The 72,089-nt window shown below is 39.7% G+C and overlaps 2 protein-coding genes, 1 long non-coding RNA gene and 1 pseudogene across 4 annotated transcripts in view; 2 read left to right on the forward strand and 2 right to left on the reverse strand.

Annotated features, from left to right (window-relative positions):
• Nucleotides 1–306: 306 nt before the first annotated feature.
• SLC30A4 (solute carrier family 30 member 4) lies at nucleotides 307–30,739 on the reverse strand. Of its 2 annotated transcripts, none has more exons than XM_060096771.1 (8): nucleotides 30,641–30,739; nucleotides 29,638–30,142; nucleotides 21,753–21,899; nucleotides 8,812–8,965; nucleotides 7,114–7,315; nucleotides 6,297–6,402; nucleotides 5,383–5,517; nucleotides 307–4,758 (listed from the first exon to the last, which is right to left on the reverse strand). In XM_060096771.1, the coding sequence occupies exons 2-8, from the start codon at nucleotides 30,026–30,028 to the stop codon at nucleotides 4,604–4,606; spliced, it is 1,290 nt and encodes a 429-aa protein (XP_059952754.1). In that variant the 5' UTR covers nucleotides 30,029–30,142; nucleotides 30,641–30,739; the 3' UTR covers nucleotides 307–4,603. The 2 variants fall into 2 exon arrangements, with proteins under 2 accessions (XP_059952754.1, XP_059952753.1); XM_060096770.1 differs by lacking the exon at nucleotides 30,641–30,739 and adding an exon at nucleotides 30,253–30,444.
• Nucleotides 30,533–35,468, forward strand: LOC132488513 (uncharacterized). Its single transcript, XR_009531755.1, has 3 exons — nucleotides 30,533–30,725; nucleotides 32,384–32,651; nucleotides 34,222–35,468. It is a non-coding gene; the product is annotated as an uncharacterized LOC132488513 (long non-coding RNA).
• Nucleotides 35,469–48,350: 12,882 nt separating this feature from the next.
• Nucleotides 48,351–49,348, reverse strand: LOC132488129 (large ribosomal subunit protein uL3m-like; annotated as a pseudogene).
• Nucleotides 49,349–69,046: 19,698 nt separating this feature from the next.
• BLOC1S6 (biogenesis of lysosomal organelles complex 1 subunit 6) overlaps nucleotides 69,047–72,089 on the forward strand; it is a 17,103-nt gene continuing 14,060 nt past the window's right edge. The window contains exon 1 of the mRNA XM_060098355.1: nucleotides 69,047–69,226. Within this exon, the coding sequence (XP_059954338.1) occupies nucleotides 69,145–69,226 (82 nt within the window). The 5' untranslated portion in view covers nucleotides 69,047–69,144. The remainder of the gene's footprint in view (nucleotides 69,227–72,089) is intronic.

Raw genomic sequence — 72,089 nt, forward strand, 5'->3', positions numbered from 1 at the left:
CACTGCAATGAAGAGTAGCCCCCACTTGCCCCAACTAGAGAAAGCCCACGGGCAGCAATGAAGACCCAACGCAGCCAAAAAATAAATTAACTAAATTAATTAATTAAAAATAAATAAATAAAACGAGATAGGTTAAAATCTATTTTCCAATGCTTTTCTTTCTAAGAAGATTTTCTTTTAAGGGCCATTATGATTATTTATTCAATTTAAAAAACCTAGAAATTTAATTTAAGGCAAAGTACACTTTCAGTTTTTAATAAACCACATGGCAAAACAATACTTTATTTAATAAATGTATAGGAAATTACAATTTGAAAATTGCAAATACAGTACATATACATATACTGTACTTTGATCTTAAATTACATGGACAAACTCCAGCTTCAAAATCTTTCTAAAATCAACCATTATGCAAAATACCTGGTTTCTGAAGGTGTATATGGAAAAGTATATACAATTTCTTAAACTGTGATATGGCTTACTTATTAACATACATTTATTTAGAGAAGCATAAGCTTTCCAAATATACATTATTTTTCAGGTGCAAAGCTGACATACTGGCACATTTCAATTTTGTGTTGCAGTTATTTTGTAATATACTTAATTGCAATATTTAAATTGACACTGTCACAGGTTTAACTGGGAAAGTCTCCATAAATGTTTTCCAATCTTACCAAAAATCAGAAAATGTTTGTTGGTCCTCACCGCATGACTGGAAGAACGGGTTAAACCTTTTGTAAGCAAGAATTCAATGACAGGCTGGCCCAAATGTGTAACCCAGCTGCACACATACAATTCAACACCGAGGAACTCTCACAACAATTCTTCTCTCCAATTTGTGTGCTCCTATCAACATCACAATAAATATCCCTGGCTAGCGATCTGTTAACATAAATCTGAAGTCCTGTCTGGTGGGATTCACAGGATAGATCTGTAGCCAGGGTTTGCAAATGCTATTTTGGTTAGAGAGACATTAAGCCTAATCATCAATTTGGGGATCAGGCTGGCCTCCCCTCAACACAGCATATAGCGAGGTGCCACTATTCATTTGTGACTGATACCCAACAGGCTCAAAAGTGAAGCTTGGTTCAAAGACAAACTGAACCCAATGAACTAATCTTGTATCTATGAACACATTCTATAACTTTAAATTTACTGTAAGTAAGGTAGAGGCAACAGCAAAAGTGCCTAAAACCTTATTCCAAAGGGGCTCAAATTCCGTCAGAACGCCTTATTCATTACGGTGAACCAACTAATATAAACACATAAGAAGACAATAAATTTAACTAATTGTGCTTGTTTCAGAAGTGAATTCTTCTCTCTTCTATAGTAAGAGTGGTAGTTTGAGAAACACGACCCCGAGTCTTATCAGCAGTGATCTTGGCTTGCTGTTTGTTGTATAGCGCATCCACTTCTACCACACTTACTCTGTAGAGCTCAGCATGCAGAGAAATCTGGATCAGGAACAACCAGCTGTTTAAAAAAAGGTTCTTCCCTACCCAGAAACACATTTATAAGTGGTGCTTTGTCTCTGGAAGATGGTTTTTCCTCACATTAAAATGAAAGGGAAGCTTAAGTATCTGATCCTGCCTGAGTCTCTCCTGGGAAAATTCTACTAAAGACAAACACTGTTGGTGAGGACACCTGGGTCCAAGAGACAGAACCAGAACACTGAGACTCCTAAGAGCAGAAAACTAGTTTTAGAAAATGGGAACAAAGCACCCAAACTTGAAAACAGTAAAATAAGAAATCCAGTGATTTGGCAAATAAATACTGATGGGAGCTGCAAGTTGTGAAAATCTGAGCTCACATTACACAAGAAATAGCTAATGGAAAATGTATGGAGGAATTACAAGCTCTACTGGTTCTGCATTTCAAAGCCTTCTGAAATATGCCTTATTCAACTGCATTCCCCACATTATATTTCTAAAGCAGCCTGGTCATTAATGAAACAATAGGTCTTTTTCCTAAAATAAATCAAAATGCTGCATCTGGCCAGAGCTTGTGAAACACAGGTTATATACACAAGTAACTGATTATTTGCAAATGTTAACTGAAATACATTGCAATGAAGAACTGTCCAGTTTTTATGTTGTGATGTTTTCCCTGTGCAAAATTAACAATGCTTGGTATTTACACAAACAGCCACTGCCTTTCCCAGGACAATGGAAAGCCCTTTCTGAGGGCTGGCTGAGGAGTGTAACTTAGGGCTGTAACTAAGCGGGTGAAGGACAGACCAGCTGTGCAGTTCCTGGTCGTATCTGCTAAGTTCACATCCCTCTCTCTGGGTCTTGTGAAGTTACAAAAAGTTAAATATATCAATCCTCAAATCTTACAGACCCAGTGGAGTACAAGTACAAAGTCTATAGTCTTTGCTACAAAAAGCAAAGCACAGGAAACTTCATGTGTACCTCACTTTAAGGAGAACACTATAATTAAAATTTACAAAAGTTTTCAGTGTTTCTGCATTTTACAAGAGGATCCTTTCAATACTCAAATGGATTTTAGACTGTTTCATCAAATAACTTTCCAAGGAATGGGTCATTATGAAAAGCCATATATAGCTATTTAAGATAAAGGAAAGTTTACAAGAAACAAGCTCCGTAGATATGAGGAACAATTTGCAAATATGGGAAAATCCATTAGCATAATTAGCATATATAACGCATATTCTTTTCATTTCTCTTGCTAGGTACTCAAAGTCCATAAATACCCAGATGTCCACTGAAATGCCTCTCATTTATTCTTACTTGCCCTCTGTATTTTAATTTTATATTTATTTTGATTTAAACAGTTTATATGCTACTGAAATTTTTGAAAAATTCAAAGCATTATTTTAAATAGATTCACAATAAGAATCCCATAAAGTGAATTTTCAATTCAATTCAACAGACACTGGGTTTTATTAGGAGCCATTAATCCTCATCAACCCTTTTATTGGATACCATCAACTCAATAAATTTTTAGGTAAATCTAGGTTTTATCTTAGGTTTATTACATAGTAAGTTTCTTGGTAGGAAAATGAAATCTGTTTCCTATTCTTCATTTATATCAGAAGTCAACTGCATGCCCACCTGGGATTTCAGTTCACAACTTGTCTAGTACACTCTACTCTGATTCTGAGGAGTCAAAGAACCATATCCATTCTCGGGATAAGAAACTGTTCCTCTTGAAAATGGATTTCTAATGTGCATAAAGATAATCTCAAAACCAACAGCTGCAAAATGAAACATGAATATTCACAGCTGCCTCTTTAACACAATTGTTACCAATTAGTTGCATTCGCTCTGAAAACTTTTATGCTTAGCCTCCCTACAACACAGATTTCATGTCCATCCCCATTCCCCTGCTTTAAAAGACACACACACAAGGTCAAAAACCCTTGAAAATTTTGTTTTCTCAAGAGTAATATCTTGCCCCAATCCCTCTGGGAATTTCTGTTATGGTATTATTATTGGAAAAACCTCAAAATTACATCCTAGGGTTTCTGGAGTCCATGGAGAATCCCTAACCCATATCATCCAGCCAAAATTCTCTGGAGGAATGTGGTTAATCTACACATGAGAGGTGAAGGGCGCACTGAACCTTAGCTTCCCAGAGTTTTACCCTGAAAGGGCTCACACAGATTAACTGGTATGGAAGCAGAAAGGAAGCAAGGTACCAAGCAAACTTTCTGTACAAAAGGTAAGGCAGTTCTTAAAAGGACAGAGGATCATTGTTTACCTTTTGCAGTCTCTTGCTGTTCTTAAAATAATTCCATGAACAACAAGTGATTTTGGGAAGACTTAAATCTGAAACTCCACACCCCATGCTCACTCCTATATTTTGTTTTAAATTATCATATAGTAATTTGAGTTTATGATTAACTTCTGCTATTCAGAATAATATTGAAAATATTTCCTAAACAATTTAATGACAGTGACCACAATATGTAAAGATTTTGGTTCTGATATTTGGTTACAAATAACCAAAAATGCTAACTTTGAGATTCAAAACCCTGTAACGTCTGGGAAAAGTTGATTACAAATTGTTAACAGTAAGATTAAGACTTATGTGTGAAATCAAACATTTCTGAAACTCTAGGAATACATGCTTATTCCACTCTCTGGATAATTAGTAGTACTTTCTGAAATCTGCTGAGAAATAATTTTGGTAAAAAGAGAGCTGGGTGTCGAATTCCAGAAGCTGGGTTCAAGATTACATAATAAAAAAATTCAGTTTTCCAGCACTGGCTTGATATAAAATGGCCTTTAAAAAGGATTTTTAAATGCAAATACTGAATTCTTGATGCTTCCTTTAAGACATGTACTGTCATAATTAATGAAGTACGGTCTTGGATTGTCTTCTATGAGGTATCTGTAGAGTCATGTCTCATTCTGTAAACAGTGTTTTAGAAACATCTTCATCTGAAAATCATGGTGAAGTCTCATTTTGCCATTAAACAGAAAGTAGCACTGTCAGGCTAGAGTGACTGTTTTGAGAGACCGGTGCTTGATACTGACACAGCTGTCAGGGATTCCATTTCTCATTTAGATGTGCATTTATTGCTCTTACATCTGTGACTGCAGGATAAATAAGGCGGTAGTCCCCCAAATGTATACAATTAGGGACTGGAACTCTGACAGTTTGCACAAGTTCTGTCCACTTCTTGCCTATAACTCTGAAGCTGAATAGTACATTTATACATGCCAAACGTGTTCAATAATACATGCTTTGCTTTGGACTGTACTTCCTCCCATTTAGATGAACTTCCAGGAACTGCAAGGTCAAGAAAATATCATTACTATTCATTGTATACAGTTACACATTAGTGAACAAGACAAAGGGCAAAAACAATCTTACTATACTGTGAACAGATTTTTTATTAGTTTGATTTCTACCCTCTTGAAGCTATTCTGTTAGAGAAGTATTTCAGTTTACAAAGCCAGAATGACTTCTCATTATTCCAATCTCTCTATTCCACTCTTGGGTAGAGAAAAAATACTAGACATCAATTACAAGTCTTTCATCTTTTGTAGTTTTTAAAATAAACAATATGCATGTATTATTTTGATAAAAAAATAAAAAGCATCAATCTGTGAAATGATTTAAAGAAATAAAAACATAGAGTTTAGCTTTTCTTATATAGAAAAAACATGGTAAATATACTTTGTGCCTTTTATCTGAAGGTAAAAAATCAACTTGTAATATCTCATCAAAGAGATCGAAAATTATTGCTCTGCCAACAGTAAATTGACCTGCAACTCACGTTTTGAAAAGCCTCACCCTTCCCTTAAAACATATCTTTCCAGCAGAAAAGTCTTCCTATTTAATCATAAGCACAGATGTTTAATTCCAAAGATAGAAGTCCACCAACCCCAGCATTCACCGTCAGCAACATACTTAGCTGTATGTGTACTATGGCAGTAGGTTTTCCTGAAGTGAGAGACCAGATATTTAAATCTTCCACTGAATATACATCTTCTATTTTCATCAAAGCTTCTTTGATATAGTCTACATTCAAATGGCTTGGTACACCTATTCAGAATGTATCATTTATAATAAAGGTTATTTTGAGAAAAAATTTATATATTACTAATAGGACATTAAAAAAAAAGAAACCAAATGGCTTTACCAAATTCAGTTTAAATGAACACTTTAAAATATATTAAAACTTTAAGATAAACTATGCACACATATAGCAGGATATATACAAGAGGTTAATAAATACTTTAAAAATGTTCATTCTCACTAGAAAGAAATGTCACTCAAACCAGACGACTTCATCTAATAAACAAGCTAGGATAGACAAAAAAGAAAAACGAACATACAATAAAGATAAACCTACTTCTGAGAACTTATAGTTAAATGCTTATACTTAATATCAGTAAGGCAGGGATGTTGGAAATAGAATAGCAAGTTAAATGGGAATTACAGACTTAATAAATAAATTACTAAACATAACTGTATTAAGAATCATGAGCTGCATTCTTGTCCTATGTCCACAGTTTACTAGCAGCATGACCTTAATGAAGTTATGTTACCCCGCTGAGCCTCAATTTTCTTGTTGGTAAATGGGAATAATAATGTCTGCCTTGCCTACTTTTCTTGGCTATTATAAGGATCAAATGGGTAATAGATGGGAGAGTGCATTGACTCTCACATGTTTTTTACATGTAAGGTGGTATTATAGACTAATAAGTATCAGTAAAAAGAAAGACATGGCTCCTACCCTGGAGTATTCCTGCCCCCCACCAACAGCCCCAATCTGATTTAGGGAAATAATAAACCCACAGTGGGGATATTAGAGATCTTACCTTCTAGTATGATAACTACTGTGTCCCATATGATTCGAAAGGTTGTAAAAGCCACAAGTAATGAAAACACATACGTACAGATGGGATCAGCAATCTTGTATTCTGGCTGAAAGATGACAGATCAAAATTGTGTGATTAAATACAGACAGTCATAAAACAGTCTGTAAAGCAAAGCAAGACATACTCTGTCCCCTGTTCTTTAGCAGGACTGGAGCACATCTTTAAAACTTGGATAATGCCAATTGAGAAACGTCTTCACTCTTTCCTAGACTGTTTAAATGCCTTTCTTTGTGAAACCTATTGTATTTCCAGAAGTTTAGTCATTTGTTCCACCGTTTTCCTCTGTGCTTTCTCTAAATCTTCCACCCAGAACCGTAGACTATCAGAGCTGGAAGGAGTTTTAGCAGCCATCCATCTGGTCTAAGCCCCTCATATTAAAGAGGAGGGAACTCAAGTTTAGAGTTGAGGGACCTGCTCAAGGTCAAAGCATTAAAGGCAGAGCCAAGACTAGAACTCAGGTCTCTGGATTTCCACTCCAGTGCACATTCCAGTACCTAGCAGTTGAGTGACAAGGCTTAGAATTGAGTTCTTCAGTGAAGGCACCACCAAAGCCAACAGATAAGTTACCCCGTGAGGCTGATACTATTGTGTTTGGTGCTAATAAAAGAGATATACTGATAGTTCAAGTATGCTTGCATAATGCAAAATGAATAGGACTGGCACTGGTGTCTAGTATACTGATAAGACAGTCACCTTTAGTTTTAATGTTGAAATTAAATATATATTTTAAAATAAAAAAAACTAGCAATCATGTTACCTTGAATCGTATGATGTATGCAGCTATTAGCACACCAACACTCTGTACCAGATCCCCCAAGGCATGTACAAATGCAGCTCTCACTGCCAAGCTATCCTGCCCATGGTTCTGTCCACAACTAGAACCTGTGATAGGAGAATTTGAAGGCAGGGAGTGGGAATGGGCATGATGGTGACCAGATTGGTTCAATAGCAACCCCATTCTGTTAAAAATAAAAGAAAAGATTATTATTCTTCTTAATATTATTGACAGAAATATTTGTTCCTAATCAGACACCAATGAGGCAACATGGAACTCGTTCATTTAATAAATATTTGAGCACCTATTATGTATCAGGTACTGTTCTAGGTGTTGGGGTCAAAACAGTGATAAGACAGACATATCCCTATCCCTATGGAACTTATGTTCTAGTAGAGAGGGCAGAGAATTAACAAATAAATACATAATGTACTGGTGGGCAATGCGAATGCTTTGAAGAAAAGTAAAGCATCGCAAGGAGGTGGAGAGTGATGGGGAGTGATCAGAAAAGGCCTCACTAAGATTCTGAGTAGAGACTTGAATGAAGTCCGGAAGCAAATGGTGGTGGAAGAGTGTTCTAGGCAGAAGGAACACCAGGGCGAAGGCCCTAAGATGAAAATGTGCTATATGTGTATGTGCTTAAAAACGCAAGACAGCCATGGTGGCTAGAATAAAGTGAGCAAGAGTGTTGGGAGATGAGTTGGAGGGGCGGCTATGGTAAAAACTTTTGATTTTATTCTAAGTATGAATGGAGGCCACTAGCGCAGGGATTGGCATGGTCTGTAGACCATAGTTGGCTCACTGCCTGTTTTTATAAGTAAAGCGTTTTTTTTTTTTTGGTAAATAAAGTATTATTGGAACACAGCCATGCTCATTTGTTTACATACTGAATGTGGGTGCTTTTGTTCTGTAGCCGCAAAGTTAAGTAGCTGCCAAAGAGGCTGTATGGCTCTCAAAGCCTAAAATATTTATTATCTGACCCTTTACAGAAAAAGCTTACTGACCCCTGGTCCAAATGATTAGGTATGTAACTTAAAGATTTTGTAGTTTTTAGGAAAAAAAGTTGGTAGTTACAAAAAAATCTTATTAAAATAAAAATATTATAAAAGTTAAAAAAAAACTTTGTCCTACTTAAATTCCTGATTGTTAGGCAAACTTCAGTATACCTGAGCAAACCCATGAGAAATTTGTAATTCCAATAGTGTTTTATTAACATTTAGAAGAAAAATTAATGTACTACATAACTTTAAAATACATTAAAATATCACTGCATGCTACTGAATGCATACATAATAGTCTCTAAGTTCACAGTACTTGAAAATATTCATGTGAAAACAATATAGAGTATATGATACTATAATGGTGGATACATGTCATTATAAATTTGTCCAAACTCATAGAATGAGTTTAACACCTTGAAGTGTTAAAGAAGAGAGTTAGTGAAGAGAGAACCTTCAAGTGAACTATGGACTCTGTGCTATAATGATGTGTCAGTGTAGGCTCATGGTTTATAACAACTGTACCACTCTGGTGGGGGATATGATAACCGGGGAGGCTATGCGTGTGGGGGGGGCAGGGTATATATGGGAGAGCTCTGTGCCTTCCGCACAAGTTTGCTGTGAATCTAAAACTGCTTTAAAAAATAAAGCCTATTAAAATTTTTTTAAAAATAGAGCTTACATCATATTAACTGCAACTCCAACAGCTGCGGTAATGAGCATTATATCTCCATTTATTTCATATTTCATATGGATAGTTCTTTGGACAGCTTCATATAGGAGGAATCCCATAAGTATATACACCAACAGCACACTAATCATAGCTGACAATACCTCTGGAGGGAAAAATATAAAAAATAAATATATTTGCAGAATGGTCATTATACTTCATATATACAAAATACTGTACAATCTCTTATTTATATCTTCTTTCCTCTAAGGAGATAAAAGCACTACATTATTTTTGTTATATTATTTTTCCTACTTAAAAAGTGATTAGTAGTTTGCTTTGGATCCTCCACTAATTCACTCCCACCACTCCCTGCCTTCTCCTCATCGCTTCAGGGTCAAATTATGTATATTTACAGACTATACATGTGATAAAAAAATGAAAAAACTGAGAAAAAAAATTGTAACATACTTGACCACAGGCTAATTTCCCCATAGACGAGTATACTTACAAATCAATAAAAAAGTGAACAACCCGTAAGAAAAATGGGTAAAGGACACAAATAGTAATACACAGAAAATAAACAGAAATGGCCAATTTATCAAAATCAATCATAATACAAGAAATTCAAATAAGAATTCCTTTTTGCCCCTTACTAAATTGGCAAAGATTAAAAAGTTTGATAACAGCCATAGTTAGCAAGGATATACTGGTGGAAGTATAAAATAGAACTATCTTTTTGGAGAGCAGTTAGTAAAACTAATAAAATTTTATAATGCATATATTCCTTATATTCTAAAAATCTATCCGGTAGAAACACATCCAAATGTATGCAAAGATATCTACAAGGTTTTTTACTGTAGCTTCGTCTGTAGTATAAAAAAAGATCTGGAGACATCTTAAATGCCCACCAATGAGGAACTTAATGGGTAAATTATGGTATATACATATAATGGGATACCATAGAGTCATATATATAAATATGTATTTTTTAAAAATTGAAGTATAGTTGATTTACAGTATCATGTTAGTTTCAGGTGTACAGTACAGTGATATATATATATTCTTCTTCAGATTCTCTTCCCTTATAGGTTATTACAAAATATTGAGTATAGTTCCCTGTGCTATACAGTAGGTCCTTGTTGGTTCATTTATATTTAAAAAAAAGAAAAAAAATCAGGCAAATTGATAATCACAAGAAAGATAGACGAGAAAATGTTATACCTGGGAAGTGAGACTAAGAGTTTGGGGAATTTATTTTTCACTTTATTCTTTTTGGTAATGCTTGAAAAGTTTTAAGTTTTTACTATAAACACATTTACCTTTAGACTAAAGAAAAACAAACCCATTTTTTAAGGTATGTATGAATGCACTTTGACTCAGGAATTCCTTTTCCAGGAGTGATATACACACTCTTGCCAACTGAGCTGCACATGTGCAAAATGAGGTATGTTATGAAGCTATTTATCAAACATTGTATATAATAGCAAACAATTAAAAAAAGTGATTAGTAGGGGCCTTGTAACATGGAATACTATGCAGCTTGGAAAAAAATTAGGCTCTTTATGTTCTGATAAGGAGTCATCTTCAAAATGTGAAAAAAGAAAAGTATACAACAGTATATATGGTATGTTAGCATTTGTGCAAAAAGAAGAAAGAGAATATATAAATAATGATCTGTACATGCAAACTCTGGAAGAATATACAAAATACTGATAAAAACTGATTATGAGGAAAATGGGTGGCTAGGAGACAGGGATGACTTTGCACTATATATGCTTTTATACCATGTGAGTTTTCTACCATGTGAGTATGAAGTAGAAATAATTTTATATCTTTTCAAAATAATAAAAATAGGGCAATGTACATTTTAAAATAATTATTATATAAAACTAGTGTTGACACTCAAAACAATAATAGCAAGAAAATACACACATTTTTTTTCTTTAAAGAAACCAGATATTAAACTTTTAAGTGTTAAAAGTTAAAACAATCTGGAAAATTGTTATCTGGGTCAACTCATTGCTCAAAGTTTAAAGGCAGTTCAAGTATATTGGACTATGATACATTTCTATTCCATCTCATAAATTACAACACAGAAAAACTAGCAGTAAAAAGTTTTTTCCCAAAGACATTTCATTAATGTAGCCAAAATCCTAATAAAATTCTGTGCATCAGCGGGTACTAGAATAAGACAAAAAACATACAACTCCTATTCAAAACCATGATTCATGTATTCCTGACATACTAATTATCATACTTCATAGGAGACACAGGCTTGAAGAAGATAGAGAAAAAACCCCAACTGAAATATACAAAGCTGTGGAGAGACTACCATATCAAGTCTAGACTCTAAGCCCCTAAGGATATAACCAAGTTACATTCCACGTCACATTTACTGTAGCATTCAGCAGAAAGGCTGGCATGTAGCATGTACTCATATATTTATGGATGGATCTGTAGACTAAAGTTAGTTAGGCTGAGCAAGGGAAGAGAAAGGGGTATATATATACAATTAAGAAGGTTAAGCTAAATATGAACAATAATTATTTACTAAATCCCCCAAAACAAGAATAGGTTAAAAGAAAAGAATTAAGCCAAATAGGGACTTCCCTGGTAGCGCAGTGGTTAAGAATCCGCCTCCCAATGCAGGAGACATGGGTTGGAGCCCTGGTAGGGGAAGATCCCAAATGCCGCGGAGCGACTAAGCCCATGCGCCACAACTACTGAGCCTGCGCTCTGCTCTAGAGCCCGTGAACCACAACTGCTGAGCCCACGTGCCACAACTACTGAGCCCGCACGCCTAGAGCCTGTGCTCCGCAACAAAGAGAAACCACAGCAATGAGAAGCCCGCGCACCGCAACAAAGAGTAGCCCCCGCTTGCAGCAAATAGAGAAAGCCCGTGTGCAGCAACGAAGACACAACGGAGACAAAACAAAAACAAAAACAAAAACAAAAAAAACACATAAATAAATTAAAAAGAAAAAGAAGCCAAATATAAGACTGAAAACACATGGAATTTCTTGTCTTAAGTTATAACGGCTGATGGCAACATATACATATATAAATAATATAAAGAAAGAAGAAATAATTTAAAATTTTTGAACTGTAAAATCTCATGTACTAATGGTAGGCTCCTCATTTTACTCATGAAGAAAGAGAACTTTAATTCTCTTTAATATTGGCATGTAAAAAATATCAATCCTTCTCAAACTCTTCTGCAAAAAAAAAAGAGAACTCTAACCCTGTGTCAAGCTTGAAGCTAGCTAGCAATTAGGACACCATAGTTTTAAAGGTGCCTTAATCAAATTTTTAATATGAAATTATAAAGCAATATACTTTATAAAGATTAACAGCTATACAAGTTAATGACAGAGAGATGTGATTGCTTATGGAAATGTAAAACCAATAATTAAAATTTTCAAAGCCCCTTGTAATTAGGTTGGCCATACTTTCCAGTTTTCCCAGATAGTTCCAATTTATGCCTGTTATCCTGGCATAATTGTTAAAAGTGTCCCATTTAACTCTCAAAAGTGTCCTAGTTTGGATGATAAGATATATTGTTACCCTAGTAGGTCTGCCAGATAACATAGCGGATGCCCAGTTAAATCTTCATTTCAGATAAACAACTAATTTTTTCCATATAAGTATGTCCCCTGCAATATTTCAGACATACTGTCATCCTGAGAGAGAGAGAGGGAGAGCAAGCTAAATCTGGCAACACCCACATCCCAGTGATAGTTTTCCTAAACACTGAAAATGATCTTTTTGTGAACTCTCAGATAAGGCAAAATCACATTCAAAATAAAGTAAAATGAAAGTCAAACTAAAGCATAAACAAAGCTCTTGACAAGGAGGATTCCCACCCTTAGAAGGCCCTAGGTCCCTGCAGTTGAAAACTCAGTTTTCCACCACAGTTTTCACCCATGTGAGTAGCACAAAGGATCCTAATGCCTGCCCATAGCTAAGAGTAAGGGAATTCAACTGATTCCTAGAAATTCCCAAAATGACATATTAGGATATTGTTATCAAAGATATGCCTTATTCAGCAATTAATAGGAATATGCCTCATATCTAGTTTCCCTGGTGAAAAGCAAAGACATTCATCTGTTATTTTTTTATTCTAATGACCTGTCAAAATGTCTTCTGAACAGAATACTGATAAATGCAAAAGCAAAAAAACTCAAAATTTTAAGTAGATTTTTAGGGCTGAGATTTATAATTGAGAAGTATAAGGCACAGTAATACCATATAGCTAAAATTCCTAATAGTAGTTGTATGATCATTCTGATAAAATGAAGAAAAAGCTCTTTCACTGTGAATAAATTAAACTTTGGTGAAATATCATGAGTAGAACTAATTAGTGTTTGAATTTTTTCATAGTATTTTAAATATGATGGAATGCAGATAAATATAGGCAGGATTTTTTTTCTCCCACAACGTTTAAGAGAGAAGGAAGCTTTCAATCAACAACCAAATTATGACTTGCTCCAGTCTTCTCATTCTTGCCCTGTTGCCCTGGGTTGGTATCTGGTCACATAACATACAGTAAAATTTTTCAAGATGAAAGGAGTGCACGACAGGTGGATTTTTCATTTTCTAAAGGAGACCCAGGAACTTTCATAAATGAAACGCTGGATTTCTGTGAAAGTTACTACCATATTCATTTTGGACAAACTTGACTAAATGGAAATTTAGCATAAATGAAAAACTTGAAATAGATTTTTATGGAAATTCTAGAAACCTATTATTATAGTAGTTCTAACATATTTTGCTATTTTATTCTACACACAAATAATTATATCACTCCACCTGGCTGAACTGTAGCATTAGAGGATGGAGTAAGATGAATGAATATGTGTTCTTTGTTATAACATCACCTGGGTCTTTTTATTCAGCTGAAATATAAACAAATGTTTATAGTCAATGATATAATAAAGACCAAAATATACAGTGAATTTCACATACAGAGAATAAACAGTTTTGATTTGAATGGCTAATAAATAGTAAGAGCAAAAATTAAATGGGAGAAAACACAGATGATTATCAAGTTTTTTTTTTTTTTTTTTTTTTTTTTTCTTTTTGCGGTATGCGGGCCTCTCACTGTTGTGGCCTCTCCCGTTGCGGAGCACAGGCTCCGGATGCGCAGGCCCAGCGGCCATGGCTCACGGGCCCAGCCGCTCCGCGGCATATGGGATCCTCCCAGACCGGGGCACGAACCCGTATCCCCTGCATCGGCAGGCGGACTCTCAACCACTGCGCCACCAGGGAGGCCCGATTATCAAGTTTTGATAGGATAAAATATGAAAAATGTTTATTGCACATTTTAACACATCTATAAATTGCCAAAACTAGAGGTTTTCAAGGTTCATATGAAGAATATTGAGTCCTTCTCTGACATCCTGTTATTCTCCATCATAGTACCTTATTCTTTCTCTTCACAGCATTTAACACAGTTTATGATTATGTTGTGCTTATGTACATATTTACTGCCTGTCTCCCCACCCTATAACTTTACACATTCATTCAACAGGTAACTTTTGAGCACCTACTCAGTGAATGAGTAACAATCTGCTTCAACTATGTAAACCACACTCAACTCAAGCATATTTGCTTTTTTATGCGTGCTGCCTAGATATACTGGCCTATCATAACTGTTATCTTTGCTAATGCTATGATGCCAATAATGTGTATTTCCCTTAAATTATTATTAACACTTGTCTTTCTGTTGCCTCATAGTAAACATCTAAAGTTCAGGTTTCAGAGGTCTATAAAAATGAATAGGGAAGGAAAGTGGAGACATATTCTCTCTTCTACTTCCTTTTTGCTATTTCTCTTTCCTACATTCTTCTAAAAGCAGATAGGAAGGAGAAAAGAAGGAAATCAGTGAGCTGTACTGGATTTGCCTAGGACCTCCAAACTATTGATAGTATTTTAATTTCACCTCATCCACAGATGAGGATGCACTCAGGATAAAGACATCATACAGGATTTCAGGGGCCCACTGTTGCCACCAGAATGCTAACCTAGACTGCAAAGTTTGTCTTTGGATCCTCTCACCTCCTACTCTGAATCACCTCCTGTTTCCTGCCTTCATACCATTCCCTATAGCCCACACTCAAGGTGCCCAGTGTGCTCCAGTTGACTTTTGGCTATCCAGTGTTGACCACCTCACTCATGTCTTACTCCTGCCTCAGTAAAAATTCCCATTTCTAGCATGTACCTATTCTTTTCCTATAGATGTTCATGTGATATGAAATAACTCTAAGATGTGAGTATAACTAATAGGCATAACTCTTGTCAGGGGTGGGAGGAAGTTGTTAAAATGAATCACTAGGGAGAAGGGTTGTGGGGTTTTTTTTGCTGCACGTGGGGGAAGAGATTTTTTAGCTGAATACTTTCTGTTCCTTTAGTAAGTATCAGGAGAAAAATAACAAACTACGTAGAACTAGCATTATAACCATATACCTACCTCAGGACAGCCATCATCTAGTCAGATCTGCCAAGGTCTTTGTTCAGTAGAATGACACACTGCTACTAAGGTGCCTGCACTGTCACTTCATCATTAGCCTAGGCTGATGATTTTATTACCAAAGTAAATCTTGCTTTTTATTTCAAATACAGACAACTCTTACTTACTTACTACGGTCCTTTCACATGGTCACTATCTTTATCTAATCCATGCAGACTCTTCAGCCCAAGAACTGGAATAGTCATATAAATAAAGTCAACTATACTCATAATCCAGAGAGAAAGATAAAAGTAGAAAGCAAGCAAGGGATTGGGCTGTTCTCTTTAGAATAGCATGTCTCCTGAGATATAGGCTATTCTTCCTAAGGATTTGTGGGATTTCTCCTCAGTGTGGCTTCATCAAGTTCTAAGTTTCAGTAACTTCCAGAATAAGAAGACATACCCAAAGTCAAATAAATCCAGGCATTTAAAAATAACTCACATATAGTTCCTACCCTGCTCTCCCTCTTCCCACAAAAGAGCTGCCATTGTAGCTCAGTGTAATGTAATAAAGAAAGAAGAAAAAGAAAAAGAAAAACCTTGAATGATTTTACACAATCTCTGAGTTCACATGAAGGAAAGAAAGTACCAACAGAAATGGACCTGACTCCTGGGACAGCAAGTTTGGCTTACCCCTCAAATCTAAAACTACCTTTCTCTCACCTTGACTGAATGATTTTTGCTAAAATAAATTTTGTTATATTGTCCCAAAAGTTACCAAAGACCTGAGTTAAAAAGCACATCTTTAAAAATTGTTATTTAATCATCAGGGTGAATCATCTTATTCTCCTCCTACCTAGCTGAGACAGTTTTGCTAAGAGGATAAGAATTCCAATTAGGGGGAGGGGGGAAGGCAGGTAGTTTTGGAGCATGGAGCATTTTGAGAGATATAAAAAGACTGGGTAAGATGATAAACTGGCAGGTAGAAGAGGGAAGGAAAAGACGACTGGAACTAACTTTTACTGAGAATTTACTTTGTGCCAGGTACCATGTTAGGAACTTATACATTATCATACGTATTTTACAGTAGAAACCCATACTTAGATTAAATCATTCTTCCAAAGGTCATACAGCTAGTAAAAGTGCAGATCTCAGATGTGAACCAAAGACAATTTAACCACAAAACTCTAAAAGAGGTTAAGTACCAAAACAAATAGGATCAGCCCCTGACTGAGATAAGGAAGAAGAAATTCCCTTCTGACTAGTTTCTTAATTTGTCCAAAGGACCTATAAGCCAGGCTATATAACCCAGCTATGTTACAGATCAAATAAATTTTTATAGTTTGTGAGCACAAACAGATTCAGAATTACAGATAAATGTTTTCAAGTCCCAAATATTTTTGTCCCAAAATTTCAAAAATACTCCTACTCTCAGTTTAGAAATTGGTTTAATTTAACCCAAACACAAATGATTTGTGGATCATGAGCTATATTAGATTATCTGTTTCAGTTTTCATAACCAGATTTACTCAGCTTGAATATGCAACAATTTGATTAATGATATCTTATACAGCACTTATTAGTGCCAGACCCATGGAGTTTAATATTTTCTGTTCCTCTCCCTACTTAATTCATGGTCTAGAAGGAGACATTGTTTCATAAAAATATCTATAAAAATGTGATAAATGCTATTAGGCATGTATAAAATGTTATGAGAAAACAAAAAGAAAATTTAGGGTATGGTACTACTACTATCTGACTCTCATTCACAGACACACACCTCCAGTATGCTGTCTTTGCATAAGAAAGGGTGGCAGGGAGCGGGATATGAACATATATACGTATTTTCTTATACTTTCAAAAGGAAATGCTGGAAGGACAGGCCAGAAACTAATTAAAATGATTGCTAATTAGGAGTGGGGCAGGAGGATGGGTTGGAGGGGACAGAATGAAAGCGAGGCTTCTCTGAGTAAATCTTTTCTTTTAAAAAATAATTTTTGACTTTTGTACCATGTTTTATATATTTACAAAATAAATCAACAAAGAAAAAACCAACTCCTGTCCTACCACCCATGCCATTAAAACAAAGCAAATTCAACAATACAGTAATAAACCAGAAGTTTCTTAGGGGGGATTCCTTCTGCAGTGTTCTTTAAGACCTGAATTCCCAAGTCTTGGTAGTAGAGGTCAAAAGAGGCACACTATCTAAATGTGTCCAATGTAAACAAACCTTTCCCTACAGAACTTAGAGAGATTACTCCTGAAGTGGTGGAATTTTACAGCACACAAGGACAGCCACTGCTTTGGTTTATAGCTTTATTCAATTCTACATATCTTTGTTGTCTTTTTAATCCTCCCCACATCATAAGTTTTTCTTCCATTACTTCAAAGAGCAGGATAAGTGAAATAAGTCTTATCTAGATATATCCTTATAAGCTTTTGTAATACAAAGAAGAAAAAGAAGATCCCAAAAGGCCCTGCTAGTGTGAGGATGTGATTCCCTCCCTAGCTCTGGAAATACCTGTCTATATCTTAACAATTCTCTTCCTTTTATTTTTTAGATGACTTAAAAAATTTTAGATAAAATTCAAATAACAAAATTCACCACTTTAACAATTTTGAAGTGGACAAAGTCAGTGGCTTTTAGTATACACACAGGCTGTGCAACAATTACCACTATCTAATTCCAGAACACGCTCATCACCCCCAAAAAGAAACCCTGTACCCCTTAAGCAGTCACTCCCTTTTATTTTGTAAGTCTTTTTCTGAGGTTCTTAATAATACAACTTTGGACCTTTGGATTATTCTTTTATAGTTTTAAACTTTTTCTTCCTGTTTTAATTTTTTTGTTCTGTATTCTGGGAGACCTTTTTTTTTTAACTATTAAAAAAAATGATTGAAGTATAGTTGATTTACAATGTTGTGTTAATTTCTTCTGTAGAGCAAAGTGACTCAGTTATACATATTTATATGTTCTTTCTCATATTCTTTTCCATTATGGTTTGTCAGGATATTAAACATAGTTCCCTGTGCTATAGAGTAGGACCTTGTTTATCCATCCTATATATAATAGTTTGCCTCTGCTAATCCCAAACTCCCATTCCATCCCTCCCCTACCCCTCCTCCCCCTTGGCAGCCACAACTCTGTTCTCTATATCTGTAGGTGTGTTTTTGTTTCATGGATATGTTGATTTGTATCATATTTTAGATTCCACATATAAGTGATATCATAAGGTATTTGTCTTTCTGGGAGACTTTCTTTTTTTTAATAAATTTATTTATTTATTTATGGCTGTGTTGGGTCTTTGTTGCTGCGGGTGGGCTTTCTCTAATTGCGTTGAGCAGGGGCTACTCTTCATTGTGGTGCGTGGGCTTCTTATTGCAGTGGCTTCTCTTGTTGTGGAGCATGGGCTCTAGGCACACGGGCTTCAGTAATTGTGGCTCATGGGCTCAGTAGTTGTGGCTCACGGGCTCTAGAGTGCAGGCTCAGTAGTTGTGGCATACAGGCTTAGTTGCTCCACGGAACATGGGATCTTCCTGGACCAGGGCTCGAACCCGTGTCCTCTGCATTGGCAGGTGAATTCTTAACCACTGTGCCATCAGGGAAGTCTGAGACTTTCTTGATTATATTTTCTAGTCCTTCTATTGAAAAAAACTTTAAAAAATTTTAGTAATATTTCAATTTCAAAGAGCTTTTTCTATATGTTTCTTTTTCAAAACATTTTACTGTTTTATTATTCTGGGTATATTAATAAGATAATTGAAAACATTTTCTTCTGTTTCTTAAGTCACCTCTCTTTCCTGTAGGACAAATTTTTGTTTTGTTGTTTGTTTTTTAACTTTCTTTCATGCTGCTGGTTTTTCCCATTTTCTGAAAGATCCTTGGTTGTCCGTTCACATATAGGGTAGTAGGATAGGGAAACTGTCCTTTGCAAAAGGGAAATGCTAGAAGGATAGGCCATAACTATTTAAAATAGTTACTAATAAGGGGTGTAGAGCAGGGAAGACTAGGACAAGTGTATTACTTTAGTGTGAGTATGTGGGAAACCAAACTATAAGGCTGGAGAACCCTGAATTCTAGTATGAAAAAGAATTATTTTGGAGCGTCAACATTCACACTAAAAGCCTCAGCTTTCTCCAAACATTTGGTTCATTTTCCTTCTGGAAGAACTATGTGGTGTTTACATGGGGGAAAATGCGGACCGCCTGAGTGGAGGTGGCGGTGGGAGGAAGGTAGGGACACAGTGGACTAGTGGGAGCAGTCTCTCATTTGCAGTCATTCAATTAGTCTTGTTTTCAGCCCCAATTCTCACTTCTGCCATCTCTGTCCCTGAGTCTTCTTTGGAGTTCTGTTGGGCTGGTCCAGTTCTACCCTAGTGTTCTCCAGGCTGCTGCTTCTTGGCTTGTTTCTTTCTTCAACCCACTCCCTTCTACTTTCCAACTTCCAGGAATTTCTGGAAATGTCTTGTTGATTGGTGACTCAACCATTTGCTTCTCTGTGTTGATTTGGTAGTTTTTATTTCAATGGACTCTCAAATGCTGACCTATAGTCCACCATCTTGAAGTAGTACTTTTAAGGAAAGGGAAAAAAATTGACTTTCTATAGAAATGTACAGAAATACAATAGGACCAGTCAGTTCTATTTTCTTTCATCTTTTCATAGTACTTGTTATCCATGACTATCTAGATAAACACTAAGTACTTCTCTGATATTTAATAGAATTTTCATGATTATGGGTTCTTAACTTATCATTTGTAGAACTTTCTATGTTCTGGTATTGCATGTTTCTGGGGGAGAATTCCACTGTTTTCATTAGAATTCCAAGGGGTCTATAACCTAAGATGAATGCACTCTCTCAAATAGTGTTAGAAGGTAAAAATCCCCATTCCACGAAGCTATGTTTTAGTTTTGATCTTAAATTGCAGGTGTTTAAATCACACAAAAAAATTAAAGTTTAAGAATAATTTTGAAGTTTTTTAAAAACCCCAAGGCAATCAGTAAACAAATGGATGTATAATGTGTCAGCTAGAAGTGGGAGTTTTTTTAGGAATACATTATGTGTTATTCAGTTGCTTAACAAATAACAGAAAGGCCTCACTCAGGGCTTTACTGCTCTTGTACAGCAGCTGAGGGTGCTGAGAAATGGGGATGCCAGATAATTTCCCAAACTTATGACCTGGATAGCTACTTGGAATACAGCCATTCAGGTAAAATGTCAAGTTTTACACTAGAAGACCCAGCTACTAAATTATAGGAGACCTAGAGTTGAGTTAAGATTAGGCTAAAAAGTAACAAAGAAGGGGAGGAACTGATTGAAATATTAGCCAAGAGTGTCAGTGTCTACACAAAATAAAACTACAAGATGTTAATTCTGATTCTTTAAGACAGGTTTTGCTGAAGCTGCCTAAATCAATTTTTGGGTTCTAAGCAAACCCAAAAATTGGTCATATGGCACTTCATATACTAATTCAGGTAATTGTTTTATATGTATTTTAACAATAAGTAAAAATAAAAAAACCCACTAACATGGCAAGAAGAGTTGTGTGGATAACAATGTGTGATTTTAACCTCTCTTAATTAAATATTAATATTTGTTCAAAATAGGAAAATATAAATATGTGTGCATTGTTAAAGAAAAAAAATTCAATGACACTTATTAAAACATGGTAAAGAAGACTTTAATACAGTTGGGGGGAAGCTGTCAAGATTGGTATAGGGAAGCCTTGTTGAAAACAGGCCAGGGTGATGAGACATCACCTGGGAATAACCCATCAAATATTGAGAATGGAGGTTCTGTTAAATTGGTTTGGCAGGGTTCTTCCTAAAACTAGATTTTACAAGGAAGTACAGAGATGGGCTTGGGAGACAGCTCAGGAGACGGACAAAGGTTTGGTCAAGCAAGGAATCTTTGTTAGCATTTACAGTTAATGGCCACAATGAAGGTCAGCCATACAGTATGTTATACATATTATAGTAGTGCCTAAAACCTGGGCTATAAGTCGCTTTGGTTGGAATACCTTAAGAGAAAGCAAAGCTAATGCTCATTGATGAATTAAATCCATGTGGTTTTGCTTGGTTCGATAAACTGAAGGTAAACTTTTTTTCTGTTAATGCCTTCAGGACACAAGGAACAACATTTGAAGATTAATGATTACCATATAATTTTTTTTTTTGGCCACGCTATGCAGCATGTGGGATGTGAGATCTTAGTTCCCCGACCAGGGATCGAACCCATGACTCCTGCAATGGAAGTGTGGAGTCTTAACTGCTGGATTGCCAAGAAAGTCCCTGATTACCATATAATTTTATATGTGTAAACTATTTAGCTGACTGAACTGAATGTACCCTGGAAGATATATATCTGAATGAATCTTATTTGTCTATTTTCATTTGCTTTGTTCAAACAGACTATCACCAGAAAGATTTCAGTTAATCAAAGGTTATAGTTCATTGTGGTTTTACTATAAAATTTTATAAACCAAAGAAACACCCAATTACCTACCTAAGCGATGAAATCCAAAGGTGAATCTTTTGGTTGGTGATTTTGAAGATAGCCACAAAGCAAGCAGGGTCAGTATGATGGCACTTAGGTCAGTTAACATATGAAGTGCATCTGTCATGATTGCTAGGCTATTTGCAATGTATCCACCTGAGAGTAAGAGTGACAGGAAAGAAGGAATAAGTTAATTAAAATAATAAACGTAAGCAATCAAACCAAAAATATGCAGCATCCTACAAAACATGAACTTCTAACTAAAGTTAACTTATCCTATTGCAATTAAGTCAAGGTATCCTGAAATTTTATGCAAAACATTAACTATGCATATTGTTTTTCTGGTGAAGATGTCCATTTCCAGGAACAGATTCTCTGAGGAGTAAATGACCTTAAAAAATTTAAGAGCCACTAAATGGGGGCTGACACAAAGAGAAGTTTTGTGTTTTAGCAATACAGCTTTTACTCAACCTACTAATTCTACTATTAGACAGTGAAATTAATAACCACCATATCTAAATATTACAATAAAGCTGAATAAAAGGTAGGTATTCACTTGTTTGGGATGGTTTGAACATAAACTGAAGAAATTCACAAAATGATTCATTAGTTCAAAACAAAAGATAAAAATTAACTGATTCTCTTAGATATAAACAGCAGTGTCTCTTAACAGAGGGATAAAAGATGGTATTTAGAATACAATTTTTTATATCAGTTTTCCAGTATTACGTGTTATTATACATAATAATAATGTGTATATTTCATATATGTGGGTATGTATATTTATATTTATGTATTTTATATATGTGTGTGTATATATATATATACATAATAATATATATATATAATATGTGTACATATATACATATATATGTACTTATTTATGACCATTATGGTCAACTAATTTTCCTAGCACCATAGAATAAGTTTTTATAATATAATACAGGATATTCAAACTTTTATGTATATCAGAATCACCTGGAAGTTTTGTTAAACTATAGACTTCTTGACCCCACTCCCAGAATTTCTAATTCAGTAGGTCTAGATGGGGCCTGAGAATTTACATTTCTAACATGTTCCCAGGTGATGTTGATGCTTCTGGTCTTGGAACCACACTGAGAAACACTGTTATAATGTATAGCAGAACTTCACGATCAGGATGTTGTGACACATAAGTGTGCTGAGATGTTGATTCCCCTATTCCTGGGATGGGTATGCAGAGTCAAGAGCAGCAGGAGAACTGGGGCTGGTGATCTTGTAGTCACATCCATTTACTCCAGTGTGCTCTATAGAAATATCATTTTTTATGTATTCCTTTACATGAAAAAGCTGGAATCACTGACAGAAAATACAGCTTGGCGGTTAATAACATGGGGCTTTGAAATCTCAGAGACTGAGCAAGTTACTTACCATTTTTGAGGTTCAGTTTACTCATCTATAAAATAAGGATAATACCCTAAAGCCACACTGTGCAATAAAACTGAGATGATGGAAATGTTCTATCTGCACTGGCCAATGGAGCAGCAACTAGTCACAGGTGGCTTTTGAGAATTTGAAATACGGCTAGGGCAACTAAGGAATTGAATTTATTTAATTTTTGTTAACCTAAAGAGCCACATGTGATGATCACCAGCAAAAACAACAGAGTAAGGACCTATGAAAATCATCTCCTCCATAAAAGCCATAAGAACATGGGCAAAAATTGTCCAAATCAGCATTCTGAAAACTATGGAAATTAAACAAAGGCTGATACAGGTAGCATTTATTCAAGGAAAAAGGCTGAATCTTGGTAAGAAGCTCACTAGCTCTGTGGCATTTTAACTTGCCTTATACCCAATCTCCCCCTCTTCAGTTCTATGGTAGCCTTGAAAACTAACAAGCAGCAATCAGTGAAAACCTCAGCCTGGCAGCCACTGCAAGGAATAGGATGGCGTTAAGAGTTCCTTAAAAGCTCCATTGCGGACTTCCTTGGTGGCGCAGTGGTTGAGAGTCCGCCTGCCGATGCAGGGGACACGGGTTCGTGCCCCAGTCCGGGAATATCCCACATGCCGCGGAGTGGCTGGGCCCGTGAGCCGTGGGCGCTGAGCCTGCGCGTCCGGAGCCTGTGCTCCACAACAGTGAGAGGCCCACGTACAGCCAAAAAAAAAAAAAAAAAAAGCTCCATTGCCAGGAAATTGTCATTATTTGACCTGTCTGGTGGTTTCCTGGGAGACTATACTTGCAAGGCTCTTTTTATTTGACTTGACTTGGAGCTTGGCCCTGGTGCAAACCCCGGTCAGTGTTTGTCAAAAACAATCAGAGGCAATTGTTTAACATAGCAGCTGCCTGAAGCAGTAATAAGTGTGTATCCTGTGTTCTGAAATTTTACAATGATGTACCTGGTGTGGGATTATTTTCATCCAATTTTGGCTTTTATTGACTATTTTTTTTTTTTTTTTGGCTGCGTTGGGTCTGCGTTGCTGTGTGCGGGCTTTCTCTAGTTGCAGAGTGGGGGCTATGCTTCGTTGCAGTGCACACGTTTCTCATTGCGGTGGCTTCTCTTGATGCAGAGCACAGGCTCTAGGTGTGCGGGCTTCAGTTGTTGTGGCGCACAGGCTCAGTAGTTATGGCTTGTGTGCTCTAGAGCACAGGCTCAACAGTTGTGGTGCACGGGCTTTGTTGCTCTGCGGCATGTGGGATCTTCCCAGACCAGGGCTCAAACCTGTGTCCCTGGCATTGGCAGGTGGATTCTTAACCACTGTGCCACCAGGGAAGCCCTATTGACTCTATCTGGAATTGTATACCCTTCAGTTCTGGGGAATTTCTTTTTCTTTTTTTTTTTAGAAAGGATTCTCCTTTTTTTTTTTTTAAAAAAAATTCATTTATTTACTTGGTTGCGCTAGGTCTTAGTTGCAGCAGGCGGACTCCTTAGTTGCGGCATGTGGGCTTCTTAGTTGTGGCATGCAAACTCTTAGTTGCAACATGCATGTGGGATCTAGTTCCCTGACCAGGGATCAAACCTGGGGCCCTGCATTGGGAGCGTGGAGTCTTAACCATTGCGCCACCAGGGAAGTCCCTGGGGAAGTTTCTTAAACTATGTTGTTGATAACTTCTTTCCTTCTGCTTTCTCTATTCCCCAGACTCCTATTATCTGGAATTTGAACTAATATACTAATTTTCTTGCCTTTTTTCTCCCATTATCTTCTCTTTTTGCTATATCCTGTGAGAGATGACCTTAATTCACCTTCTAATTTGTTTGGAGTTAAAATTTTTTTTAAATGTTTGTATTATTCAAAAGCTCTTTTTTCTACTCTGAATTTCTTTTAAAAAGTAGCCTATTCTTGTTTCATGGATTCATGATCTTATTTTATCTCTGTGGATACTTATTGTATTATTATACTATTGTATCTGACTGGCTCTTAAATAGGTTTTAATGAACTTTCCTTATTTTAGCCTTCCTCTTTACCCACACTTATAGGGGTACCTGGTACAACCAATTCTGGGCCTGCTTAGGGTTCTCTAGTGTAGTTCTCAATTGTAGTCCTCAGGGTCAGCAGTATCAGCATCTCCTGGGAACTTGTTAGAAAATCCTCAGGGCCTACCCTACCCCAGACCTACTTAATTAGAAACTCTGGTCCAGCAATTTGTTTTTTAATAAGTTATCTAGGTGTTTCTGACACATTAGTGTAAACTAGATTGGTTCTTGGCTTTCCCCACTGCTTGTTTAGGAGTTGGCTTTCTTGGGTCAAGTCAGTTACCTCTTTTACCTGATTCCTTTCTAGTTTGTGTTGCTAGAGTCTCCTCTCCAGTTTTCCCCACCTGTGTGGAGATATATATATATATATTCCATATATATATGTGAATATATATTTACATGTATATGTATATATATGTGTGTATATATATATATGTGTGTGTGTATGTGTGTGTGTTTATGTGTGTATTTTTTAAATCCTTTTATTGTAGTTTAAGAGAGTACAACTAGATGCATGAGTTCATTTGCCATCTTTACCTGGAAGTCTATTTGCATTCATTCTTTAAGTTTTTTCATTCCCAATAAAATGCAGTTGTTAAAGCAGTCAATAAATGTTACTAAATCCAAAGGATATTTTAGTTCTCATCTTATCAGGCCTCTCACCAGCTTTCACTTGCTTATTTCCATTTTGAAATACTCTTTTCTTCAGTTCTGGGATACCCATTTGCCTTCTGCCTGACTTCTAAAGTTGTAGTTCCTCAAAACTGGGGCTCTCTAGATAATTTCTTCTATTGCTATGGCATTACATACTGTTTCTCTCTCTGCCTTGACCTCCCTTCTGAATGACAGACTTATATATAACAGCTCACTAGACATCTTTACTTGTTTATTTCACATACATGATATTTAACATGCCTGAAACAACCCTTGAGCCCATGCTTAAATCCTGCTCTGTATTTTCTCCCTGGTTCATAACTGACATACATTCCCATATGCTCAGCTGCTTAGGTAAGAAATTTCAGAATCATTCCTGATACTGCTCTCCCATCAACTCTCACATTCAAACCATTAGCCATTTTGCCATTGTTACCTCTAGAATGTTTCTCAATCAGTACATTTTTCTCCATCCACTCTAGTTCAAGCCATAATCATTTCTTGTCTGGACCTCTGCAAAAGTATACTTGCTTCCACTCTTGTACCCTCCAATCCACTCTCCATATGAGTCAGAGTAATCTTTTAAAAAGATAAATCCCATCATGTCAATCTCCACACCAAAGCAGTCACTGGCTCCCCATTGTACTTAGAATTAAAGACTAAACTCATTTAATATGGTCTATCATGACCTCCCTGGTCTGGTCCCCCCGTCTCTTTCCCTCTTACTTACTACATTCTGGCCAAACTGGTCTCCTTTTTAGATCCTCTTAAAGAATTGAAGGTTTTAGGAGTTTTGAACTTGCTGTTCTCTTTGGTCGAAAAATCTTCCTCCATTCCCTTTGCTCAAATAACTCCTAATATTCTTTTTTTGGTTTAACTGTATGTGGCTCATGCATAAACCATGTCCTGCTGGACATGTCTAAACTATGTCTTATAGTATCTTGTTCTTTTTCTTCACAGTACTTAAGACCATTTGAGTTTTAAATTTACTTGTGTATTTAATACCTGTGTCCTCCACTACAGGAAGATATAATGTCTTCCAAACATTAGATTAAGTGTTTTAGATAGTAGGGAGCATAAGTTTTGTTCTCCATTGTATATAGTAAGTACTTAAAAAATACTTGCTGAATGGAAAGAATTGACCTTGCCTAAGGTCTCAGAGCAAATCCAAGATTCAAAATCAAGTTTCCCCTTTCAGATCTTTAAAATACTTCATTTTAAAAATTACTCCATACTTCCTAAATAAGATGCTTTATTTCTAAGTGCTTTTGACACACATTAATAAATGCTCTACTGTATACAATTTAATTCTATGTAACATTCTGAATAATATTTTTAATGTCTATTCTAAGTACTAGCATCTCTACAGTGTTTAACAAAAGATTTTCATATTTGAAAATAAAGTTAGCGTTTGAAAGGAAATACTTATTGTAGCTTTCACAAAACATCATTTACCAAGTAAGAGATTTAAATAATGGTAAGTCAGGACAATTATATCTTAGTAATTTTTATAGGTGTAAACTCTAATTTTAAGGGGGAAATTGTGACTGTGATTTTAACTTCAAATATTAAATATTAACTTCAAGAATCACTAAGTCTGAATGACTCAATATTCTAACTGTGAATTTGGGCAAGTCATTGACTCTTTTTTAAAAATAGATTTATTTATTTATTTATTTTTGGCTGCATTGGGTCTTCATTGCTGCACGCGGGCTTTCTCTAGTTGTGGCGAGTGGGCTTCTCATTGAGGTGGCTTCTCTTGTTGCGGAACACAGGCCCTAGGTGCACGGGCTTCAGTAGTTGTGGCTCACGGGCTCTAGAGCGGAGGCTCAGTAGTCGTGGCACACGGGCTTAGCTGCTCCGCAGCATGTGGGATCTTCCCAGACCAGGGCTTGAACCCATGCTCCCTGCACTGGCAGGCGGAGTCCCAACCACTGAGCCACCAGGAAGCCCCAAGTCATTGACTCTTAATCTGCTGACCATGCCTTATCTGATCTGTTTCACTTCTGTCTTTAATTCCTTCATAGCTTAAACATTTATAATTCTCTAACAGCAATTATTAATTAAACAAAATTTTATTGAGTGTTTACTCTGTGCTAGTCATTGTGCTAGGTGCTGGTAATTCAGCTTATATTTCAGTGGACACTGATATTAAACAAGTGAATACACAAACAAGATAATCTCAGGTGCTGAGGGCTTTTAAAGCTGGGGAAGGAACAGGGGAGAAGAGAGGTTGACTTTAGGCAGTTGGAAAGGTCTCTAAGAGGCATCTTTTGTTATGAGACATGAATGACAAGAAGGCAGCCAAGAGAAGATTTGGGAAAAGGCAGTCCATATAAACCAGTGCTTTTCAAATTGCAGGCCGTGACCAATTTGTAGACCATGAAATCAATTAAGTGGGCTGGGACCATAATTGAAAAAACAGTAGAACACAGCACATGAAGTAAAATTTTTGTTTTAGTTATTCATATATTTATACAAATGTATATGTGTGTGTACATACATACATACGTATGCGTGCATGCCTACACGGGTCACAATGTTAAGTGTATTTCTTACTACAGTGAAGTCAAAAAAGTTTGAAAGCCAGAGGTAGAGAGACCACTCAGTCTGAAGGTCTTATGGGCAGGAAAAGAGCTTTGTGAGTCATAGGGAGAAAGAAGGCCAGCATGGCTGAAGTGAGCACTGGCGAGAAGTGGTATGAAAAGAGGTAGGAAATGTATATAATTTTCCTGCACATAACCTCCAGCCAGCATCTTAAATCTGGACTGCCACCTTTGTTCTTGTCATGGTTCATCATTAAGAGAACACAGGAGGGAATTCCCTGGCGGTCCAGTGGTTAGGACTCTGCATTTTCACTGCCGAGGGGCCGGGTTCAGTCCCTGACCCGGGAACTAGGATCCACACGGTGTGGCCAAAAGAAAAAAAATAAAAAGAGAACACAGGAGAATAATCTCCCTGCTTTAATGTCATTTTATCAATTGTCACTAAAAGAAGTTAGCAGTTACACTAATGTGACTCTAAAATTAATATCTAAACTGAGCATGTATTTTATAATAAGATTGCATTACTTGAATAATTAAAAAATGAAAAATAAAACCAAGTTCTATAAAACCCAGGGGAGACTTCTGGCCTTCAGATCCTCCTTATAATGAAAAACGGTGAGGTTGGTTAGCATTATTTAGCTTTGCAAATTTCTTGAATATAAATACAAAAGGAAATAGTAAGAGACCACTTAATTCAAATGTAGAGGGCAAAAAATCAAGACAACAGGACTGTAGATGTAGCTCTTCAATTACCCACTTAAGTGTCCTCATAATTTATTAATATTTAACCTCTGGGCCCTCCGATCTCTTAAAAAAGAAAAAGGTGGCGCAGGTGTTCAGTAAGGTCCCTTCATACTGTAAAATTGTATGACTCTAAATAATTGTAGAATCATTTTACTATTTTAAACGTTGCAAAAATTAACCTGGTGTTTTATCAGATTTTTTTTTTTAAAGAGGAAGTTACATGATACATAATGAAGATAATGTCCTTAACTTTACAGTAGATGACACAGTGTTTGGAGAATCAGAAGAAAAGGGCAGAGTTATCTTTGGAAGTTTGCTGTACCTAGGTTGATCTGCACTTTGGAACCGTGAGGCCTTTTCACATCACCAGATCAGTACATTGATAAATAACAAGCTTCCTAAAAAGAAAGTTTAAACGCCAAGTTATGTGTGACTACAGCTTGACAAAGACTCTCCAGGCAAGGTAAATGGAAAGTGAGTTGGCAACACAACTCACCTACAAGTTCTCCAATCATGAAAAGCAAGTAAAGAACGGCAGCAATGGTCAATCTGGTTTTCACCTTTCTCTGCGTCAGCAACTCTCTCTGTTTGCTGCAGTTGTCACAGGGGTCCACCTTCAAACTCAGCTGACTGTTGGCCAAAGGTAAGTCCTGGTCCAGCAAGGAATCATCGTCGGCCTGGAGGGCCGGGTGCGCCCCGTTAACAGGCCTTTCCGGGGTTTCAGAACCATCGTCGGCCACCACAACTCGAAGTTTGTTAAACCGAGAAAGCCCCTCATCCCCCACCTCGTCCGTGAAGTCAAAGGCGCTGGTGTCATTTAAAAACAGCGGCGCATCATCCTTCCTCAGCAGAGATTTGAGGCGCTTCCACACGCCGGATCCGGCCATGGCAGAGGCTGTGCGGCCGCGGCGCCGAACGGCTCGGTGCAGGCGGACGGCCGGCGGCTCCTACTTCACCCGAGTGCCAGTTCCCGATGGCACTGCCGCGCGTCCCTCCCCATCCTGTAGAAAACGAAACTCATTATAAATTAAAAGCGCCCCAACAAAGCCCACAAGTTCCGAAGCCCGAGGCGGCGGGGGAGCCGGGGCTCCGAAAGGGGGGAGCGCTCTACCTGGGGCGCCGCCGCGGTGCCGCCGCTCATCTCCCCGCCCCTGGCCGGCTCGGTGGGGCCGGCACGCACAGCTCAAACCGGGGCTGCGGGGCTGCGGGGCAGCGGGGCCGTCCTCGCGCCTGCGGCGCCCACAACTCCAGGCCGGCTCCCCGGGTCTGACAGGTTCGGGGTCAGGCGCCCTCGGCCGCCGCCCCTCCCCGCCCTGCGCGAGGCCGCGCGCGTGCGCCGGAGCAGCCGCGGGCGAGGCGCGCGAGGGAGGAGTCGGCACGAGGGCACGCAGGCCCTGAGCGCTGAGCTGGGGCGCCCGCGAGGGACGGGACAGGGGCGCCCCTCGTCCCGCTCCTGGATGCGGATCCCGCGGGCCCGCCTCTGCCCGGGGGACACTCACAGGCGAAGCCCTAGTCTCCCGCGCGGCTCTTCCACTTCCCGAGGCTGGGAGGCATGAGCGGATGGAGCTGGAGTCCGCGGGCTAAGTGGGTAGATTCGAGCGGTCCCGCCCACCCGGGGCTGGGCGTTGCTGCCGGGAGTTCGCCCCACCGAAGGAGGGCCTAGAGAATCCTGGGCTGGGATTTGGGTTTCGGATGCTCGACAGAAAACGAATTTAGCATTTTCTTTTAAGTGGGTTGCTCAGCCGCTTTTGTCTCCTCGAATTGCTGCCTCTCTGGCAAATTGGCAGAATTTGCTGCACAGTGAGGTCAGCTTGGAGAGGGCAAGGCTTGTGGTCGTCAGCAGTTTTGTGTCCTGCGTTATATTTACTGTTTTTTTTCAGCAAATGTGTGTTGTCCTCTGTGTGCTCACCTCCAGGTTCCTTTTGCCTCCAAGGTATTTACAGTATGGACTAAACCCCAGCACAGAAAATCTAGTAGAGGTATCTGTACTGGCCGTTGGTTTTGTTTAACAACAAGATTTAAAAGGAATTAAGTTTTTAGTAGTAGCTTCTAATTTAGATCTACATTTTAAGGACAAAATGAAGTGACAGTAAGCCCCGCCTCCCGCTTCTCCAGCGATTCCCTGGATGGGTCTTAGGGGATTCGGAGGCCTTAAAATTATGTGCAAAATTTTGTGGGTATATGTATTTTCTTGAGTAAGTCCCTTAGCTTTCATCATATTCTCAAATGGGCACTCAAGATTTAAAACAACAACAACACTGTTAGAAGAACTCATAGATCAAGCCTCTAGCTTCTACTTGGAGTTGAATTACAGTGCAAACTCCCGTTTATCCAACGTTTATAAATGTATTTTGACAACAGTCTACATGAATTACCAAATTTCAAGTTACAAAGAATACAATAGAAAGTCATATGAAACATCATTTTCCTCTGAAGATCCGGTGATACTTTAGAATCTTGCATGTCTCTGGTGCAAGAGCAGCAACTGTTTTTGGAATCCAGGGCAGTCCATCACTTTTGAATGCCCACAATATTCCTGCAGAGCTGCAGCCATGGGGGTCAGGTCTAGGGAACTGGGGGTCAGAGATCCCCTAGTTCCCTAGACCCAGAATACTCAATAGCCAGGGGACCCAGGTCATTATCGACAGACGGGTGAAAGTTTCCTGAAGGTTGCTTTCTTAATTCCAAATATCTTAATCCACCCAGATTGGGAGTCGTTTATTTGTTGTTTTTACTTTTAGTTTGTTATATTGCCTGACATTCTACTAATGAGAGGTACAAATGAATACAGCAAGTATTTCAGGAATGTGATCACTCTTTAGTATACATTTTGCAAATGAGATTCCATTTAAGGAATGGGGATAGATGTTTTTAAAGCAAGATGAGGCAAGAGCATGGATTTTGGGGGGGTATTTACAGTAAACTTTGTTGGGAAGGGCTGCAGCTCTGCACCCCAGTTTATTTTTACTATTTTGTGTACTGAGTACCTAGAGAGAGTAATGGGAGGACAACAAAAACTGTAGGGTATTTTAAGGTATGTCCACAAATTCTGTGATATGCTTCCCATCAATAGGTAGAGCTTAATTCCCCTTCCCACTGAGTGTGGGCTGCTCTTAATGTATAACTTGTGGCTCATTATGAACAGAATATGGGTGAAGTGACAGTGTGTGACTTATAAGACGAGGTCATAAAAGGCATTGCAGCTACCTTCTTGTTCTCACTCTTGGATCACTTGTACCTAGGGAAGCCAGAGCTATCATGTCATGAGGAACTCAAGCAGCCCTGTGGAAAGACTCACATGATGAGGAACTGAGGCCTCCTGCCAACAGCCATATGAGTGTGCCATATTGGAAGTGGATCCTGCAGCCCCAGTAAAGCCTTCAGGTGACTGTAGCTTGGGTGATGCTGACTGAAACCTCATGAGAGATCCTGAGCAGAATCACCCAGATAAGCCACTCTCAGATGACCCACAGAGACTATGAGATGATAAATGTTTATTGTTTTAATATGGTAAGTTTTGGAGTAGTTCGTTACACAACAATAGATGACTAATATAGTCTATATCAACTTTCCTCTGTACCAGGAAAGATACCTTTCTTAGTCTTTTATCACATGGGCTCTTGTTCCTAGGCCTGCCTTGGGCTAGTGGCATGGTTTCTATCATTGAACTTTAAAATGGGCTAAATAGATAGACTTCTGTGAATAGTCTTGGAATGTAACCACCATTTTCAAACTTATGTCTATGTATTCAGAGTTTATAACAGTAGACAAACCAACTTTTGAAACACACCAACTTTTGAAACACTTTTGAAACTCAACCCAATGTTGAGTACTGCCTGCAATTCTGCTAGCTCTTGTTAAGTATGCCATTCTTTTATAAGAGACTTAATACTTCTTTTTAGTATGAAGAGCTTTTCTGCCTGGGCAAATGGAAAAAGTTGTCAACGATTTAGGCTATCTCTTAACTAGGTAACCCATAATACACAGATTGTTTAGTTAATAGCAGAGGCCTGTCATTTTAACTGCAGGATGCATATCTTGGGGCAGTTAACTGGAATAGATGCAAAATACCCTATGTCAAAACCTGTTTTCTGGCCTAGATGTCTCTTAGAACAAATGACAGTGCTAAAAATAATACTACAGCTAACATTTACTTAAGGCTTTTTTATGTGCCAGGCACTATGCAGGGGACCTGATTTACCTGAGCTCATTTAATCCTTACAACATCACTATGAAGAAGGTATTGAAGGTATTCAAAGCATGGCTCTTGGAGTCAGACTGCTTGCGTTAGAATCCTGGCTTTACATCTTAGAGTCCTATAATTTCTGGCAAACTATTTAACCTCTTCGTGCTTCAATTTTCTTACCTATGAAGTGGGGATGATAATGGTACCTGCTTCACAGGGCCGTGATGAGGGTTAATGGATGTAAAGCATGTAAAACTTAGCATACCTAGTTCCTAGCACATGGTGAACGCTCAATCAATGCCAGCTATTACTATTTTTTTAAGTAGGTGGAAACATGGAACCTCAGGGAGATTAAGTAACTTGGCCACAGTTGTGAAGCTAGCAAACAGAGCAGGAACTCAGTTCCCGATCAGTTTGGTTTCAGAGCTCAAGCTCTTAACCATCACTCTACACTGCCCCTCTCGGTTTCTTTCTGCATAAAAATGGAATGATCTGCAAAAAAGCATCTAGACTTCTTGCGGTATGTTAGGAGAGATCCCTGTTTCATATATGAAAGATTTGCCAGCACCTGGAGACCTCTGCATTGTCCGGTGAAATCCCTCTTGGGAATGGAGGGAAAAAAAGTGGAAAAGTTTTTTTAAAACTGAAATGTGGAAAAGGTGCTTCATCTACTTAGGTGACAGGTTCAAATGCTGCATATTCCCCATGATGAGAACTCCTTTCTCCATTGGAGTATGTGGCGATAGGAGGTTCCCCTAGGTTGTTTTTGGAAAGCGTCCCCTTATCTTTTTCAGAAGGGGATGAAAGCTGTTGGGTGGGCATGAACAAGGGTTAGTGACGTGATACACCACTACGGTGAACGTAATCATTTCTTCTTTCTGTGGGTTACTCTAGTAACAGAGAGGCTGGAGATTCAGTTTAACCCCTCCTCCAGGGAAGAAGAAGAAATACCAGAAATAGATTGCCTGAGGACAGGCAGTTGCCTTCTTGGACGGGGAGGAGATAAATGAGAAGATCTCTGGCCCTGGAGACCATCTACCCTGTCACCAACCTGTGAGCCAAAACCTACACTTAGTCAAGTTCATTGTTTTCACATCTTTGTTTTTGTCTTTGCTTAGTGCTTAAATTAAACATTCCTATGGATTTCTGTAACCATGTCTGGCTGAAATGAGAGGGAATAACGAGGTCCCAGCTGGGACGGTAATTTGAGAACTAAGCACGCCAGTCTTGGAACCTGGAGGTGGTGGCTGGGCTGAGGGAGCTTGAAGGTGAGGGTGGAACTTGTAGAACCTGGTTCAGCTTCTAATTTTGCCATCCATTCACTATGATCTCTAGCAGGGTACTATTGCTGAGCTTATTTTCTTGTGTGTTAACAGTGGAAAATAATGTTTGTCCTACCTATTTCATAGGGACACTGTAAGAATGCAATGAGATTTTGTATGTGAAAGCATCCCCTTACCTACTTCACTAGTGAGAACTACTAAAGACCATGCCATCTGAACCAAATTGCAAAGCAAGGGTACAGACAAATGCTGGTCATGAAATATCTTCCACTTGTGCCTGTCCTTTTTAAGGACTGCTACACTCCATCCTTGGTTTATTAATAACATGTTTTGACTCACTTAGACCTCTAGGCCACCACCACATACGTTTCACTGTTAAAATTCCTTTATTTCTCTCCTAGGCTCTGTTTGTGTCCATAGCACCTAACATTGTGCTCAGAGCAGGAACCGTGTAAATACACGTGGATTAATAGATGAAAATATTCTGGTTATAGAGAGCTCATCCATGACTTTAAATTCCCCTCTAACAAACATTTCTATTTCTTTAAGCTGGTGTGTAAAGTCATTTGTAAGAAATTCTTATTGGTGAGGTCAGTGTGTCTCATAATAATTAGAGATTATTGATACACTAGTAGTCAGTTTGTGTTTATACTAGACTTATTTCAAAGAACATTATAACGTTTATGAATCAAGCTGGGACAGAGAAGCAACTGCAGACAAAGTGACTCTTTTGTGGCCTCTGACAACTGGTGGCTTTAAACAATGAAGACCATTGTATAAGAACTCCCTCCAGGGGTTATTGTGAGGATTAATTAGATTAAAATCTACAAAATGCTTTGACTTTTTCCCAGAATTCTTTTATAAATAAAGATGGTTTTAATTTTTTTTAAGTATCTTTATATTGGTCCTCCTAGAATCAAATGAAACAAGTTCACCTACTGTTTAACTCTCTGTATTCCCTGAAGCAAAAAGCCAGACTAAGCCAACCTAAATTACCTTTAATGGTTTTAAGCGGGCTACCAGTGCACACATGACTGAGCAGAATTTAGTACCCTAATCACAAAGATCTTGGTGTATGATTTACATGACACAATAATGCCTTGTAATCACTATGCTACATGGTCATTAGATATAAGTTACTGTAATTATTACAGCTATTTTATACTGAGCAACAAAGTTTTACTCTCCTGTTTGTTATTTATATTTTAATAACTCACATTCTGCTCATTTACAAATAGGGTTTCAGGCAGCCTTCCCTTTAGTAGGTCCTCCCTATCTTCAAACATTGCAAATGTTGAAAATTTTCCCTGATACCAGGTACTGTTCGATCTTCATTGTTTACACAGAAACACATACAGACACCAGATAAAAGACAGCAGTCCTAGATCCAATTCTCCAACAGTTGAGGTTCCTTGGGAACCACTTTAACTCAGTTTCTTGGTCTCCTTTGTCCCCAGTGACCCACCTGGCCCATGCAATCCCTTCCCCTGACCCAGAAGGAGCCACTCTGCACATTCTGGTTGACGGGCTGGAGGCAGCAGACTCTCTGGAACAGGCCCACATGAGGTCTGGGGAACAGTAGGACAAGAGGCCTGTTGGGGGGCTTCCCTGGTGGTCCAGTGGTTAAAACTCCGAGCTCCCAATCCAGGGGGCACGCGTTCCATCTCTGGTCGGGGAACTAAGATCCCACGTGCCACATGGCGTGGCCAAAAAAAAAAAAAAAAAAGGCCTTTTGGGTAGACCACCCCAAAATGTGCCTCGATGGCATATTATTTATTTTGAATTAAATTAATGGCCAACAGAAGAAGGGACACTCTGAATCTTCTGTCTTCCCGAAAGCAGAAAATAAATCTCTCATGTGAAAGGTGTACTCCCTGTGTCTGGAGATAGGACACCTTTATCGCCAAAGGTAGGGAATTTGGGCTGAGAAGACTATATAAACAAATCTTACTACTTCTTTAGCTTACTACCCTAAGCCCAAACTCTGTTTTTTGGTTTTTTTTAAAAATTTATTCCTCATTATAACTCAAGGAGGGAAGTACCATTGTCTCCATTTCACAGATGAGAAAATAGAGGCTTAGAGAGGTTCAGTAACTTGCCCAGGCTGTCCAACTCTGAAGCCCAGATTTTTAACCATGAGGCTCCATGACTCGTGAGCAACTTTAAGAAGTTTCCTTAAACACTGTCAAGAACTTTAGAAGTGAATGTGCACCCTGTGTGGGAACATAAGAATGGACATGGGTTGGGAACCGAGATAGAACGTGTGCTCAGGTTCCTTCTCTGTCACTTAACACTGTGCCCTGAGGGATATTATTATCCTCTTGGACCTTGTTTTCTCCATCTGCAAAATGGAGATGATCATAGTTCTTCTGTTGTAGGATTATTGTGAGAATTGAAAGAGGCAGCACGTGCAGAGGACCCTGCTCCGAGTAGGAGTTCAGTATGAGCTATAGTTTCCCTTCTCCCTGCTTCCCAATAAGTTATTCTAATTTTGACAATTCTTTTCTCTCCCCTGAAGCACTTCCTCTACAAACCGCTTTATTTCAGTCATTCTTTAAAGCAACAACACTTAAAACCCTATAAAAATGCTCTGCAACTCATGCCTCCCGACAAGGGAGTCTCAGTGACAGATACTTGATTGCAGGGCCGTCCAAGTGATGGAGGCTAACTTGAGTTCCATCCAGGGTCATCTTACTTCCTGAAACTGCCCATGATGGAAAGACCATTTGGAGGGAGGGACAAGGGGGCTCCATGAAGCTTCTCATTCTCCATCTGACCTCCAGCTTGGACGTCTCGTTTTCTGAGCAAGGGGAGAGGAGCCAAGGGGACCACTGAGAGCCTGCGTTCCTGGCAGACATCAGTATTCAACTCCGTCACTGCCAAACTCTGTTTTGATTCTTCACTAATTGGGCACCCAGAACCTAAGTTTCTTTGTCCTGTCAATTCCTTACAAATTTGTTTGTCTAAAAAGTATAAAAGCTGCCTGCTTTGTCTACTTCTTAGGTCTCATTTCTATGGGTCCTCCATGGGCGTGAATTAAAATTTGTTTCTTTTTCTCTGTTAATTTTATTTTTAATCCAACCACACAAATTCAAGAGGGATAGAGAGGGAAATTTCCCCCTCCCCAGTAGACCCATTGTAAATGAGGAACCCGTCTGGCAGGTGCCCAACTGTCCTGGTTTGCTTGGGACAGAGGGGATTCCCAGGGCATGGGACTTTCGGTTTACCGGGATGAGTTTACCTCTCAGCAAGAACAGAGTCCGGAACCCTGAATATTTAGATTCCTGAATGCTGGCTGTGTCTTTGCTGGGCCGGGAGAGTATCTTACTTGAGAAAGACACCTTATTCCTTTTGGGCCCGCAGCACACTGGGCTGGGTGTTCTCAGGGAACTCTGTGGATGTGACTCCTATTACATTGAAATGGAAGAGATCAGAGGTGTCCAAGAGGGAGGCCAGCCACACCATGTAGCGCCCCCAATGACCCCGTTAGAGCCTCCAAGGTCCCAGGTCAGTTCGGTAAGCTTTGCAGCTGTGGAAACTACCCCTGAGGATCAGGCTGAAGAAATCGGTGTACGCCCCACTGCCCAGAGAGACTGAGGAAATTACTGTGTGGCTGATGACTTAATTATCCTGAAGGATACACCTCTCCTGTTGCCCTGGATGCCCCCTTCACAGGACCAGTGATATGAGAAATCAAGTTACCTTAGAGCTAGAGCAAAGGTGACAGGGAGTTTTATATGATATTATTTCCAGGCCTCTTGGGCTCTCCTGGCCTCTTAAATGCTCCTGTTTTCCTGCTGGGGTGTTCTTCCTCATCCTCGGTGGCCGGCTAACTTCTGTTCGGCCTTCAAACCCTGTAGGTTTTGCCCAGTTTCCTCCTTCTTTCCCTCCTTTCTCTCCCTCCTCTCTCTCCCTCCCTCCCTCCCTCCCTCCTTCTCTTCTTCCTTTTCTTCTTTCCTCTTATTCAATAAATATTATTTGAATGCTTATCATATGCCAGTAATTAAACTATAAAGTTGAACAAGACAAAGTCTAGCTGATAACCCATCCCGCAATAGTCCTGTATACACACCACACATTGTAAATCTTTATCACTAATTTTTCCTGAGATTACATGCATACCATTGATATCTATATCTATATCTAACAATTAAGTGAAAGTGCAAAATAATATAGCCTTTCTTCTCAGTTGAATTTTAGTTTAGTTTTACTGAAATCACTCCCCGGGCCCCCATCCAGGGAAGTCGTCAGATAACCAACTCCATCCATTGTATACTGATTTTTATAGTCTGGGGCAGGAAATTCACACAACATTACTCTAGCTGCCTTCAGTCCTTGCCATTGTGCTTAGTTCTGAGTTGTGATCTCACAGCTCAGAGCCCTGTCTTCATTTTATAAATAGTTTGGGTATTTTTATCCCAAAGTACATTACTTTGCACTTGTTCCTACTAAAACTCATTTGTCAGTTGTCTGAACACATGCTCATATTTATAGGCTCTTCTGACTAGCCCAAGGACTGGCAAACTTATTCTGTAAAGGGCCAGATAATACATAATTTTAGCTTTGCAGCAATACCCCAGTGTCGGAGGCACAGCTCTGCTGCTGTGTTGTGAAAGCAGCCATGGAGGATAGTAAACAAATGAGCAGGGCTGTGTTCCCATAAAACTTTATTTATGGACACCGAAATGTGAATTTCATATAATTTTCATGTGTCACAAAGTATTAGTCTTTTTTTGATTTTTCCCAACCATTTAAAAACCATTCTTAGCTTGTGGGCTGCACAGAAATAGATGCTGGCTGGATTTGGCTCTTGGACTGTAGTTTGCTGACCCTGATCTAGACCCATTGCTAGTTAGAAGTGTTGTTAGGGATTTTACTGCATACTCCCTCCACCTGATCCCATACACACATCAGTGAGCCCCTCCCTAACACATGTGCTGGAGGATTCAGGCTGTTTACTTGGGTCCATCAATCCCTGCTTCCCAACATTCTATTAAGGCAGCCTAACTGTCCTCATATAGGTGGGGTACAGCTGGGGTCCCAGAACCCACCAGAGTGCTCTGTTTGTGGCTGCCCAAGCCTCCCAGTGACTCCTGTGAAAATGCATTGAACTTTTCAGAATGGAAATCTGACTGTGTCTCCACCGTCGTCTCACCCCCAGCTGAGTCACTCTATAAATGGAAGCTGCACTGAACGTGCGTTGTTTGAGGCTTTGACCACAGCCCTTGTAAGTGCAGGTGCCTTATTTGGAATGCTTTTCTTCGCCACTCCTTTTCCTAATCAATTCTAGGTAGACTCTGGGGCCACTCTCCCCCATGGCACCCCAGGTCTAGAGGAGTCCATCTGTTACATGAGCTAATGCCTCACTTTGTACTTTTATTTTCATTAGTGGCATTATTTGACTAAGAGCTGCCTCTGACTCCCTTGTTAGACTCTGCTGTATGAGAGGGGGGCTGTCTGTCTTTGCTCAGCACTGTATCTCCTGCACCTGGCCCTCTGCCTGGCACATAGTAGGTGTTCAACAAGCATTTGTTGAACAGAGGTGCCAGAACCCCAGTAGACCTCAGCCTATTGGCCGGGACGTTGTTGTCTATGACAGCCCCTGCCCCCCCTCACCAGCAGAGCGAACTGGCACGAATTACAAGATCTCTTTGAGCCTCAGTTTCCTCCTCTGTAAAATGGAGGTAATAGCTATTATCATCAGGTTGTGGTGACTTAAAGAGATAATGTGCCTGGCGCATGGCTTGCCCCAGTCGTGGTGAGATTAATATTAGTCCCCTTCCCCGCTTCCTCTCATTGATGTCAACTCCATGGTTACCTGACGCCTAACTACCTCTTGCCCAGATTCCTCAAGCGCACAGGACTCCACCTTCTTGAAGAGGCGTTTCCTCTGAGAAGTCCAGAATTAGAAATGTGACTACCACACCCTTCACACATCTGCTGCCTTTCCAGGAGCTGTCACTTGGGCCCTCGAGTTCCCTCCCCCTACTGGAATCAACAGGCCCTCCCCATTGCTTTTGCCTCTGAGCTAGTTCCTTACTGCCTCACAAAACATTCCAATCTCATGCGACTTTTATTTCAGCCTCTCCTTTGGAAACCTGTCAGAGGTTTTCTTAAGGTCTCAAAGTGGATGATATTATGCAATTCCCTTTTATCACATGCTATTTACTCCTTAAAACTTAACTAAATTTGTCAAGTTTTACCCTTCTTGCCATTCTTCTCTGAAGTTAATTTTAAGTGTTTAGCCTGCCTGTTTCACAAGGAAACCATAACTTCCCAGGTTCCCTCCAAGATTTCTTAATGATAATGCTTTTTTTTTTTTTTTTTTTGGTTGTGCCACGTGGCATGCGGGATCTTAGTTCCCCCGACCAGAGATCAAATTCACTCCCCCTGCACTGGAATCATGGAGTCTTAACCACTGGACCACCAGGGAAGTCCCAATGATAATGAATATCATGTAATAAAAATTACAGTATCTTACCTGCTGTATAAAAATATAAAAAAATAAAATTCAAAAAAAAATTACAATATTTTGAGCCCAATACATGTCCACCACTGTGCTAGGGACCTTACATGCATCATTTAATTTAATCCTTATAACAGCTGTACATAGTAGACACTATTATCCCCTTTTTTTACGTGGAATGAAATTTATTCCACGTAAAAAATGAAATAATGGAATAAATGAAATTTATTAGCCTCACAACTAGGAAATGGTGGAGTCAAGATTTGTCCCAGCCAAGTGTCCATCATCTTTCCAATCTGACATTTTCCTCCCTTCTTATGCTTGGTGGTTGGTGATGGTGGTAGGAAGGTGTGTATGCAACATTCTCACTTATATAATCTTTTGGGGGAGCAGCCACTTGTTATGACTGGTTACCCATTTTGGCGAATGGTACTTCAGTGTCACGTTAGAGTTCCATCAAAACTCACGTAGGTCTTGAAGTATTACCCTTTGATTTAAACCGCTCATCATCCGTCTATCCAGCCTATATTTCTTAACAGGTTAGCTTAGTCTGTTTGGACTATTATAACAAAATACCACAAATCAAATGACATATAAACAACAGAAATTTACTTCTCACATTTCTGGAAGCTTAGAAATCCAAGATCAAGGTACCAGCATGGGTTGTGTTCTGGTGAGTACCCTCTTCCTGGTTCATGGCTGGCCCTTCCTGGCTGTGTCCTCACATAGTAGAAGTGGGTAGGGAGCTCAGTGGGCTCTCCTTTATAAGAACACTAATCCTTTATGAGATCCATACTGAAGTAAGTGAGGATGAAATGACTTTAGTCTAGCATTTGCTTTAAAATATTTTCTTTTTTTAAGATTTTTTTTTGATGTGGACTATTTTAAAAGTCTTTATTGAATTTATTACAATATTGCTTCTGTATTATGTTTTGTTTTTTTGGCCACAAGTCATGTGGGATCTTAGCTCCCTGACAAGGAATGAACCCGCACCCCCTGCATTGGAAGGTGAAGTCTTAACCACTGGACCGCCAGGGAAGTCCCTTTTTTTTTTTCTCTCTTTAAAACAAAAAAAAATTTAGTTTTTAAAAGTGCAGGAAAATGAAGCAAGTATGGGATTCGATAATGATTTAACTTGGTTAATGAGTATTCTACATTATTCATTATACATTATATAATGTTATACATATTCATTATACTATTTTTTCTGCTTCTTTGTGTTGGAAATTTTCTTAATATAAAATTTAAAAATATAAAGAAAATGACAATAATTTACAGAGAGAAGTAAAATAAGTTACCTGTATGTTCAAGTTACCTTCACCAGGAATACAGCATGGAAAGCTAATTTGATTTAAGACTGCTGGGTACACCTGCAGTCCTAGCAAGGGGTGTTAGCTGGAGGATCCAAGCTAATGACTCCATGCTCTGGGGTCATTTCCACCAAGGAGAGTCACCCACTGGGGGGGCCTGGCAGGACTCCCATCCCTCAGACTTGCTTGAAAAGATATTGGCTTTCTCTGAGCTGCCGTAGGCCAGATAGAAGCTCAGTCTTCTGGCTTGTAGGATTCTATCTGTGTCTAAATCCAGAACATCACCTCACTACTATATTGCTATAATTTCTGTTATTTTTGTAACATGACCATGTGTACCACAAAAGGCGATTGCCCTGTTAACCATATAAGATGACTGAACCATCCTTTCTGTTTTCCACATCTTCCTCCAAAACTAATTCTGTTTACTAAATTACAACTCCAGTATGGTCCCGTCTCCCTAAGAATACAACCAGAGCATATTTGAGTGGCCCCGAACTCTCTGCTTACTCATTCACAGCTTCCTACTTTACTCCAACAGACAACTGATCCTCTCCTTTGTGTTTAACTTTTTAGAGGATGGCTTAGTCTCTTATTTCAAGTCTTGAGGGACACCTCACGGTTGTTCCCTCCCATCCCAGCCATGTCTCCGATGGAGCTGTCCATTATCCATCACAGTTAAAGCCCAATCAGCTCAAGACCAGCAGGAACAAGCCTGTAGTCTGACAAAATCAGCCTCACGGCAAGGGGGTGCACTACAGAGCTGTGACGTGCTGCCCTCCACAAAGGACCTCTAGCAGCTGTATTCTGTTATTTCTTTCACTGTAACATTATTTTTCTTTTCTTTTTTAATTGAATGAAAGATTCTTTAAATTCTATAGTGCTTTACAATTTTCAAAAGTTTTACACGTGATTTCATAGAACCCCATAAAAATTTCTTTTTCCTATCCCTTACTCTTATGTTGTCCCCGCCTTCCCTCTTCCCATTGGTAACCACTAGTTTGTTCTCTATATCTGTGAGTTAGCAGCTGTATTCTTATGGGATGTTTAGATTAATTACAGAATGAACTTTCCTCACATGTCTACAGATGAATTAGCACCAGAGAGATCATTTTTACAGAATGACAGCTCGCTTCAAGAGCACAGAGTGAGGGCTCCAGAGGCCTCTGGGTCTGAGCTCCCCCGTGTGACCCCTGTACCCTGGGACTGTGATGGTCACTCAGGCAATGACATTGACCCGTCTGTGGCCAGGAGCTCCTGTCTCCCCTTCTGCTCTTCTGTCCCAAGGTAAGTTCCAGGGACTGTCTCAAGACTTAGACATCTGATGTCTACATCCATCCCACTCCCCATCCCCATGTCAGGCACTTAAATCCTGTTCCAGGCTGAGGGGGTGGGTGCCTCTACTGCTGCCACCAGTGGCAGCAGGGATCTATTTCTCCTGCTTCCAGCTTCTGGTTTTGCTTTAAGACGTCATATTCTTGGGATACATGACAGACCCTGCTAACTCAACTGCTGGTTCAGCTTCTGTTCCTGCTGGCAGCTCCATTCCATCAGATGTCTTAGGGGCTGAAACCTGAGAAGCGAAGGGCAAGGTGAGAATTCCTGGCCTTGCAGCCTGACCTGTCTGCCCAACTCTCTGCCTTGTTTGCCCTTCACCAGCTCCAGGAATGACAGAGGTGGCTAAAGAGGCGCTAATGCTACCCCCCTGGTTTACAGTGCATTTTCAGAGGCATGATTTAATTTGATCCTCTTTCAGGTCTGTGAAATAGTTATTCCTATTTAAAGAGATAAGAAGTTAGGGCACCATGAGGTCAAGTAATGTGTTTACAGTCACAGAATTAATTGGCAGCAGGACCATGATGTGAAGTGAGGTATTCTGTCTCCTGGGGGAGCTTATCTGTACTAAATCCAATTTATTACTAAACCACTATATTTCTATAATTAAAACATTATTTGTAGCAACCAAGTTGTATTGCCATAGAAGATGACTCATTATCAGTAGCAGGCTGAGATTGTTCCAGTAGCCAAATGCCATATTTCATTTTCATCCATGTGGTGAATGTACTATTTTTTCCTAATTTTTCATCAGGAGGAGTCAATAGATAATATATATAGTTGATAAATGAAGAAAAAGAGGTATAAATATATTACATACAGTTTCAGTGGTAATCAACAGTAGAACTTAAGACAGAAACTACTAATAAAACCTTTGAGTAATGGGCGTGGGAGTGGTGGGGTTGGTGGGGATGGCTGGTGGGAGGTTTTTGATTCTCATTTTAGGCACTTCTGTATAGTCTGAGTTTTTAGAACATGTGCGAGTATTACTTTTTTTAAATAGATCTTTATTGGAGTATAATTGCTTCACAATACTGTGTGTAGTTTCTATTGTACAACAAAGTGAATCAGCCATACGCATACATATGTCCCCATATCCCCTCCCTGTTGGATTGGAAGAATCAATATTGTGAAAATGACTATACTACCCAAAGCAATCTACAGATTCAATGCAATCCCTATCAAACTACCAATGGCATTCTTCACAGAATTAGAACAAAAAATTTTACAATTTGTATGGAAACACAAAAGACCCCGAATAGCCAAAGCAATCTTGAGAAAGAAAAATGGAGCTGGAGGAATCAGGCTCCCTGACTTCAAACTATACCACAAAGCTACAGTAATCAGTACAGTATGGTACTGGCACAAAAATAGAAATATAGATCAATGGTACAGGATAGAATGCCCAGAGATAAACCCAGGCACATAAGGGCACCTAATGTATGACAAAGGAGGCAAGAACATACAATGGAGAAAAGACAGCCTCTTCAGTAAGTGGTGCTGGGAAAACTGGACAGCTACATGTAAAAGAATGAAATTAGAACACTCCCTAACACCATACACAAAAATAAACTCAAAATGGATTTGAGACTTAAAGGTGAGCATTACTTTTAAATAAAAATTTTAAAAATAGAAAAAAGAAATGAAATAAAAAGTATCCCATCAGTGAGGGATTGTTTAGTCATACGTAATACTAGGCAGCCAGTAGAAAAACCAAGGTCCATCTATACAAATTTTAAGTAAGAAAAACAAACTGCAAAATGGTGTTGTTAGGATAATATCATTTATTTCAAATATTGTGTGTGTGCATATGCATGTGAGTGTACCTGCACACCAAGCTGGGAGGATATATATCAAAGTGATAGCAAAGTATGGGGATACATGGCAAAGTAGGGAGGAGAGAAGACTTTTTAAATATTCTACACTTTTATATACTGTTTTTAAAATTTTTTTATTTTATATTGGAGTATAGTTGATTTACAATGTTGTTATACTGTTTGTTTTTTCAAGGAGCATGCATTGAATATGAATGTATGCAACGTTCTGCAGGTTCAAAGCTAAAGTGAGTCTGAGTGTGTCCCTTTTCTTTTTTGCTATGGAAGAGCCAAGCATCACAGTACTGTGTTAGGTATGAGGGTCAGGATATTACACTGACCTGTAGGGAGGAAATTCACTGGTTCTCTGCTCCTTAGTATTGTTCCCAAAGGGGAGTTTGTGAATTGAATCACTCCACTGTCATGCCTTACTGTCACCACAGAGGTGACCAAAAGTCTGATTTGTGTTTCTTTTTATATAGTTCTATTTCCTTCCTCTGCTCGGTTTTGAGCAAATGTCACCAAGAGTGTGTGGGATTTAAATCTCCAAGTCTAGTATCTGATGATAGTGGCAAGGTATCTGTCTCACACTTTGGAGTTCTGGACTTGGGGGTCTTGAGTAACCCCAATACTTGTTAGAATTCTTTGGCAATTCAGTTATTTTTGTATTTTATTTTATTGTGGAAAGAACACTTAACATGAGATTTACCCTCTTAACAAATTTTTAAGTATTTAATATATTATTGTTGACTATAGGTATGATAGTTGTATAGCCTATCTCTAGAACTTATTCATCTTAAAAATTTTTTTCCTTCCAGTTTTATTGAGATAAAATTGACATACAACATTGTATACATTTAAGGTATACAGCATAATGATTTGACTCATATCATGAAATGTTTACCACAATAAGTTTAGTGAACATTCATCATTTCATATAGTTTAAAGAAATAGAAAAGTAAGTTTTTCCTTGTGATGAGAACTCTTAGGATTTACTGTCTTAACAACTTTCATATATAACATATAACAGCGTTAATTATATTTATCATGTTGTACATTTCATCCCTAGTACTTATTTACCTTGTAACTGGAAGTTTGTACCTTTTGACTGCCTTCATCCAGTTCCCCCTCCTCCCACCCCCAACTCTGGGAACCACAAATCTGATCTCTTTTTTCATGAGTTTGTTTTTGAAGTATAATTGACCTACCACATTATGTTAGTTCCTGCTACACAATGTAGTGATTGTATATTGCTATACATTTCAAAATTATCACTACAATAAGTCTAGTTACCATGTCACCATACAAAGATATTACATAATTATTGACCGTATTCCCCACACTGTACATTTCATACCGTGATTCATTTATTTTGCATCTAGGAGTTTGTACCTCTTAATCTTCCTCACCTATTTCTATCCTCCACCCACCCCCTCCCCTCTGGCAACCACCCTTTTGTTCTCTGTATCTATAACTCTGTTTCTGTTTTACCATGTTTGTTCATTTGTTTTGTTTTTTAGATTACACATATAAGTGAAATCATACAGTATTTGTCTTTCTCCTGTCTGACTTATTTCACTTAGCATAATACCCTTCTAGGTCCATCCACTTTGTTGCAAATGGCAAGATTTCATTCTTTTTTATGGCTGAGTAGTATTCCACTGCATGGTTGGGGCTGAATCCCTGCCTGGCTACCTGCTTGGCCTGAGGCATCCCAGTACTGGTGCCAACAGGCTGGTGGGTGGGTCCAGTCCTGGTGCTAACAAGCTAGAGGGATGACTCCAAAGTGGCACTTGCTAGCACCAGTGTCCTTCTGGTAGATGATTCCCCAAAATGGATGCTGCCAGTGTCTGTGTCCCCAGGGTGAGCTCCAGTTGCCTCCTCCTTCTCCAGGAGGCTCTCCCAGATCAGTAGGTGGGTCTGACCCAGGCTCCTTGTAAATTACTGCTTCTGTCCTGAGACCCAGTGTGTGTGAGATTTTGTGTGTGCCTGTTAAGAGTGGACTCTGTTTCCCACAGCCCTCTGGGTCTCCAGAAAGTAAGCCCCACTGCCCTTCAAAGTCAAAACGTTTTGGCGACTCATCTTCCTGGTGTAGAACCCCTGGGGTGGGGAGCCTGATGTGGGGCTCAGACCTCGTGTTCCTTGGGGAGAGCCTCTGCAATTGTAATTATTTGTGGGTCACCCACCCCCGGTGTATGAGTCCTGGCTACACCACGTCTCTGCCCCTCCTACCCTCTCATTGTGGTTCCTTCTTTATATCTTTAGTTGTAGGAGATTATTTCTGCTCGTCTTCAGGTCTTTCTCATCAATAGTTTCTCTGTAAGTAGTTGTAATTTTGGTGTGCCCATGAGAGGAGGCTGGCTTAGGGTTTTCCTACTCTACCATCCTGGCTACTCCCTTATTTTTCTTTTAAATAAAAGAGGTTATATTTATGAACACTTTAAGACAACTTGGGAAATATGCAGTAAAAGAGAATAAATCCTTCAAATTACAAAGATCTTGCTAATATGCAAACTGCCAATCCATCTAAATTTGGCATATCCAGTCTACTTAAGTAGTAATTTTTGTTTAAGTAGTAATTTTTTAAGTAGTAATTTGTTTAAGTAGTAATTTTTCTAACAAAATTCAGTTGGAGAACCAGTGATATATTTATGCCTTTGACAAAGATAACAATTATGGTATTGCTGTGGTTGAGAAAAGAGAATATAAATCCTGTCTACCTTATTGTTCTGGCTCATCAAAACTCAAAGAACGTGTGAGGTTCTGTCATGTTCAGTGAGGTTAGGCAAATGTAATAGGGTTACATACTGTGTTGTTACAAGTTTTTATCATATAAATGGTCCGGTTGTTCCTCTTCTTCTCCATTAGGAAAATACATAGGGAATAATAAATTTTAATAGGAATGCTTATATGCAGGCAGTTTAGAATCTCTGAGCAATTTTTATGTCCAAGTACAGAGCCATTTACATAGCTTATATTGTGCTCTGTGTCCATACTTGCAGTCCATATGCTGTCCTATCTGTGCTTCCCATTTGTCCAGGCATTTTAGTTCCAGGCCAGACTCTGGCAACATCACGGGTTGAAACTGTTCTAGGTCTCCTGTGGATTTTTGTTTGACCATGAGTAGGAGGCTGGCCTTTAAGTCCCCATGTTGTCATGATGCCTTGAAAACCTTTAACAATATCGTTTTTGTTGTGACATTCATATACTGTCTGGGAGAAAATGAGCAGCATAACCGAGAGTGCCTGGTTTAATGACAGCGTTGTCTGTTACATGAAAGGTTTTAACTTTCCATACTGGCAGCAATCCAAATTCTCAGTAAATTTCCAATAGAGATGCAGAGTTATAGACATGTGTTACAGTTTTTCCTCCTACAGTTAGGGCTGCCATTTTCCCATTATGGTTTTCCTTTGGAGTATATTTTAGGATGTGACAGTCTTATATCTGAAGTAATGTGACCATATGCTTTTGACCATCCTTGGTCCATAAAGGCATCATGCCCAGCTTCATTGTGATAAGGCCAACTTTAGAGAAACCTGGTTCCCAAGGATATAAAGGCCATGGTTCATCTTTCAGAGGATGCAGTTTACTTACTAACTGGGCTTTATTTTTATCAGAGATCAACTGCTTAACAAATGGGACATTTTCTTTGCAAAGGTGCTTGTCCTAGCAAGTACAGCTCTTGCTGTGGAGACTTCTAAGCAGAAGCCAGATGTTTCTTCTCTTCCCCAAGCCCTGAGCAGCAGCCAGGCTGCCTGTGCCTCAGGCCAGTACCTGGGCATTGGTTTGTGTCAGCAGTCTCCAACCAGGCATTCTGTGGCTGGGAAGGGGTCCTCCTGAGACACTTCTGGGCGCCCTACCACTCTGTTTTCAGGGCTTCCCTGCTGTGAGTCAGATATCCGGGAGCCATTCACCCAACAATCTGTGAATTAGAACTTACTCCTCATGCTTAATGGAAACTTTCTGCCTGTTGTAATTCCCCATTTCCCTCACCCCCAACCCCTCACCACTCTACTCTTTGATTATATGAATTTGACTATTTTAGATACCTGATATCAGTGGAATCATGCAGTATTTGTCTTTCTATGACTGGCTTATTTCACTTAGCATAATGTCCTCAAGATTCATGTATCTTATTGCATATTGAAGAATTTCTTTCTTTTTAAAGGTGGAACAGTATTCTGTTGAATGTGTATATCACATTTTCTTTATCCATTTATCTGTCATTGGACATTTGTCTCCACATCTTTGCTATTGTGAATAGTGCTGCAGTGAACATAGAAGTGCTAATATCTTTGAGATCCTGATTTCAATTCTCTTAGATAAATACCCAGAAGTGGGATTGCTGGATCATATGGTAGTTCTGTTTCGAATTTTTTGAGGAACCTTCATACCGTTTTCTATAGCAGTTGTACAATTGTGCATTCCTACCAACAGTGTGCCAGAGTTCTAATTTCTTCTAGTTTATCCAGTTGGTGTATAATTGTTCATAGTAGTCTTTTATGATCCTTTTAATTTCCATGGCATCAGTTGTATGTCTTTTCTTCCATTTATGATTTCATTTATTCGAATCTTTTCTTTTTACCTTACTCAGTCTAACTAAGTAAGGTAAAGAAGCCCGTGCACTGCAACGAAGGGTAGGCCCCGCTCACCGCAACTAGAGAAAGCCCACACACAGCAACAAAGACCCAAAGCAGCCAAAAAAAAGAAAAAAAAAAAGTGATAACTAAGAAAATAGGGCTGTTAGTGTTAGTGTAGAATAGAGATAGTGTGTTCTCTAAGGTCAGAGAGTCAAGTCTTCCACCATTCACTACAATTTATATGATCATTATAATAATTTATATAATCAGTATGTGCTTAGACATTGGAAACCCAAAGATAAAAGAGACAGACTTACTTCTTTTAATCATGGCATGTACAATCACGTATTTACCTGGGTGGCCATGGGCAAGCTGCTAACCTCTGTGAGCTTTAGTTACTCCATTTGTAAAATAAAGACAATATTACTGTTTTATTCCTTCTAGGGTTCTGGTGGAGCCTAAATGAGATTAACCATGTAACACAGTGCCTGTCATATACTAAGTGCTCAATAAATATCAGTTTGTCTTTTCTAAAAGGTTTACTAACCATTCTTGGTAGCAACATCCAATTGCTGATTCCTTTAATTTTTGGTACAGTTTTAACTCTGTCTAGTTTTGGATCTCTAACTTTTTGCTTATTCCTGTTTTTTTATCATGCCCATGTAGTTTTCTTCTTAGAGTCCCTTGAAAGCTGCACCATTTTTTTCTTCCTTTCAATGCTCATGTATATTGGCATCTTTTTACTGACTTATATACTGACACGCTTATTTAAGTGTGTATTTATCCAAGCATTTTATTTTTTCCAACTTAGATTATATTCTTGCTCTTGAGTTATTAAAATACATACTTAGTTTAGAATACCTACTAGTTTCTGGAAAATTTGCCAGAATTATTCATATTTGGGGAAACCCTCTAGATATAGAAGGAAACCAATTCCCTCTCTGCTCTTTTTTTTTTTCAGGTGCATTTGATTTTGCAGATGAGTCTGGAAGCATTAGTTGCAAAGGTATGCATTTGCCTCTCTGGTTACATGAAAGAATAGAAATGTACAAAGAAGCTAAAGTAAGCTTGTACTGTTCTGAGGAAGAGCTTTCATGCAATCTGCAGATACTAGGTTCCATTAGAAAGTCAGTATTCCCTCTCTATCCCACTGCTGCCAATAACTAAAGCTGCTGAAGAAGAGTGAGTCTGTGGTGTGTCTCCCCACCTTTTCTACCTTTCTTTACTTCGAACTCTCAGTGTCCTCTGAGAGTTTTCTGTCCTTTCTTTTATTTTCTCAAACAAAGCCTTCCTTGGGCAGAATTGTCAAATGAACTCCCCTGTCAGCATCCCCTTTGCTGCCTGCTCCTCCTCTTCCTTTACTCCTCTGTGCAGGCCTCTCCCCTCTTCTTGCCCAGCCCCCAATCCTCAGTCAGGGTTCAACCAGAGAAACAGAACCAGTAGGAGATATATTTAGAAATTTACTGCCTGGAATTGGCTTACATGATTGTGGTGGCTGGCAAGGCACACTGGTAGGGTAGGCCATCAGGAAGGGCAGACTGGGACTCTTGGGCATCAGCTGAAGCTGTTATCCACAGAGGAATTTCTTCTTCAGAGAAACCTCAGTTCTGCTCTTAAAACCTTTTAACTGATTGAATCAGGCCCACCAGATTATCTTCCTTAAAGTCAACTGATTAAGGATTTAATTCACATCTACAAAACTGTAACACCTAAATTAGTGTTTGATTAAATAACTGGGGACTATGTCTAGCTAAGCTGGCATATAGAACTGACCACCACACCTCATTTCCTTTAAGATTTGGCTTTTACATACTGGCTTAATTGGTAACTAAAATGTTAATTGACGGAACCTGAAAACTCTCGGGGCTATTTTCATTTTATGAAGAAATCTTTATGAACCAAAGGAATGAAACAATAATTTTAAAAAAGCTAAGGTATGTGTGATTTGGGGTGGAGTAGGGATGGGAATGAAAAACACTGCCTATTCAAAAGACCAGAACTGCCCACAGGTAGAAGGGAAGACACTGCTACTCTAGAAGATTTGGGGCAAATAGTATTTAAAGAGAGATGACTCTTAGTAGATGAAATATCTAGTTACTTGGAATCATTATTGACTGTGACAATCCTGAGTTGTTTCTTGTGTCTGTGTGAATCCCATTGCAAGGCCCAAGTGAGTTTAAAGGAGTCCTTGCTGAAGGGGGAAAGGCCATCTTACTGAGAGAGAACTGGACCCCAGCCAGCAGAAGGCATCTAGTGTTAATGCTGGCTGAGGAGGAGGGTACACTGGTTCTCTCTTATCTTTCCCACTCAGCAGCTATCTTGTTGTAGTCATGCCTACTTTTTTCTTTTCCCCTTTTCCCAGTCTGCTAGCATACTCCTGTGAGTGAAATGAAAACTTTTTTTATTTTTTAATTTTTTATTTATTTTTGGCTGTATTGGGTCTTCGTTGCTGCGCGCGGGCTTTCTCTAGTTGCGGCAAGCGGGGGCTACTCTTCATTGTGGTGCATGGGCTTCTCATTGCAGTGGCTTCTCTTGTTGTGGAGCATGGGCTCTAGGCGTGTGGGCTTCAGCAGTTGCAGTGCACGGGCTCAGTAGTTGTGGCTTGCAGGCTCTAGAGTGCAGGCTCAGTAGTTGTGGTTCATGGGCTTAGTTGCTCTCTGGCATGTGGGATCTTCCCAGACCAGGGATCGAACCTGTGTCCCCTGCATTGGCAGGTGAATTCTTAACCACTGTACCACCAGGGAAGTCCCCGAATGCTTTTTAATGTTATTTTTAAAGCAGGCATCCATTGATTCTGTGGCAAGACTGCTAGTTGCTTTCCAACATCCACTTTCCCCTTCTTCCCAATGTTTACCTGTGTACATGGTTGTTCTGTGAAAGACTACCACTTGCGGCCTCTCAACAACTAAGTGTGGCATGTGGCAAAGTTCATTCAATGGGATTTGTGTGGAAGTATATACCTAATTTCAGGTCATGGCATGGAGGGGGGTGTGTCCTCTCTCTCCAACCCTTCCTTTCCATCCTGCTGCCTGACATGTGGACATGTTGGGGTTCTCTGGGTCATACAGATGAGGCCAACACTCAAGTGATGACTGAGTTAACAAGCTGCAAGAAGTCTGTGTCCCTGTGTGTGAGAGATAGACTTCTGTCTTGTTTGAGCCACTGTTACCTTAGTCTTTGTTATAGCAGCTGAATATGTACCCTAACTAATATAAATCCTACCATAGGCAAAATACTGAGCTAGGCAATGAATGTCTAAAGATGAGTAAAACAACTTGACAGTGCAAATCTTTATTTATTTAATTTATTTATTTTTGGCTGCATTGGGTCTTTGTTGCCATGCGTGGGCTTTCTCTAGTTGCAGTGAGCGGGGGCTACCCTTCATTGCGGTGTGCAGGCTTCTCATCATGGTGGCTTCTCTTGTTGTGAAGCATGGGGCTCTAGGTGCGCAGGCTTCAGTAGTTGTGGCACGCAGGCTCAGTAGTTGTGGCACACGGGCTTAGTTGCTCCACGGCATGTGGGATCTTCCCGGACCAGGGCTCAAACCCGTGTCCCCTGCATTGGCAGGCGGATTCTTAACCACTGTGCCACCAGGGAAACCCAACAGTGCAAGTCTTGAGAAAGTTAACAACCTAGTGAGAGAGACAAATAAAATCTCAATAACTATAATAAAGGGTAGACTATGGTAACTGTCTGATTGGAGATATAAATAAAACCTGGTAGAAGAGATTAATTCTGGTTGTGGTATTAGGAAGGACTTCTTAAATAAAGTGACATGCAACCTGGGATTTGGACAGTGAGTTGAATTCTGATAAATGGAAGAGGATAAATAGGGCATCTCAGGCAGAAGGAATAGTATGTATAAAGGCAAAAAGACAAAAAATGCACACATATATAGAAAATAACCAGCAGAAAAGGCAGAATGTCAGTGAATACAGAGGAGGAGTAGCCCAATTAGATAGGGACCAGATTGTGATGGCCCGTAAATGTTATATTAAGGAATGTGTTTTTGGATATGTTGAATTTGAGGCGGGAATGGAAGGAATGTCCAGTAGGTAGCAGGAAATTAGATTCTGAAACTCATAAGTGAGGAGCTCAGAAGTGAGGTGAGAACTGGAGATGTAGATCTGGGTGTCATCCATATCTAAGGGACAAAGTGAAATAGACAAGGAAGAAAGTGCAGAGTGAGGAGAAGGTGAGGAGGAAACATAGGCCACATCTTTTTTTTTTTTTTTTTTTTGCGGTACTCGGGCCTCTCACTGTTGTGGCCTCTCCCGTTGTGGAGCACAGGCTCCGGACACGCAGGCCCAGCGGCCATGGCTCACGGGCCTAGCCACTCTGCGGCATGTGGGATCTTCCCAGACCGGGGCACGAACCCGTGTCCCCTGCATTGGCAGGTGGACTGTCAAGCACTGCTCCACCAAGGAAGCCCCAGGCCACATCTTTTGAGGTGTGGGGAAGGGGAAGATGGCAGAAAAGGAGTCAGTGAAGGAAACCAGAGGGTGATCAGATAGGAAGGAAGAGACTCAAAGAAAGGTAGGGTCATGGACATCAAGGAAGTCGTAAATGACCTCAGTTTGCTCCCTTGTAGTGTCAAAATCATACTTTCATTATTAACCCATCATTTCCTCAGCATTCCCATCTTAGAAGCAGATCTCTTCAAGAATACAGTAGTTATCTAAATTCTTTTGGACTGCTTCAGTACATCCTGCTTTTCTCTTGGCTTGTGAATCTGTAGGGTATGAGCAGAAACTAACCATAGTGGATGCTATGGTGTGCTGCCCGGATCCCTCCTTCAGGCCAGAGGTGCTAATTCTCCTAGCTGTTGGGCATGTTGACTGCCGATGGCTCATACATCTGAGTTCCTTGCTGAAAGGTGCTAATTTGCCCGAATTCACACCTGTTCTTAGGGTATGCCTGCATCCAGTGATTAGTTGATGCAGGGGTCCAAAGGTTCAGCCCCTTGCCTCTGTTTGAGACAACTCAAAGTGTCATTTGTAGCTCCAGAGCTCCCCATAAGATCACCTGAAGCCTCTGATGCAACTCCTAAGCAGTTCAACTCATCTCCTTCCACCCCATCCTACCTCCTTCACTGTCTTACAGGTATTGTTCCTGAAAGTACCCTCCAGTAAGCCTCCTGCATGGAAATCTATGCTTCAGAATCTGTTTCTGAGGGAATTCCATCTAGGAAAGTTGGTGCCTGTGCTGTCTTAGCACTGACAGCCCATTGGCTGGCTAGCAATGTGGATTCCATCAGTGGTAGTAGGTGGAATGTTGATGGTGCATGGCATGCTGCATCTGTGCAGTTGTTAAACCTTTCACTGGTGGTAAGCTGGGATAGAACTCTAGTGGAAGGGATGTACTGCAAGGTATAATAACTTAGGTCTTTGAGATGTTTGGAAGAAGTAGTAAATATAAGGGCTACAGAATTAAATGGCTCTTGCTGTATGCTATTGAAACATTGGAGAAAAAATTGTGAAATATTGAGGGCGATTAACCTCCAATTCATGATGAAATGTGAAAGACAAAAGCCCTCCTTGGCAGCATACAAGCAAACTCTCAAATCCTGCAGCCAGACATCAGCAAAAGTTGAAGATCAGGACCAGGACTTTTTTTTTTTTTAAAGAAGATGTTGGGGGTAGGAGTTTATTTATTTATTTATTTATTTATTTAGGCTGTGTTGGCTCTTCGTTTCTGTGCGAGGGCTTTCTCTAGTTGTGGCGAGCGGGGACCGCTCTTTTTATTTATTTATTTATTTATTTTATTTATTTATTTTTTTTTGCGGTGTGCGGGCCTCTCACTGTTGTGGCCTCCCCCGTTGCGGAGCACAGGCTCCGGACGCGCAGGCCCAGCGGCCATGGCTCACGGGCCCAGCCGCTCCACGGCACATGGGATCCTCCCAGACCGGGGCACGAACCCGTATCCCCTGCATCGGCAGGCGGACTCTCAACCACTGCGCCACCAGGGAGGCCCAGGACCAGGACTTTTTAATGGCAGCAAAACTCCATCGAAGAATGAATTCTGAGCCACGACGAATCAGGGTCTCGAATGAGTAGGAGTGGAACCCTGAAACTTGAGATGGGGATATCTCACCTGGGTTGATGAAGTTAAAAATCTTTAATCCTCAGATTCCCCTGGACCCTCTGGGCCTGAACAAGTAGGCCTTTTCTTCCTTTTAAAGGCCAGTGATCCTCCTGTACTTGAAGATGGTGTAGAAGCCCTTCCCTTGTAAGATAATATGCACCCACTCCCCATGATCAACCCCCATCTCCCATCCTGGCTACCAGACTAATTAGTAGGGTCAAATAACAATATAACCTAACACTTCCCTTAGCTTCTAAGGGAGGAAATGGACCATATGCTAAAGGAGCTACCGGATGTAGCCAAGATATGTATTGGCAGGAGATGAGTGAGTATATATGAGACTGGATTCTAAGGATGCTGGTTTAATGGGGGTGAGATAAGGTATAACATTGGATAAAGAAGAATTTATGAATATGGGAGCATCCTTCTATAACACAGGCTTTAACACCTTGGAAAATAGTGTCAACTTGCTGCAAGGATGGTTTTTGAGGAAGATTTGAAAAAGTGAAATAGAAAATTCACACTGCTTTGGAAGACAGTAAGAGATTAAAAGGCTCAGAGATATGTGCATTCTAGAGTAGGTATATGAGTCTGAAAAACCTTCCTGCTGCCTATGTTCTGAAAAAGAATCCAGATGATATTCCATTGACTAAAGTGGTAAGGAATGTGCTGGTAAACGGGGCACAAGAATCACTGAGAAACTTAATGGTAACTATCTCAGTGTTAACTAGGTCAGGGCTTCAGAAGTGATAGCCATGGGGATGGTAGGATCCTAAAGTAACATAGGCCAAGTAGTAGCACCAAACCCATCAGAAGCAAAGTGGATGTAATTATAATGATAAGCAGAAAGGGTAGAGTGGCCCTTAGAGGAGTCTGACACAGAGAGCTATAGAGGTTAAGAGATCGTGTGTCTAGGGTCAAGATGAATGGACAACCAATAAAGAGTTTTGAGTATTGCTCAATCTGTAAGATAGAAAGAAATCAAGAATGGATGATCAGGAGGCAGAGGGTCACCACCCAAATAAAGTTGTGATTCCATGCCGAGTTTCTGTATGTGAGTCAGTTTTCAGATCCAAAGCCCAAAGGGTGTAGTCTGCTTTATTAGCTATATCCTTGCCAGAGAAGATTAATATGATCTCAGGTACAGACTGTTGATGTGATGAATTCATTTTTTTCTGTTCTGGTAAGGAGAATAAGAAGCAGTTTGCACACAGATGGACACAGCAATATACATTTATGTTCTTGTCCTAGGGCTATGTTAACCTTCCATCCTCTGATATAATATAGTACAAAGGGGCCTGGATCACCTGGAGATGCAAGATATCACATGGGAACAAACTAGTGGTTACAAATGGGGAGAGGGAAGGGGAGAGAGGGACAAGATTGGGATAGGGGATTAAGAGGTACAACCTCCTACGTATAAAATAAATAAGCTGGGACTTCCCTGGTGGTCCAGTGGTAAACAATCTGCCTTCTAATGCAGGGGACATGGGTTCGATCCCTGGTCAGGGAACTAAGATCCCACGTGCCGCAGGGCATCTAAGCCCGTGCGCCTCAACTATAGAGCCCGCGTGCCGCAAACTACAGAGCCCACGCGCTCTGGAGCCCACGTGCCACAACTAGAGAGAGAAAACCCGCACACCACAACTAGAGAGAAGCCCACACGCCACAGCAAAGATCCCGCATGATGCAGCTAAGACCCAACACAGCCAAAAATGAAATAAATAAATAAATAAGTAAATAAAATACTAAAAAAAAGCTACAAGGATATATTGTACAGTACAGAGAATACAGCCAATATTTTGTAATAATTTTAAATGGAGTATAATCTATCAAAATTTTGAGTCACTATGTTGCACACCTGAAACTGATATAATATTTTAAATCAACTATACCTCAATTAATTACAAAACAGATTTTAGTTCATCACAGTGAAGAATCTCTTAACAATTATAAATCCTCAAAAGTAACAGGCCACTTAGTGAAGTAATGAGTTTTTCATCCCTAAAAACTATTCAAAAGAGGTTGACAGTAATTAAGGATTTCTATATTGGAAATGAAAAACAGCAACAGAGTTATAGACACAGAGAACAGAAGGGTGGTTGCCAGAGGGGAGGGGGTGGGTGCAGGATAGAAATAGGTGAGGGGAACTAAGAGGTACGGACTTTTAGGTCAAAATAAATGAGTCACGGTATGAGATGTATAGTGTGTGGAATATAGTCAATAACTAGGTAATATCTTTGTATGATGACAGATGGTAACTAGACTTATCGTGATAATTTTGAAATGTATAGTAATATCAAATCACTATGTTGTGTAACAGGAACTAATACAGTGTTGTTGGTCAATTATACTTCAAAAACAAAAAGCAAACTCATAGCAAAAGAGATCAGACTTGTGGTTACCAGAGGTGGGGGTGGGAGAAATTGGAGGAAGGGAGTCAAAAGGTACAAACTTCCAGTTATAAGATAAATAAGTACTAGGGATGTAAGTTACAATGTGATAAATATAATTAACTGCTGTATGTTATTATGAAAGTTGTTAAGAGAGCAAATCCTAGGGGTTCTCCTCAGAAGGAAAAAATTTTTTCTATTTATTTAATGTTGTATCTATGTGAGATGATGGCGTTCACTAAACTTCTTGTTATAATCATTTCATGATGCACGTAAGTCAACTCATGCTGTACATCTTAACTTTATACAGTGTAGTATGTCAATTATATCTCAATAAAACTGGAAGAAAAAAACATTGTTTAAGAGAGCCTGTTGAGGGGGTGACATGGCAAGAGCAGCCTCTATTTGTTGAGAGTGGTCCTCAGTCGACAGCCAACAAAAAAATAAGGACTTCAAGTCCTACACCTGCAAGGGACTGAATTATTCGAACTAAATGATCACTTCCTCCTTGAGCCTCGAGATGAGGATGCAGCCAGCTGACACTTTGATTTCAGCCTTATGAGACCCTGAGCAGAGAACCTAGACAAAATGTGCCAGACCCCTAGCCCACAGAAGCTGTGAGATAATACATCTGTGCTGTTTAAATTACTGAGTTTGTGGTAATACGTTATGCAGCTATAGCAAAGTAATACAGGCTTGTAAATATTTCTCCCTCCAAGTGTTTCTCCTTTGTCAATTGGCATGATATTAAGCTTTGTCAGTAAGAGGTGCTGGAGAGACATTGCAGGAGGAGGGTTTTTTCCTCTCTCTTCTTGATTCCCACGTGCTTCTCTCACTGGTGCTCCTGAAGTATATGCTGCTTCTACAGCTCCCGGTTCCTGCAGTGCATGCAGTTTCTGCAGTATCTGCTACTGTGTGCCAATAGCACACAGTACCTCCCTGTGGGTAGTTTCTTCTAGCATCCCCTAGGATGGCTTTGCAGTTACGAGGTGGGGCATCTCCCTGTAGCTGGCTTCCCTCAGTATCTCAACAAGTTCTGCTGGTGTGGTACCATAGCAAGCTTCTCCACCATCCAGTGAGCCATAGCTATTCTGTCTGCAGCAAGATCTGGATCTTAGTCTTGGTGAGCTGGGGGTGGATCATACTTGCTCTCTCTGAGCCCCCGAGTTGTAACTGCTCCTTATATTTGCTATTTTTGTGTTCTTTAGATTTCTCTTCATTTCCTACTGGCCAGTCCTGCATTACTCCAGTGTCTATTATAGTGAATAATTCTTTATATTAATCCTTCTCCATTCACATTACTTGTGGGTTTTCTCTCCTGATTGGACCCTGACTGGCATACCCGACAAAGCTGGAATCCTGGTAGGACTCTCCAGTGGGGAGCTAGAACCAGACAGGAGAGCCGGTTGCTGCTTCACTTGCCTCCTGAGGCAGAGAGGAAGGGGGGACAAAGACCCTGATTTCTTCTTTCCTCTCTCCTTCCAATCTCTCAGTATCCCAGCCTCCAGTCTCTATCAGTGCCCCCCATTGGCCAAACGCATCTGGAAGCCAGCTGACACAGGGGCCAGAGAACATGGGCACCTGCAATACACAGCAGAACAGGGAAAGGTGAGGAGTGGGTCTGAGGGCCACCAGGGCTGGAAAAATCCTGCATAGTCACTGACATTAAGGAATTAGTTGTACTAGGTTAATGATGAAATATAGAGGGATTATATTTATCTCTAAGTAAATTAAATGAGTGTATTTTTCTCCTGGACACACATAATAAAGACTTTTATGAAATCTTAAAAGGAAAAATGACATTTTGAAATCTTTAGCTGTTAATAAAAATTAATGCTTTTAAATGTGCTCTTTCATTAGTAAATTAAGTGAGCAGTTTAGAAAAAAATACTTTGGATGAAGATAAGTAAATAATTAATTTTAAAGACAGGACTTTCGTAAAGTAATTCAAAAGATGTTGACAAGAAATTTACAGGAAGCCCAAAGACTAGAGCAATAATTTAAAAATAAGTTGATCCACTGGAATTTTTAAATTGAAAAAGGAATTGGAGACTCTGAACTTTCTGTATTATTGACCTCATATTACAAGGAATTGAATTTTTATATATCATTTCACCATCTGGTCTGAAGAATCTTTGGAAATTATTCTTGTTTAGCAACAGAAATACTTTGAAGATCTTGAACATTTATAGTAACAAACAAGGGCTATTTTGGAAAGCTAATGTATGTACTACTTTTAGCAATTTTGAATTAAGCAAGATTAGTATATCCTAGCTAATTTAAATAAATCTATCCTGAAAAGAAAGCTGAGTACTGGAATAATTTATGCTGCCTGTAGTCACTGATAATCCCACTTTCTGCATCACATAGAAAGAGAATAAAGCAGTAATGGTTGGTGGCCAATTTGATATCTACACACTAAGATAATAAATGAATTTTGCGAAAACCCCAAAGTGGAAGAATCATTGTCTTTTGAACCAATATAAGCATATTAGAATTTTAAGATGTAAAGTTCTTCAATGAATAAAATTTTCACCACTAGTTTTACTAATAGTCCAGAAGCAATGATGATATTTAAAATGATTACCACTCAGTATTATGAATATTCCTTTACTCATGAATAACATCATGAGTCAGACATCATAATGCTAAAAAGAAGAAGAAAATAAGACACCTCATTCCCCGCCCCCTCATAGAAGCAGAATATTGACAGTGGTATTGATGGTAAAGAAAGCCGTGGGTGTTGGTCGTGATCTCTATACTTCAAGACTCAATCATCTCACTCTGCAAGTCTGGAACTTCAGTTGCCAGCTTCTCCAGTGGAGATTTACCCCTAAAAAGCTACCTTATTGTATGACATTGACTTGTACAAAAGAAGTGAGTTTGTAATAAAACGTAATTGCCAAACCCTCTGATATTCACTTAATTCATTTAGTCTCTCTTATCTCACCATGGAAGTCTACTTAAGAAGCCAAATAACAGTTGAAGGGTTACTTAAGAAACCTAAAACCTATTTAAGAAACCAAATTAAGGTTGGTGAATATATGTAACTGATAAAGTTAATTTGTATATGGGGACCCACAAAATGGAAGCCACCACAGTGGCCTGGCCCATGTCACATAACAAAACCTAAGTCAGCCTACACTTACAGAAACACCTGTCAAGGAATCCTAACGTATACCGCTCACGATCCTCCAACTCAGCTTTAGCTAGCTTACCTTACCCTAGAAAATAGGACCTGCTGGCCTTATAAGGAAGTCCCAACTTTCTAGCCAGTCATGCCCTGTTTCCACATTGCCTCTTCTTTATTTTTTTATTTGTAAATTTTTTTGTTTTGAAGTATAGTTGATTTACAACATTGTATTAGTTTCAGGTGTACAGCAAAGTGATTTGGTTATATATATATATGTATATATCTATATTATTTTTTTGATTCTTTTCTATTATAGTTTATTACAAGATATTAAATATAGTTCCCTGTGCTATACAGTAAATCCTTGTTTATCTGTTTTATAGATGGTATTGTACATCTGTTAATCCCATACTCCCAGTTTATCCCTCCTCCCCCTTCCCCTTGGGTAACCATAAGTTTGTTTTCTATGTCTGTGAGTCTATTTCTGTTTTGTAAATAATTTCATTTGTACTGTTTTTTAGATTTCACATATAAGTGATATCGTATAATATTTGTCTTTCTCTGTCTGACTGACTTCACTCAGTATGACAGTCTCTAGGTCCATCCGTGTTGCTGCAGATGGCATTATTTCATTCTTTTTTATGGTTGAGTAATATTCCATTGTATATATGTACCACATCTTCTTTATCCATTCCTCTGTAGATGGACACTTAGGTTGCCTCCATGGCTTGTCTAATGTAAGTAGTGCCACTATGAACATTGGGGTGCATGCATCTTTTTTTTGTTGTTGTTTTGTTTTGTTTTGTTTGCGGTACGCGGGCCTCTCACTGTTGTGGCTTCTCCCGTTGCGGAGCACAGGCTCAGCGGCCATGGCTCACAGGCCCAGCCGCTCCGCGGCATGTGGGATCTTCCAGGACCAGGGCACGAACCCGTGTCCCCTGCATCGGCAGGCGGACTCTCAACCACTGCGCCACCAGGGAAGCCCCATGCATCTTTTTTTTAAAAAACTTTTATTGGAGTATAGTTGATTTACAGTGTTGTATTAGTTTCAGGTGTGCAGCAAAGTGAATCAATTATACATATACATATATCCACTCTTTTTTAGATTCTTTTCCCATATAGGCTATTACAGAGTATTGAGTAGATTTCCCTGTACTATACAGTAGATCCTTATTAGTTATCTATTTTATATATAGTAGTGTGTTTATGTCAATTGTAATTGCAAATTAAGCCCTTGTTGGTCACATCGTTTGCAAATATTTTCTCCCATTTTGTGGGTTTTCTTTTTGTTTTGTTTATGGTTTGCTGTATTTGTTATCCTTTGCTGCTCAACATTGCCTCTTCTAATGTTCTATAAAACTCACTCTTGCTCTAAATCCCTCTGTACAAAAGGCTCTGTACTCCTCCAATCCATGGATTGTTTTCCTTTAAATAAAGAACATCAAACTCATTACTAAATTGTTCTAGTTCTGTCATTTGACATAAATGAGGCACTAATAACAGAAATAATACTGTTTCTTCTGGCACGTAATACGTACTTAGGGACCGCTATTATTTGCAATAGTGCTTCACAGCTTACAGATCCTTTTCATATGTCTTACTGAGTGTTTAATTCTCACAAGAAATATGTCAAGTAATGGGTCTGGTATTATCATCTCCCTGTCTCTTTTACTTATGGGAAAAAAACCAGAGAGATAAAGTGACGACTAAAATCTCATAACTGATATAGTTGATATCTATTGCTTTGGTTGGGCCAATTTCCTTTCTCATTTTGATAACATGACTCTGATTTTCCTTTAAGGAACTACACCTATGCCTTTCTGTAACTCCTAGCAGGACTGTCAATCAAGGGGCTTTGCCTCTTTCTGTTACATATGACCCACACTAGCCCATCAGGTCTCTCTATATCCCCCTGGATGCAGAGACTGCTCTTTGGTATTTACCTGAAGGCGTTGAAAACTTATGTATGCACAAAAACCTGCACCTGGATGTGTACAGAAGCTTTATTCATAATTGCCAAAACTTGGAAGCAGCAATGATGTCCTTCAGTAGTGAAAGAATAAATAAACTGTGGTACATCCAGATAACGGATTATTACTCTATGCCAAATCCAAAATGAGCCATCCATCTACGAAAAGACATGGAGGAACCTTAAACGCATATTGCTAAGTGAAAGCAATCTGAAAAGGCTACATACTATATGATTCCAAATACATGACATTCTGGAAAAGGCAAAACTATAGAGTAAAAAGATCAGTGATTGCCAGGGATTAGAGCAGAGGGAGAGATGAATGGGCAGTGCACAGAGGTTTTTTAGGGCAGTGAATCTACTCTGCATGATACTATGGTGGTGGATACATGTCATTATACTCATCCAGTTTCATAGAATATACAACATGAAGAGTGAACCCTAATGTAAACTATCAATTTTGGGGGATAATCATGTGTTAATGTAGGTTTATCAGTTGTAACAAATGTAGCACTCTGGTGGGGGACGACGTGATAATGCATGACAGTACAAGGTGTCTTTGTACCTTCCTCTTAATTTTGCTGTGAACCTAAAACTGCTCTTAAAACAAGTCTCTCTCTCTCTATATGTATATGTATAGCTGATTCACTTTGTTATAAATCAGAAACTAACACACCTAAAAAAGGAAAAAAAGTCTATTTTAAAATGTCAAAAACTATTGCTTTTGACCACTGCATATATTTTACAAACTTTTTGGTGGCAAGGTTAGGAGAATGTGTTGGTGAAATAATCCATGGAAGAATATGTTTTTTAGATAATGCAAGAAAGGAATGATGGAAATGTAGTAGAGTAGCATTCGGTGGAAGAATTTTAGTACTTTGCTAATGTGAAAGAATATTTCTCATGTAAATGCAAGAAAAGTGGTTAAAACTGCTGAGACACCTTTTCGGGTTGGTTAACCACAGACAAATGGTAAACTGGTTTTTTTTAATACCCCAACTTCTCTTGTTTTCTACCTTCAGTTCCCTTCTTTCCTTTTTATTATTTTGCAAGCACATCACCCTATATGAATGTTTTCAAATTTTCAACACTTTAATCCACTAGAAGGATAAGGTCATGGGCTGTAACATCTTTCTCCTGTATATTTCCCCCTTTTCCATCCCTTTTCTCTGCAGCCCCTGATCCCTGCATCTTTCTTGCTCAAATCATTTTGTCTCCCTACCCCCATTCTTTCTTTTGTTTTTGGAAAAGGATGGAGAGAGATGAGGGGAAGGGACAAGCAAATCCTATGAGAGAATTAGGTCAAACTGGGATAGATTTTTTTTTTTTTTTTTTTTTTGCGGTGTGCGGGCCTCTCACTGTTGTGGCCTCCCCCGTTGCGGAGCACAGGCTCCGGACGCGTAGGCTCCGGACGCGCAGGCTCAGCGGCCATGGCTCACGGGCCCAGCCGCTCCGCGGCATATGGGATCCTCCCAGACCGGGGCACGAACCCGTATCCCCTGCATCGGCAGGCGGACTCTCAACCACTTGCGCCACCAGGGAGGCCCTGGGATAGATTTTTAATCAAATCTTAGCACATTCTAAATATAGGACACCCTGATCAACGAAAGGAATAGAAAATATTCATGTATTAACATGTTTATTTCTTTACTTGAATCTGCCACCTACCGACTCCCCTTTTGTTAGCAAAAATAATGTAGGAAAATTTAAGGAAAACAGAAAAAACTGAAAAATGGATAAAAGGGTTTGTGTATTTATTGCATAAGATTTGCTCTCCCTCTTTTGGATTTTAAGTTTCTTTAAATCCAATGGACTTAGTTTCCTTTTGCTATGAATATATACAGCATTTAGCTCTTTCTGACTATCATTTCTTTGGACTAACTTCTCCAGAGCTATATGACTACATTTTGTGTTATCTTTTGTCATTGTAAGTTCTTTTGCTCTAAAAGATTACACAACAATTTTCTCCATTAGGTTCTTTTACTAACCATTGAATCTATGTTATTCTTGTCTTCCCCAAAAGACAGCACCTTGAGGTCCTTGAGTCTGAAGTATACTTTTGCTACTTATGGTGTCTTTGTTTTTCCTGTTGGAAGCCTTTACTAGTTTTTGTCTGCATATTACATTGACCTGTCCTTCAAGATACAGCTAATTTCCTCTATTAGGTTTTTAAAATTTCTCTAGTTACTTCCCAATCATGCACTACACAACTGCACATCTGTGGCTGGTTGAATAATGCCCCCTGCAAAGGTGTCCACTTTCAGTTCCCCAGAATCTGTGAATGTTACCTTACATGGCAAAAGGAACTTTGCTGATGTGGTTAAATTAAGGACCATGAAATGGGGCGATTATCCTGGGTTATGCTGATGAGCTCAGTGTAATCACAAGGGTCCTATGAGAAAGAGGCCAGGATAGGAGAGGAGATGGTGCAACAATGGTAGTAGAGGGAGAAAAGGCAATGTGATGTGAGGCTGTGAGCCAAGTAATGCGGCTGCCCTCTAGAAGCTAAACAAGGCAAGGCAGAGGATTCTTCCTCAGAGCCTCCGGAAGTAACTAGCCCTGCTGACATCTTGATTTTAGCCCACAGAGACTGATTTTGGACATTTGACCTCCAGAATTGTAAGGTAATAAATTTGTGTAGTGTTAAGCAAGTCTGTGGTCATTTGTTACAGCAGCAATAGGAAACCAATATGACATCATTATGTATTTTATATTCTTCTAGGTCTGTTCCACATAATTTAGTACTTTACTGTCATACTCTCTAATTCTACTATGAGTAATTGGTAGAATATAAATTCCTGGTGGACAGGAACCAGCATTTTTACCTTTTTTTTTTTAAACACCCTACAGTGCCTAGTCCCGTCTTAGGTACTCAGCTATTTGAAGTGGGTTATAACTTTGTTGCATAAAAGAGAATGGCCACTACCAATGGGGAAATGAAAGGCATTTCAAAAGAAATATATAACTCAATAAACTGTGTTTACTTCCTTGGCAACAAATTCCAACCTTTTGATTTTGAGCTTTGTGTCACATGCAGTGCTAGGTGCACAGTATTTGATTAATGGAGGCTGGAATACAGAGTGCCCTCAACAAGCACTTGATGCACTGAGCTGAAATCTGTGGGAGTAAAGAAGGAAAAGGAGAAAGAGAAAAGCAGTGTGGGTCTGGCAGAAAGTCTTCCTTGTCTATTTGGCTGATTCATTTTTGTCACATTAAGTAAAGTTAAAATGCTTTACAAGAACATTCATTCTTTTAAATATTCTTTTTTGCTTAACATTTTTTTTTTTTTTCTTCTTTTTGCGGTATGCGGGCCTCTCACTGTTGTGGCCTCTCCCGTTGCGGAGCACAGGCTCCGGATGCGCAGGCCCAGCGGCCATGGCTCACGGGCCCAGCCGCTCTGCGGCATATGGGATCCTCCCAGACCGGGGCACGAACCCGCATCCCCTGCATCGGCAGGCGGACTCTCAACCACTGCGCCACCAGGGAGGCCCTCTTTTTTGCTTAACATTTTAATGTTCAATTAATTTCATCCATTAAATTTAAATAACCAGTATTTTAAAATCCAGGTAATATGCTTAATACTGTGCTAAGAGATAAAGAGGTTACAGACCACCTGTAGAACAAGGGTCTGTTCCAGAAGGTCTTAGTATCTAGTTAGGAGATAATACTAACAATCAGCTACGGTTACCAGGCATTTATCAGGTGCCATCTTGTGTGATTCAGACTTTGGAGATTATAGATATTTGGAATTTGGGGCTCGAAAATCAATACCTCATTCAGCAAATACTCATTGAGAACCTATTATGGTTTTCTGTGAATAAGAATTTCTGTTTGGAGCTTGCAATTTGATAGAGGAAGAGAAGTAATGAATACAAGAATGGATTAAGTGCTAAATAGCAGGAGGATGCTTTGTAGTTGGGAAAAGGTTATTACTTTCTGAGAGTTGAAAGGGGAGGCAGGAATTTAAATGATTTCAAAGTAAAGGTATCATTTAGGCCGAGCCTTGAAAGATGAGTAGGACTTTGAAAAGAATAAAATATTCTAGGCATGAAAGGGCATAGTTTTCAAAGGATGCTTGAAGGGTAGTACATTACGTTCCTATTGAAGTAGTAACAAATAACCACAAACTTGAAGCAATACAAATTTGTGTGTTATCTTCGAGTTCTGTAGGTCAAAAGTGCAATAGAGCTCTCACTGGGATAAAATTGAGGTGTTGGCAGGGCTGAGTTCCATTCTAGAGGCTCTAGTGGTGAATCCATTTCCTTGTGTTTTCCAGCTTCTAGAGGTCGCTGGTAACCCTCTTCCTCTATTTTCGAAGTCAGCAGTGTTGCATTGCTCTAGTCATTCTTCCTAGTCACATCTCCCTCCTGACTTCTTGTGCCTCCCTTTTCCAGTTTGAAGGCCCTTGTGATTATGTTAGTCCCACTCAGTAACCCGGAGTAATCTATTTTACAGTCATGGGACTAGCAACCTTAATTACGCTTTTGCAGTGAAACAGCCTGTTCACAGGTTCTGGGGGTGAAGTCTGTGGACATCTTTGGTGGGGCATTATTCTGCTTACTACAGGTAGTGAGGAGCAGCTAATCTTGAGAGGAAAGAAGGCCAAAAGAGGAAGGGGTACGAATGCACTGATAAGGGCAATGGGGAGCAGGTGCAAGTTTCTGAGGTTAGAGATAAATTCTCATTTTTTTTGAAAACAGCTTTGCCTGCAACATAGAAACAATCGTTTGGACAGGCAATTTTGGGTTGCAACATTAGGAGGCCACTATTAAGTCTAAGAGGGTCTAAGGTAAGGAGGGCATAGCTGATCACTTTATTTGGTCTGAGGTTGCTTCTGCCCATTTCTAAGTGTTTTTCATCACAATTCATGACATCATCCCACAGGATTTCAGCAAGTGCAGTTCCCGGTTATTTGGCTGAATTTGTTCAGTAGATTGATCCTGCAACCCAGGCCTTAAACCGTTCACCTACAATCAACAAGAGGAGAGACGAATCCTGGCAGACCCCCAATTAGCAAGGCTGAAGAGAGCAAAACACTGAATTTTTTATGGGTCCAAATCTCAGGGGAAGCACGCAGTCCTTTTTCCTAAGGTGTTTCCTTAACACGGACACAAAACTGAAAAGCTGCGCCTTCCCGTCACCGCCCCTTCCATCCCCCCACCACCATCGGAGGCAGGGACGTGAGGCTCGCCCAGCGGACTTTACTGACACCGACCGACCAGACTAGGACGTCCACCCGGAACCCCCGAAGCGCGGGGGGTGGGTGGATGGAGGAGGCAAAAAGCGGGAGGGCGGACCCGCGGTCACGTGCCCCGAGCCGTTTTCCGCTTCCGTCACTTCCGGGTGCGACCGTCGCTTCTGTCCTGGTGGGCTCTGTACGCGTTCGGTGCTTACTCACTGTATCTGACAGTCTGTACTACTGCCCCTTCCCTGTTCCCAGGGGGAGGGACATGAGTGTCCCTGGGCTGCCTTCCCTGGACGGGGTCCTGGCAGGGCCACCCGACGGCCTGGAGGCCGGGGGCCCGACGCCGGGTACGTGCTGTGGGGCGGGGCGGGGCGGGGCGGGCGGGACCCGAGTGGGTGGGTCTCCGGGCCGCCCAGGGGGAGTAAGATGCTTTCGGCAGCTGCCGCCCCGAGGCTCTGTCCCCAGCGCGGAACTAGGGAACCTTGCCGGCTCTCCTGGCCAGAGGAGGAGGCAGGAAACGAGATCTGGGGGGAAGCGGTGGTTGGGGTGCTGTTGGTGGGGGTTGATGGTGAAGGCATTCTGAGTTTGTGTATTGACTCCAGCACACTGTTGGCTATTTGTTACACGTTAGTGGTTGAGGATGAATTTACCAGAAGGATGATTGGTTTGTAATTCAGAGAATTGATGTATCCAGTATTATTGCCCACTCACTCATGAAATGATTATCTTGCGTTTTGACCTTACTGCGTCCTTCTTCCAGCAATCTTTCTCAACCCGAGTTCGAGGAGAGATTTAAACCCTAATGGCCTAGGGCATCTATTGAATGTAATGAATCGGCTTGCTCTGCATCCATAATGATACTATGTTTGTACTATCCTAGGGAGAATTGAGAAGATAGTAACTCAAAGCAGTTTCTGTGTTCTGCGGTTCAGATGAGGAACCCTAGGTGAGAAAGGCTTCAGGACCTTGGATGTACCTTTACTTGTACTTCCTGTTCCAGAAATATAGGGGTTACCCCAAAATAGCTCTCTCAGCCCTTTCTTGGTGGTGCTTTTCCTCAGTGACTTCCCTCTCTTCACACCTTCCTAAGTTGCTTGTGTAAATATCACTTCCTTGTATATAAGTGCAGGTTGGGTCTCTCTCTGCTTGCTCTTCCATCTGCTTGCTGGGTCCTCTGACATGGTTATTTTGCACTAATCTCACACACGGCATGTACATAAATAAAAGTAGATGTCTGATCCTATTAATGGTGCCAAGTCACTATCACTTGAAACTTTGACATTACTCTTGACTCCTCCCACTTGCCTCCTACCTCTGTTTAGTCCAGGGGCTTCTACTGTACAATTTCCATCTCCTCTTTGCATTTTCACCTTTACAACAACAGTTGTAAGGCTAGTCCACCTCCAGTCTCTTATTCATCATTCCATCTATCACACTGTCACGTCACTGCCCCAAGATAAAGCTCCCATCATGTCATTTCCTTGCTTGGAAACCTTAAATGGCTCCTTACTAAACTAAGGGCCAAACACATTATTTTCGCATTCAAGGGTCCTCATAGGCTGGCCACATGGTCTTAGAGCTCACTACTGCATGTGTCTCATGCTCCAGACACCCCAAACTAACCTCTCTTTCCAGAGCCATCCTATATTCCCCCTTTCCTCATGCTGCTTCCTTTACCCATATTGCATCCCTTTCTCTCCTGCCTTAGAATTCTTACCCATTTGGAAATAGTAGTCCTCATAGGTTGCTGATGGAAGTGTAAATTGGTGACATCTCTTAGGAAAGCAGTTTTGCAATGTCTATTTTTTTTTATAAATTTATTTTGTTTATTTACTTTTGGCTGCGTTGGGTCTTCGTTGCTGCGTGCAGGCTTCTTCATTGCGGTGGCTTCTCTCGTTGCAGAGCACGGGCTCTAGGCATGCGGGCTTCAGTAGTTGTGGCACGTGGGCTCAGTAGTTGGTGGCTCACAGGCTCTAGAGTGCAGGCTCAGTAGCTGGGGTGCACGGGCTTAGTTGCTCCGTGGTATGTGGGATCCTCCCGGACCAGGGATGGAACCTGTGTCCCCTGCATTGGCAGGCAGATTCTTAACCACTTCGCCACCAGGGAAGTCCCTGCAATGTCTATTAAAAAATGCATAAACACCTTGTTCCATTAATCTATTTATAAGAATTTATTCTATAGAAACAGTGATATGAATATGCAAAGACAAGCAAGGAAGCTCACTGCAACATTGTTTGAAAAAGCAAAAAGTAGAATAGGTGTCTTATTTTCTTTGTCTTAGTCTACTCGGGCTGCTATAATAAAATAACATAGGCTGGTGGCTTAAACAACAGACATTTATTCCTTGAAGTTCTGGAGGCTGTGAAGCCCAAGGTCTAGGTGTGGGCAAAATATGTTCCTGGTGAGGACCCTCTTCTGATCTTGCAGATGGCTGCCTTCCACTGTGTCCTCACATGGTGGAAGGAGAGAGTTCTGGTCTCTCTTCCTCTTCTTTTAGGGTCAATAATCCCATCATGGGGAACCTACACTCAGACCTCATCTAAACTTAATTATTTCCCAAAGACCCCCACCTCCAGATACCATTACGTTGGAGGTTAGGGCTTCAACATGTGAATTTTGGGGGAAGGACACATTTAGTCCATAACAATAGGGAACTGGTTAAACAAAATGTGGTAGAATTCTGTTAAAAAGAATGGAGTAGATTCATACATGTTGACCATATCTGAGATATATATTTATGAGAAAACTTGTAGAACAGTATAAGCAAGATCTCATTTGTGATAAATACAGGGTTTAACTGTGTATGCAAAGACAATTTCTTGAAGGCTATGTAAGAAACTCCAGAGTGACTCTCTGTGGAGTAAGGTAGTGAGGAGTATTTTTACTTTTCAGGTTATAGCCCCTTCTTTTGTATTTTAAGTTTTTACAATGAGTAACACTTAAAAAGAAAAAAGAAAGGAATGAAAATTCTATCCATTCTTCAAGCTTCAGCTCAAATGCCCACACCTCCATTAGGAGTTATTCCCTGATATCCCTGGTGAAAGTGATCTTTCTCTAATCTGTGGCACTTCTCACATTCTCTGATTCCCCTGTATTGAGCTTTTTCAGGGACGGGGACTTGCCTAATTTATTGTTGTAACCTCAAAAACTAGTACGTAAGATGTATGTGCAGCAAATGTTTCTTGTCTCCCACAATAAAGTACCTTGAAC

Source organism: Mesoplodon densirostris, chromosome 4 (assembly GCF_025265405.1).
Source record: "Mesoplodon densirostris isolate mMesDen1 chromosome 4, mMesDen1 primary haplotype, whole genome shotgun sequence".
In the NCBI taxonomy this organism is placed as follows: Eukaryota; Metazoa; Chordata; class Mammalia; order Artiodactyla; family Ziphiidae; genus Mesoplodon; species Mesoplodon densirostris.

Coding starts and splice junctions, on each gene's coding strand:
- SLC30A4 (XM_060096771.1), bottom strand. CDS start 30,028: ATGGCCGGATCCGGCGTGTGGAAGCGCCTCAAATCTCTGCTGAGGAAG. Junction 21,900..29,637: donor CATGATTGGAGAACTTGTAG/GTGAGTTGTGTT, acceptor TCTTACTCTCAG/GTGGATACATTGCAAATAGC. Junction 4,759..5,382: donor CATAGTACACATACAGCTAA/GTATGTTGCTGA, acceptor TTGACCTTGCAG/TTCCTGGAAGTTCATCTAAA.